The 72,089-nt window shown below is 40.7% G+C and overlaps 1 protein-coding gene across 1 annotated transcript; it reads right to left on the bottom strand.

Annotated features, from left to right (window-relative positions):
* Positions 1-32,294: 32,294 nt before the first annotated feature.
* Positions 32,295-40,160, bottom strand: Ufm1 (ubiquitin fold modifier 1). The gene is made up of 6 exons (XM_027394955.2): positions 40,015-40,160; positions 39,880-39,936; positions 36,912-36,969; positions 36,047-36,086; positions 34,949-34,981; positions 32,295-33,486 (listed from the first exon to the last, which is right to left on the bottom strand). Coding segments are annotated over exons 1-6 (258 nt in total). The 5' UTR covers positions 40,017-40,160; the 3' UTR covers positions 32,295-33,418.
* Between the last annotated feature and the right edge of the window lie 31,929 nt (positions 40,161-72,089).

Below are 72,089 nucleotides of genomic sequence, written 5' to 3'. Positions count from 1 at the left end.
CTCAGGTTTGAAATGCCCACATTTGACCCATTGGACAGGCTCAGAACTGAACCCTGTGCAGGGAGGAAAAGACAGCTTGGCTTCACTTGAGGAAAAACATTTCGACAATACAGTAAGCTATGGAAGAGGACCCTCCGTCTGTAGCCACTTGCAGGAATATGCAGGCCCCATACAAACTCTACACTGTTTTTTTAATTCCTAAGGGCCTCAAAGGCCACAGAGATTGATCCATCAGCTGGAGACAGTATGTGGACACCTGGAGCTTTAGTCTCTGTCTTTCTCACAGTAGGTCTGCTCGGTTTTACTTCTACTCTAAATATACAATTGGGATATGTCCACTCATTATTACTGAATCTCCAAGTGGTTTCTCAAAACAAGAAGCTAGAGCTATTTTGTAGAAAAAGAAGCCTTGGGAATAATGTCTCTCAATAAACTGTAAATCAAAAGTAGCCCTGTGTCCCCATGTGAACCGTAAAGTACAGAGGATTCTAGAGTTCTGATTTTCCACAGATCCTCATTTAGCTTGCCCGTTTGGCCTGTACAAAGACAAATGGGTCTGAGATAATGACAGGAGACAAGAGTGCGCTAAGGTGGCGCCTCCAAGAGCACCGAATCACTTTCTTTACTGGTATGAATCAGCCCTGCTCTTGCTATCTGTTGCTTAACTACCACTTTTGACAAATTGATCTCCTCTATTAATTAGGAAAATTGTATCAGAAGTATGCTGTTTTCATCCTAGGGACTCCAGTACACTTCTGTTGCCTCAAACCAGGGCATATCTCTCTGCCATAATATAACCCACAGGGATCATTTACTCTCTGTCACATGGCATGATGCTCTGCTAGTTACTGTCAGCACAGCTATTACACTCGAGAGAAGGACTGCAGCAAATACCCCCAGTGACTTGATAAGATGTGTGTATACAAAGGGCAGGGATTTGTTCTGCCTAAGAAACTATGGCTACCACCTCCATGGCATTTCTCAGTCCACAAACCGGGGCCGGGTTTTTATCAGTCCCACGTTACAGAGGCCATCTGTTCCAGACTGACGTCTTTGGGGCTGTAATTAGAGCCATCTGAACAGCCTTGGGTCCATCCCTGAGTGGGGGTGCCTAGACCTGGGGAAACTCCTAGCTATCCTGAGGGGTTAAGGAGGAGACACAGACACATCTTGCCATCTCAGGAAGGCTCTCAGTCCATGCTGGAAACTGGAGTCCCCGGTTTATTCATGCATCCTCTTAAATAGCTTTCCAACAGTGGGAGTGACCACAGAAGGCATCTACTATCATGTATAAAGCTGATATCAAGTAATTCTTTCAATCCAAGAGGCATCTAAGCAGGCCCTATGCATGTAAACAAAACCCTCAGAACAGGTGCAGGCACACCCAGGGCCTAGGTCTGTTATGCAAACTAGGAGACATTCTCCACTTAGGCCAAGCCACCTGGTGTTAATTTTAGCCGGCATCTGAAAGACAATGTGAGATTCAGGCTCCTGGAAATACAGCGAGGTTTAGACCCCAAAACTTTATAATCGATAGTTTTTGGCCCCCGACACACATGGTCTAAGGTATAATTCTTTTAAGTAGAAATCAAGTTATTACACCTTGTACATGGCATAATGCTTGGTGAGTCTCATTGAATCCTAGAAAGAATATGTGAGTGTGACCCCATCAACTTGTTTACACAATGGATGGTTTCTATGTCTGAGCAGATGACAGAATAAGAGAAGGCTCTGTAACAGTTGTTCAGCCAATGGGTCTCTCACACTTGAGGATGAAAGATGTCTTACCTTTATCAAGACTGAGTTTACTATGGTCCTACATGCACTAAGTCCTCATATACATGAGTGTCCAGCTCAGCAGGGGGGTATATCCCTCTGTCTGGGAGTAGGAGATAATGAATGTCTACTTAATTAAACATGGGATTCTCTGCAAAATCAGGCCTCCAGTACTTTTATTTATATTAGCTAATTATTCCCTTTCACTCTATCTCACATAGCATTACCTTAAACAATGTAACTATTTTTTTTTTTTTTACACCATAGGGGGAGCGAACCTAAGTTCCATAGTGGTCTTCATCCTTGCCATGTGTCTCATCATTTAGAGTCATCAGCTATGTGGGCTGAAGGGTTATTTGTAAGCTTTAGTTGGCCAAATGATTCACGTGCATTACAGTGTCTGCTTAAACCAGCAAACAATATATGGTGTGCTGTTTCTCTCACATCCAGAACACATGGGTTCAGAAATCTCCATGCATGGCTATACACTCTTCTCAAGTCAATTGTAATGCTTCAAGTGTAGGAAGAAGTCCGATGGACTTTAAGACTGCCCAGTTAGGGAATCTTAATTTTCAAAAGAAAAATGTTTCACCTGAGGATAAAAATGATGTCTTTAGAAAACTTGAAGTTGTGATAGACATCTGGATACCTTAGGATTCTATACAGGGTTCAGGGATTGATAAACCTCAAATATCAATAGAAAATGGGTTGGTTTGCTCTTACAGAAGAGAAGTCAGGATTGTGACAGAAGTGGCGAGGTACTTTAGTGTCCAATATCAAAGGTAGCAAGAGACTACGTAACACCTCAAAAATGGAATTAATCATCTTTAATGACCTAGGCATTTCAATCATGAGTTTTAGCTCAAGCCATCTGTTAAAGAATTCTGATCCACCCAGGAGATGGCTGAGGTTAAGAGGCAAAAGGAATAAGGATATTAATGATAATCACAGGCTTGCAGCCTGTCAGGAAAATGTAGATTTAGCCTTCACATATTCTTCCTCATTGTGCATGTGTTTGCATATGGTAACTCATCTTTTCCCTCTCCTCACTTCCAAACTAACTTATTTAAGGTGCACTGTTAAGACTGATATGATAATCTGATTTTTACTTTAGAGAGTATCAAGGCAACTGACAGAACTGAATGGGGAAGTGTTCCTCCATGAGGATGCTGGGAATGGTAGGATTTTTCATCAATCTTTTTTCTGGGAAAGGATGAAATTTTCTTTCAAAAGATTGGAATCAGCCTAGTTGCCCCCCCCCAACACAGTATGTATATTTATGTATGCATATGTGTGTGTATGTATGTATCTATGTGGTGGTTTCAATGAAATTAGCTCCCATAGTCTCTTAGGAAGTGGCACTCTTAGGAGGCGTGGCCTTGTGGGAGTGGGTGTGGCCTTGCTGGAGGAAGTGTGTCATTGGGGTGAACTTTGAGGTTTCAAATGTTCAAGCCAGACAGAGGCTCTCTCTCTTCCTGCTGCATGCTCCCTGCCATGATGACAATGGACTAAACTCTGAACTTAGGTAAGCCAGCCCTAATTAAATATTTTCCTTGTAAGAGTTGCTGTGGTCATGGTATCTCTTCACAGAAATAGAAACCCTAATATGTGTATGTGTGTGAATATTACTCAACTCCAAAGAAAACTAATAAAACAATTTGCAGGAAAGTCTCTGAATTTAGAATGTAAAATATTTAATGAAGTCACACAGTCTCAGAAAATGCATGTTCTCTCTCATATCCAGATCTGGCCAATAATATGTATATATGTAAATAAATGTATAAGTGGGTGCTGAATAATATGCAGAAAATAAAACAAGAAAAGTTAAATATATTAGGGGATGAGGAAGGACTAAAAGTAGGTGATGGACATGGGTTATGAAAGAGAATAGAAAGCTAATTCTTTTTCTAGTTCTCACTCTGTTATGGATTTTTTGGTGGAGGATAAGTGCATAAAATATATTTGGTAGTGAATATGTAAATCCAATGTGAAATTCCACAGCTTCCAATCTGAATGGCCACTGTAACTGTATATCAGTAGACTGAGTTGTATAAATTTTGGTTCTGGTTAATTTTGGTTTGGGATGTTTTTTATTGCAAGTTTTTTAAAAATAATAAAGTTTATAAAGTTAAAAAGAAGAGTAAGTGTTTTCTTTATGGTCTCTGATGTCTCAGCTCCAGTTTTGTTGTTGTTTGTTTTATTTTTGTTTGTATTACAAAGAACTGGTTGCCTGAAAACAATTACCATATCTCTAAGCAGCTGCACTAAGATTCAGTTTCATGAATGGAAGTCATAGACCCAGCATCATTGGGATATCATGGTCAGCTTCTCCTCACTGTGACATCTTAGAGGATCTCTTTAAGAGGAGGAGAGGTCTATTTGGACTCCTGGTTTCAGAAGTTTCAGTCCGTAGTCACCTGACTCTGTCTCTTGAGACTGTGACAGCTCAGTGCAGCATGGCAGGAAAACATGGAGGAGGAAGGCAAGTCACCTCATGGCAGCCAGGAAGTAAAATAAAGAGGGAGGTAGGGCTGCAGAGCAAGAGATGATGTCCCAATGATGCCTTCAAGTCCACTGCCACAAATGACTTAACTCTTTACCACCAAGTCCACCTCCTAAGGGTTCTGTGTCCCATAAGCAGGTGGCCAAAACTTCTCCACATGGGCCTCGTTCATACTTCTAAATTACCAGTTGAGGAAGGAATTAAAGCCCCCCTTCCTTTGTAAGTCATGAAAGTGGTAATCATTCCCATCATCATTTATGAGTTGTTGTATTTGTTAAGTGTTATCCTGATTTCTCACCAAGGAATGTGGAAAGGAGATGTGAGAACAACTTTATAATGGAAAAAGCCGGCACATAGAATCTCAGTGATTGATCCAAGTTAACATTAGTCGTGGGAAGTCATGCTGACAGTGTGCCCTGCCCATGACATAGCAGAAATAGCCTGTTACCTCTGTGACCTCCCCCAAGGAAACCCTTAGTCTTAATTTAATAGTGATAAATTATATCTCCTTGGGAACAAAATACAAAATGTTAGACCAGTGTTTCTCAAAACTGTCAAGGACAAAGCAGAAAATTGTCATAGCCCATAGGAACCTGGCAGGACAGGATACATGAATCTCATGTGGGGTCCTCAATGGGATTCTGGGGATAGGTGGAGAACACCTGGGGAAATTAAGGAAATATAAATAAAGCATGTACTTGAGTTAATAACAACGTATCACTGTCATGTCATTAACATCGGCACATGTACCAGAAAGGATACGATTAAATGGTAGAAGCATATGGACTCTATTATCTGTCTTCTCTACCTTTTTGCTAATTCAAAAACTTGTCCTAAATTCAAAACAAAATATTTATTTTAAATATCGTAAGAAAAATGACACATCAAATGATGACACTTGTCAGAAATGCCCAAATGCAGTGGGTGTCACTGGGACATGACAGCAGCCTCACATATCTATTGTTTCAGGTAGTAGGAGTTGCTTTCTCAGTCTCAGAGAGAGGAGAGAAAGAGAGAGAGAGAGAGAGAGAGAGAGAGAGAGAGAGAGAGAGAGAGAGAGAGAGAGAGAGACTTCTTGTCTCATTTGTGACTACTTGCCTGCCACTCATGCTGTGTCTGTCAATCACACTGGCCATTTTTACATCTTCAAACCTATAGACAAACTTTCAGGAAGGCCTAGGAGATTGTGGGCTGATACTACAATATATCAAGAAATGATAGGGGTTTTATTAGCCACAGCCCTGGGTTTCAGTACCTTGGGATTTGATGAATTATTGCTAATGAATACAATCGCTACTACATTTGTGATCTACTGACCCACTGGACAATGATCTTAAGATATTTACAGGGCCACAGCACATTGTAGCCACCTCCAACTCTACCTCAAATCATCAAATGTCCAAAAATCCAGTGTTTATTTGCGCACATTGGCATATAATTGGTATCTGGCACAGAGAAATGTGTCTGCTTTCTCATTCTTAAAAGAGTGCTTTTTTTGTGTGTGTGAAGTAAAGTCAATTTTAGAGTCAGATTTCAACCCTGTTTCCTTTGAAGTTTTCATTTTCTTCTTCATCATGCATAATACAATATCATGCTTTTATCTGGAAGATGCTTTTAAGGCTAATGGCTCTGCACATTTGTAGCGTCACCCGAGACACTGTTTGTCTTGAAGCACAAAATAGAAGCCTTCTAAATGAGGAATAATTGAATCTTTAGTCTGAAATAATTTGATGTAATGTAGCTAATGCAAAGATAAGCTTGTATATAAACAGAATCTCTCTCTCTCTCTCTCTCTCTCTCTCCCCACTTCATGATTTTGATCTTAATTAAACCAGATCTCAAACTTTATAAAATACAGTTGATGCAACAAATCTATTTCCTGTACTCAAATTCTGTTGTTTCTACTTGGAAAACACGTGGCACAGTCTGTGATACCAGACCTTTTCTATTTTCTTTTCCATCATATAAAGTCTAGAGAGACTCATAACACTAATCTAACTATACACAACTCTTTATTTTTAAGATTTATTAATTATATTTTGTTGATATGGGTATTTTCCCATGTGTATATATGTACATCACATGCATGCCTGGGGTTCAGGGAGTACAGAAGAGGGCATCAGAGCCCCTAGACCTAGAGTTATGGGAGTCATTATGTGGGTGCTGGGAATGGAACCCAGGTCCTCTGCAGGAGCAACATAAGCTCTTAACTACTGAGTCACCACTCCAGATCCCCTTATTTAAATCATTTCTTCTATATTATTTTATTAACTTTTCCTAGTATGGTTTGAGAAATTGAAATGTTGCCTGAACTCTGGCTATATAAATTAATCATGGTAAATTAGAAGTGTAGGCAGAATTTTTGTCAGGATCACTGGCTCCAAAATAAATGCACAGAGAGACTTAATATTCATTATAAATGCCCAGCCAATAGCTCAGGCTTGTTACTAGCTAAATCTTACAATTTAAATCAACCCATTTCTATGACTCTACATTCTGCCACGCGGTATTTACCTCTCTTTCATCTTGTACCTCTTGTTTTCTCTCCTTGCCTGGCTGGTGGCTCCTCTGACTCCACCCATAGTGTCCTTAGTCTGGTTCTTCCACGTAACCATGTCCTGTCCAGCTATTGTCCAGTCAGCCTCTTTATTAAAACAATCACAGTAACACAGAGTCACACAATGAAAAGGAATATTCCATGTAGAAGTACGGAGTGCAGTCTAACTCTGTCCCATCAGTGTGGTGATTGGATGTGCACGAGCTCATGAGTAGGCGCCACAGAAGGATCGGTAACATGTTAAACTCCTTGGCTGAGAAATCACAGGGATTTCTTGCTCAGAGAGGTCTAACAATAAGAGAGATGTGGGTGACACATGAACTGATAGATGACACAGATCAGAAACACCCAAATGCAGTGGGAGCCGGTGGGACATAACAGCAGCATCCCCTGACCTGAAGCGGTAGCCTTCAGGTGGGAGGTGCCTTCTCAATCTGAAAATTGTTACCAGAAAGTAAGACTGCATCTATGTGATGAGATGAGTTGGATTGCACCAGAATGCTAAGTCAATCAAAATCAATCCAAATGACTAATTCATTGACACTTTAAACTCTCCAGAATTTGGCTATATGGATAGTTGCAGATCAAGCACTTGGATGAACTGCGCACTGCTGTCAGCCCGTCATGCCAGAGATGTGGGAGGGTTCTAAATGTTACCTTTCTCCGATTTGTCAGTCATAGCACTGTTTGGATGGGAAAAACTTTGGCTTAAACAAGTGCTTTATACTATATGGTTTTAACACATAGTCCCAGACTGTCCACATCAACATCACCTATAGGCTAATGCAAAAAGGCAGTTTAAACCTCAGCCAGGTATGGGTCTTGTGGCTATGTGGTCTTGTATCTATGTTTTAACATGCCCTCTGTGTGCTTCTGATGCTTCCTAAGCTGTGAGGGGTCCATAAAAAGGTCTGCACTTTGGGAATCTGTTTCTCCCCTTCAGATTAATGACACTATATTCTCTGAGCCAAGAAACAATTACTTTTTTTCCTTATTGTTTCTTTGTGTGTCTAGAAATAGGCATTTAGGTCTTTCCCCATCTCAATTCTCCATGCTCTGCTAACTGCATTGAAATAAAACATTTTCCTCCCTTGCCATTAATCAAGCCTTTTAATTCCTTCAATATTTGCTGCTGGGACACCCAGCCTGAAAGCATCAATGGAGATGTGCAGTCATTTCCATGTGACTGTACTAAGGCTCTGGGAGACAGATTTCTGTTGTCAGTCTTCCTCAGAGGAAATGATTCCAACCTCAACATCAATATTTTATGCATCCTAATATTAAAATGCTTAGGAAGTTGTCTCTGTCTTAGAGAAAGAGAGCTCTACTACTGAACTGCAAACCCCAATCTTGGCTACTTTATTCTTGATTCCCAAGATGACGATGGCATATACAAGATGAAATTTCTCTATGGCTTTGGGGTTAGTTACACTTTTAAATGATATTTATTCCTTTTTTTCATTTTTTTGGGGGGGCGTTTTGAGACAGGGTTTCTCTGTGTAGCTTTGGAGCCTATCCTGGCACTCACTCTGGAGTCCAGGCTGTCCTCGAACTCATAGAGATCTGCCTGCCTCTGCCTCCTGAGTGCTGGGATTAAAGGCATGCGCCACCAATGCCTGGCTTCCTTTTTCATTTTTATACATCTTATTTTTGATATTATAATATAATCACAATTACTTCCTCCCCTTCTTCTCCTCTAAACCCTCCCTTATTCTCCTCTTTTAAAAATTAATTGTTGTTACACTATATGTGTGTATAATATATATACATATATATATTATATATACAAATATAGTTACACTATATGTATTCATGTAATGTATATATATAATACATATTGTTACACATTGCATACATACATATATGTGTTTATATACACCAATCTATATATCTATATATCTATACTAGATCTATCTATATCTATATCTGTATCTATGGGGGTACACATATACATTCCTAAGTACAATCCACTCAGTCTGTATAATGTTCTCGTCTGCATGCCATCTGAGCTGGCCATTTGGTTTTCCCTGGAGAAGACTTCCCTCCACTCTCAGGATTCCTTAGTTGCCTGTAGTTCTTTGTGCAGGGTTGAGGCCTTGTGGCCTTTTCCCCATGCACTCTGGAATGTCTAACGTTGCTATCCCTGTTCAGCTCCATGTTTAGGCAACCATTTTGGTGAGACTTTATGGACCTAGCTTCTGACATTTCTAGGATACACAGTTTCATAGAAACCTCCCTGATCCTCTGGCTCTGTCCCTTCCACAATGGTCTCTGAACTAAGCTTAGGTGCAGAAGTTGTTTTGTAGATGCATTATTCCTTTAAAAAGAATACCCAAGTCTCTCCACCTTAAGCCTTACACTTGGTGGGAGAAGGTCCATTATGTCATAGATAATCTCTAGTATTTGTAGTTTTTCTTTGCAAAGAAGATGATTAACTATCAGACTTGATGATGATAAGGGAAATAATTTTGGAGTTTAACTGCATGGAGAGAATTTTGGCATAGGCTACTCTTTCATGATGGAACTGTGAGTGATATTTCTCTAAAGATTACATCTAAGAAATTCTGACAAAGTGACAGAAAGTGGGAAAGGACTCTTGATCTAAATGGTGAACACGAAGGCTGTATGCAGACTCTTATCTTTTTACTCAAATGGAAGCATACTGCAATTTTACCATAAGGCCTGGAGTCCAGCCAGCGCCATCATTTTTAAGACATGACATGCTATTTCCAGATACTGGAAATGGATCCTTTACATGAACTCACTCCTGTTATTTTTTTAAAATTGCTTTTGAGCTTTGGTGTTTTGAGATGGTGTCTTTCCATGGGGCCCTGGCTGTCCTGCGACTTGGTATGTAGTTCAAGTTGAACTTGAAGGCCTTGAACTCATAGACAGCCATCTGCCTCTGCCTCTAAGTACTGAGATGAAAGGCATTTGCCACCACACCTGGCTCACTCATTTTCATAGTACCAGGATTCTCCCCTTTAAGTTATATAAATGGCTCCCCAACACAAAATCTTTCAAAGTTTATTTTCTGCCAGCTGTGACCTTCTGTCTAAGTGATCTCGCCAGAGAACAAGTAGTGAGATTCTAAAAGAATGTTCTTTCTTTATTCCTCTGGCAATAATAAGATCATAATTTCTGGAACTTTGATAGCCACTTTTGTATAAGAAGTAATTTGCGAATGAAAGCCCAATGCTGTAAGAGCAGTAAAGTCATGGACTACTAGTGAAATAATACAGCAGCCATGAATTTGAGAAAGAAACAAACATAAGGGCTTCTGCAGGAAGTAATTGTTATCCTTTTTAACTCAGTGTTTCCAATTTATTTTTCCGGTCAGTTGAAATCTTGACTAATAAAGTATCCACAGAATTATATTACTCTGTCTCTGAGCAGGCTTCAGTACTCGTAAGAAGCAAAAACGTTGTTCATCTCATCATTATTTGGTATTGATTTAATATATGTAGAAGTATTCAGAAGCAACAGCCAAGCTAGTCATCAACAAAAATTATGCAGCAATTTGACTACAGTAAAAATGTCAGAGGAATTGATTTAAAAATTTCTATTGACTTTTTCCTCCCTGAATACAAATACATTGAAGAAGATTCTTGCTCAATTATTGTTTGGATAATTTACCATAAACTATATTAGATTTGTATTCTTCACAAGTAATACAAATCGTGGCAGTGCAATATGATGATAAAAATATCTCTTAACGTTCTAAGAAACTAGAACATTTGCTGGACTTCACAGCCATGTAAATAATATGCCTTGACTTACTTAAGATTTAAGACTGCTGTCCTACTGTGTACTCAGACTGTTTAATCTGCTTTTGAGGGAACAGTGTAACAACTAGGCTTACTTGTCTTGGATTTCCCATGTAATAAATTTTCACAGTCTAAGCTAATGAATCATTCTAACCTTAAATTACATACTATCCGTGCCCCTGACCCAGAGTAATGCATGTATGTTATGATAATTATTTCCTGGAAACAGCAAATAGGCTGGTACATATTATAAATTATTACACACCATAAATGTTGTTGGCAACATATAGATATTTTTGATAAACAATGATATTTGTAATACTGTTTGTTTTCCTGGTCAGTGACTTCATTCTGAAGGTGAGGATGTAATTATATCACTAGACCCAAGATAAATGATAAATGGGTGTTTATTGGGGAACAATTACACAGAAAAATATAAAGAACTGCCAGAGTGTTTCCCTGCTCTTCCTATGGGATCCACTGACCCACCAGAAAGACTGTGCAAAACAAAGCAATGCCTCAAGCTCCTCTTCTTTCCACTTCCATCTGCCTGAAGCCACACCCAAGGGGGTGTGGCCATCATTTCAGCTCCACAGACCAGATGCCTACATCATCCTTGTAAAACTTCCTTAATGTTTTCTGTAACATACCCAATTCCTTCCTCATGTGATGCCCTCTGTCCTATTTAACAAAAGAGAGCAAAGCCCTTCGTTAGGGACAGACAGATACAGGGACAAATTCACAAGACAGCATTCAGGCAGGCACAGATTCAGACTCATATAACAAACAGACGATACAACAGAGAGGATGAACAGAGAATCCAAACGTGGGCTCAATCTTTATTAAAGACACCAAGAGGAAGTACTTTGATTTCTTTCTTAATGTGACACCGACATATTATTGGTGACTCTGAGTTAATCACTAATGCATTAAAACTCCCAAGTAATTATGATTTTCAGCACTTCAATGGGCAGTTTTTGTTAATCATTAATTACAGAGGTAGAGACTGCCAAATGCAATGCCAACTCTGTGGTGACCCAAAGTAAGTAGGTTCTGAACATTTATACATTATTTCTTGGATAATTCAGCAAAGGGTGTGTCAGAATGCAACTGATATCATCTTTAGTGCACTGTTGGCATTCTTGTATGAAATATTTTAGATTTATTATTTGTGTGTGTGTTTGCCTGAGTTTACATGCATTATGTGTGTCGAGGAGCCCACAGAGGTCAGAAGAGGGCATTAGATTCCCTGAAACAAAACTATTCTTTATGAAAGAAATTTGATTTTTATGATCTCTGATGTTATATGTGAGAACAATGGGGAAACAAGGAAAAGAAATTCACAGTCACCCTTAAGTCCAGTAAGTTCTCTGAGTTAATTCTGTCTCTGTCCGTCAATAGGACTTGTATGAGGAATTAAAGCTTCACACTATTGTTACAGAATATTTGTTTGCACTGTGGAGATGTCTTTGCCAAGGCCCTTCCTGATTGGCTTAATAAAAAGCTGAATAGTCACTAGCTAGGCAAGAAGAGGTTAGGCAGAACTTCCAGGGAGAGAGAGAACTCTGGGAAGAAGAGAAGTGGAGAGACATAAAGAAGTCAGACAATACTGTACAATAGAGACGTAACTGAGTCATGAGGCAGATTTATGATATAAGAGCTAGTTGGGGAAAAGCCTAAGCTAGAGGCCAGGCTTTCATAATTAATAAATCTCAGTGTCATTATTTGCAGGCTTATGGTTCAACTAAGTCTGGTGAGAATGGTTGCTACACACCTTTGTCAGAATGTGACTCCTTCTGTGATGCACAACTTAGTAAAAATGCTTTAACCAAGGGCTGCACCTGGGGTGGAATGCTCTCCATTCACTGCAGTTCACTACTTGAAAGACTGAACTCGGCTTGCTATTCTTTTCCAGGGTTTTCCTTACTAACTGGCTGGTTAGTCACAGGATATAGGCTTTAATGTGATGAGTCTTCCCAACACTGTACTTTCTCAACCTTAGCCCACAATAAAATGAGTGTTATTTTTCATGGTGTTGCTGTTCTCTGAGTGACTATTGGAAGAAATATTTTCTTTATAAATTATGCAGCACAGCATCATCTCTGTGGCCACAGTGACAGGTGTGAGTAGAAGTATGGAATCGATAGTCTAATAGACACGTTACCAAGGTTGTTTCCACACAAGTGTGGCATGAAAAAATGGACAATGGTGAACCTCACCTGATGAAACTGGATGGCAAGGCATTACACTAGCAGTTAAGGATTTCATTTTTTCTCTGGAAGGATCTTTGGAGCAGAAGCTAAAGACACAACCCCAAACTAGCCCAGCACAGGCACAATACAGGAGCAGTCAACATAAGTTCTGCTATCAGCTTCCTTGAAGGCAACCCCAACTCATTGGGCAATGGCAGCAAGATATTAAACACTTTGCTTGTCTTCTGCTCCTTAGTTTATTATTGTTTTAACTGTAGTTGGTACCTATAACACCAAAACATCTCCCTTTGAATCTGAAATTTCCCTTACTTAAGAGAACCAAAGTGCAAGCATCCTTCTTTGTCTTTGGCAGTTACATCAGTCACAACATACAAAAGTGACTGATGCAGAAAACTGATCTCAGAGGAGCGGGTTGCTGGGTGCGGTGGGGGTCGGGAGGTTGTTGTAAAAGACTTAGAATGTAAGTCTTAGATAATGTGATATCTGAAAAATACTTGAAATGTTAGAATCTGTTCAGGAAATTGAAAGGAAAAAAAAGAGAGGATGTGGCATTTTCTTCCTGGATAAATATTTAGAGGTAATGCATTAAACATTTACCGTCTCTGAAATCTTAATATATTCTCCATGACCTTTTTTTTTCTTCTGAGTTTGAATATTTGATATCAGCAACTCTTTTAAAACTAAAGGTCAAACACACACAGATAGGTTATACTCATTTTTAACTTGAATATAAAAAATAAAACTCACCCAGTTAGCAAAAATTTCAAACATATATATTAACAAAATAAGCTATATATTACATATGCTGTCTTATATTCTCTTTTAATTTAATTCAATACCATATTATGGATATTTTTCAATGTGATTATCTTTTCTATACTCTACTTAAACAACTAAATTTTTCCTGTTGAACCCACATTGGTTTTCTTTTGGTTTTGCAAATGACACCAAGATGATTAGCTGTCTGGATGTCTCTGACCATTTCTAGTGAGCATGGACCACAAACTGGATCTGATAGGTGAAAAAAAAATTTGATTTTACAAAACACTGCTTAGGAGCCATGCTGACGCAGTACATCACTTTAGTCACCCCTGCCCTGTATGAGGGGGGTCCATGTATATACCTCTGTCAACTCTTGTTATTCCATTCTAATCTTCATCACTGGCCTTTGGGTGGAGGACATGATATTTCACTGGATTATTTTGCTTCTGATGTGTTTGGGATTCTAGTCTTCTCTTTTTCCATTTCTTTTGAGTTTCAATATGTCTGAATAAACATATAAGCCACCTAAATTCCTTTGATATGAATATTCATTAATAAAGTGATGTCCTTTTTCTCATCAAAATGCAAGGCTGTTAGTGCTGTAACTACCATCCATGTTAAAAAACATTTTTAGCGCATTTGGGGGAAATTCCTGGAACTACAAAATAAAATAACAGTAATATCTCAAAATTAATGTTAAAATTTGGTACTGAGGGGCTGGAGAGACAGCTCAGTGGCTAGAACTGGCTGCTGTTGTAGAGGACCACCGTTTTTCCAGCACCTACATGGAGATTCACAACCATCTGTGACTCTAGTTCTAGGGTATTTGACTTCTTCTTCTAGCCTCAATGGGCACTGCATATACATGTTGCAGCCATATTCATGCAGACAAACACACATACACATAAAAAACAAATACATACACCTTTAAAAGTTTGGTATTGATCTGAATACATACAGTCCAGCATATTGTGCTTGTTTCTGTGTAAGGCATGACATAGTATGGAGAATATGTAGACCACATGCCCTGATCACACACAATGCACTGAGGGAAGCAGGAAAACCAATAACTAGTACGACTATGCTGAGCATGAGACATGATGGGGGATGTCCTTCTATATGCTGTGAATATATGCTTCTCTTTCGGTTGACGAATAAAGCTGTTTCAGCCAACGGGAAGGCAGGATTTAGCCAGGTGGGAAATTCAAATGGATAGAGAAAGGTAGTAGGTGGAGTCAGGGAGATACCATGTAGCAGCCAAGGAAGCAAGAGATCCAGGCATCACTGGTCAGCCAAGACCATGAGGAGATACACAGATTAATAGAAATGGTTAATAATTAAGAGCTATCCACCCTGACCTCTCCTGAGCCCTATTCCTGCCCAAAGTCCCCATCACCCCAGGATCTCTCTGGGCCTACAACTGCAGAGAGTGAACCCGCCTGCATAGAGTAGACCTGCCTAGACAGGTCTGAGTCTGGAAATACCTCACTCTTCCTTCCCCTCCACTTCCCTGACCTCTTCTGAGCCCTACTCCTGCCCAAGATCCCCCATCACCCCAGAATCTCTCTGGCCCTGCGGCTGATACAGTGGACCTGCCTGCATAGAGTGGACCTGCCCAGACAGGAAGGATCTCTTTGAGTCTGGAAATATCTCACTCTTCCTTCCCCCACTGCCACCCCAACCTCTCCTGAGTGAGGAGAGTACCATGAGAGGCAAGACCATCCATATCTACAGACATTGAAGTCTTGACCCACACATACCACCGATGGCAAGAGGAGATAGAGAGACCCCACCTGCACCCACTGGAAGAAGAGATGGGAAGAAGGCATAATAAGAACACACTCAACATAAAGACCAATATGACACCACCAGAATCTAAGGACTCCACATCATCAAGATCTGAAAAGTACAACACAGAGGAAGAAGAAGAGACAGACGTAAAAATCTACTTCATGAAGATGTTCGAGACCCTTAAAGAGGAAACAAGAAAATCTCTTAAAGAAATAGAAGAAAAAACAAAAAAAAATCAAGAAGTAAGTAATTCTCTTAAAGCATCTAAAGAAAAAACAACCAAACAAGTGAAGAAAGCACTGGAAACAGTTCAAGGCATGCAAGCTGAAACAGAAACAATAAAGAAAACACAGAATGAGGGGATGCTGGAAATACAAAGACTTGATAAACGATCAGGATCTAAGGATGTGAGTATAGCCAATAGAATACAAGAGATGGAAGAGAGATTCTCAGTTGTTGAAGACTCGCTAGAGGATATACAGTCATCGACCAAAGAAAATATCAAGTCCAATGAATCTCTAGCACAAAATATCCAGGAAATATGGGAGACCATAAAAAGGCCAAATCTAAGAATAATAAGTATAGGAGAAGGTGAAGAAATACAGCTCAAAGGTACAGAAAACATATTCAACAGAATTATAGAAGAAAACTTCCCCAACCTACAGAAGGATATGCCTATGAAAGTACAAGAAGCTTACAGAACACCAAATAGACTGGACCACAAAAAGAACTCCCCTTGCCACATAATAATCAAAACAAGAAACCTACAGAATAAAGAGAAAATATTAAGAGCAGCAAAGGAAAAAGGTCAAGTAACATACAAAGGCAGACCTATCAGAATCACACCTGACTTCTCAATGGAAACTTTGAAAGCCAGAAGGTCCTGGATAGATGTCCTACAAACCCTAAGTGAACATGAATGTCAACCCAGACTACTGTACCCAGCAAAGCTTTCAATCACTATATATGGAGAAAACAAGATATTCCATGACAAAACCAGATTTAAACAATACATATCCACAAATCCAGCACTACAGAAAGTCCTAGAGGGAAAACTCCAACCCAACGAAGATAACTCACAAAAAAAAATAGGTAATAGGTAATCCGACTTTACCAAACAGGAAAAGAAACAGGAGGGCGAAATCCACACACAATGACACCACCAACAATAAATCCAAAACAAACAAGAACCAACAATGGAAATTAATATCCCTCAATGTCAATGATCTTAACCTGCCTATAAAAAGATACAGGTTAACAAAATGGATACGAAGAGAAGACAGAATCCATCCTTCTGCTGTATACAAGGAACACACCTCAACCTCAGAGACAGGAGTTACCTCAGAGTAAAGGGTTGGGAAAAGATTTTCCAATCTAATGGACCCAAGAAACAAGCTGGGGTAGAGCAAGCCTAATATATAACAAAATAGACTTTAAACTAAAATCAATCAAAGGAGATGAAGAAGGGCATTTCATACTCATGACAGGCAAAGTCCATCAAGAAGAAGTCTCAATCTTAAACATCTATGCCCCAAATACGAAGGTACCCACATTTGTAAAAGAAACATTACTAAAGCTCAATCCACACATAAAACCACACACACTTATAGTAGGAGACTTCAACAGCCCTCTTTCACCACTAGATAGGAACACCAGACAGAAACTTAACAAAGGATCTAACTGAAATTATGACCCAATTGGGATTAACAGGCATCTATAGAACATTTCATCCAAACATAAATATAGTGGGAAATTACCAATACGGAGTCAGGTAGAAATATAAGGGTATTTAATAGGGAAAAGCCTTACTTACAGAGCGACCTAGCCAGCCGGCGTGGCAGCAGTCTGTACGCAAGCCCACAAGAGAAAGCGAAAGAGGAAACGCAGTCACACTACATCACCCTCACCACGCCCTTGCAAGCGTGGTCAGGCACACCTGTAGCCAGCCCCTAAGTAGGTGTGGCTACAGCTTCCCCTACTCACAAAAGAATATACCTTCTTCTCAGCGTCACATGGAACTTTCTCTAAAATTGACCACATACTTGGCAACATAGCAAACCTCCACAGATACAAAAAAATTGAAATAACCCCCTGTATCTTATCAGACCACCACACTTTAAGATTAGAATTCAACAGCAATACAAATTGCAAAAAACCACAAACTCATGGAAATTGATTAACACCCAATTGCACCATTCCTGGGTCGAGGAAGAAATAAAAAGTGAAATTAAAGATTTCCTAGAATTTAATGAGAATGTAGACACAACATACCCAAACTTATGGGACACTCTGAAAGCAGTGCTAAGAGGAAAGTTCATAGCACTAAGTTCCCACATGAAAAAACTGGAGAATTAGTCACACTAGAGAATTGACAGAACAACTGAAAGCTTTAGAACAAAAAGAAGCAAACTCACCACGGAGGAGTAGACACCAGGAAATAATCAAACTGAGGGCTGAAATTAATAAAGTAGAAACTAGGAAAACAGTACAAAGAATCAATGAAACAAGAGTTGGTTCTTTGAGAAGAACAAGATAGACAAAACCCTAACCAATCAAACCAAAAGGCAGAGAGAGAGCATGCTAATTAACAAAATCAGAAATGAAAGGGGGGGATATAACAACGGACACTGAGGAAATCCAGAGAATCATCAGGTCATACTTTGAAAACCTGTACTCCACAAAATTGGAAAATCTAAAGGAAATGGACAATTTTCTGGATAGATATCACTTACCAAAATTAAACCAAGACCAGATAAGCAGTTTAAATTGACCTATAACCCCTAATGAAATAGAAACAGTCATCAAAAGCCTTCCAATCAAAAAAAGCCCAGGGCCAGATGGCTTTACTCCAGAATTCTACCAGAAATTCAAACAAGAGCTAATAACAGTACTCCTCAAATTGTTCCACATAATAAGAAGCAAGAGAGACAAAGACAAACTCTCTTTACTAGGCTATAATTACTTTGATATTCAAATCACACAAAGATACAACTAAAAAAGAGAACTACGGACCAATATCCCTCATGAACATTGATGAAATACTCAACAAAATATTGGCAAATCGAATCCAAGAACACATCAGAAAAATCATCCACCATGATCAAGTAGGCTTCATCCCAGGGATGCAAGGATAGTTCAACATATGAAAATCCATCAATGTAATTTACCATATAAACAAACTGAAAAAGAAAAACCACACAATCATCTCACTAGATGCTGAAAAAGCCTTTGACAAAATGCAGCATTCCTTCATGATAAAGATCTTGGAGAGAACAGGAATAACAGGAACATATCTAAATATGACAAAAGCAATATACACCAAACCAACAGCCAACATCAATCTAAATGGAGAGAAACTCAAAGCGATTCCTCTAAAATCAGGAACAAGACAAGGCTGTCCACTCTCTCCATATCTCTTCAATATTGTACTTGAAGTGCTAACCAGAGCAATAACAATACAAAAGGATATCAATGGGATACAAATTGGAAAGGAAGAAGTCAAACTTTCACTATTTGCAGATGATATGATAATCTATATAAGTGACCCAAAAAACTCTACCAGGGAACTCCTACAGCAGATAAACACCTTCAGCAAAGTAGCAGGATACAAAATTAACTAAAAAAAAATCAGTGGCCCTACTATATACAGATGATAAACATAATGAGAAAGAAAATAGAGAAACATCACCCTTCACAATATCCACAAACAACATAAAATATCTTAGGGTAACGCTAACTAAAAAAGTGAAAGACCTGTACAGCAAGAACTTTGAGTCTTTAAGGAAAGAAATTAAAGAAGATACCAGAAAATGGAAAGAGATATCATGCTCTTGGATAGGTGGAATCAACATAGTAAAAATGGCAAACCTACCAAAAGCAACATATAGATTCAACACAATCCCCGTCAAAATCCCAACACAGTTCTTCACAGACCTTGAAAGAGCAATATTAAACTTTATATGGAAAAACAAAAAACCCAGGATAGCCAAAACAACCCTGTACAATAAATGAACATCTGGAGGCATCACCATCCCTGACTTCAAGCTCTATTATAGAGCCATAGTCCTGAAAACAGCTTGGTATTGGCACAAAAATAGACAGGTAGACGAATGGAATTGAATTGAAAATCCTGATATTAACCCACACACCTATGAACACCTGAGTTTCAACAAAGATGCTAAATCTATACAATGGAAGAAAGATAGTATCTTCAACAAATGGTGCTGGCACAACTGGATTTGGACATGCAGATGACTGCAGTTAGATCAATATCTGTCACCATGCACAAAACTTAAGTGCAAATGGATCAAAAATCTCAACATGAATCCAGTCACACTGAACCTTCTAGAAGAGAAAGTGGGAGATACCCTTGAACGTATTGGTACAGGAGACCACTTCCTGAACATATCACCAGTAGCAGAGACATTGAGATTAATAAATTAATAAATGGGACCTCCTGAAACTGAGAAGCTTCTGTAAGGCAAAAGACACAGTAAGACAAAATGACAGCCCACATAATGGGAAAAGGTCTTCACCAACCCCACATCTGACAGAGGGCTGATTTCCAAAATATACAATGAACTCAAGAAACTAGCCACCAAAACACCAATCAATGAAATTAAAAAGTGGGGCACAGAACTAAATAGAGAATTCTCAACAGAAGAATCTAAAATGGCTGAAAGACATTTAAGAAAGTGCTCAAAATCCTTAGCCATCAGAGAAAGGCAACTCTGAGACACCATCTTACACTGGCCAGAATGGCTAAAATAAAAATCACCAATGACAGTCTATGCTGGAGAGGATGTGGAGGAAAAGGAACACTCCTCCATTGCTGGTGGGACTGCAAACTTGTAAGACCACTCTGGAAATCAGTATGGAGGTTGCTCAGGGAAATGGGAATCAGTCTACCTCAAGATCCAGCAATTCCTCTCTTAGGCATATACTTAAATAATACACGTTCATACAACAAGGAACCTGTTCAACCATGTTCATAGCAGCATTGTTTGTAATAGCTAGAACCTGGAAGCGACCTAGATGCCCCTCAACTGAATAATGAATAGAGAAAATGTGGTACATTTACACATTGGAGTATTACTTAGCAGTAAAAAACAATGGAATCTTGAAGTTTGCAGGCAAATGGATGGAACTAGAAGAAACAATCCTGAGTGAGGTAACCCACTCACAAAAAGACAAACATGCCACGTACTCACTCCTATATGAATTTTAGACATAGAACAAAGGATTACCAGCCTAAAATCCTCTTCACCAAAGAAACTAGGAAACAATTAGGACTCTAAGAGAAAAAATGCATGGCCCCGGAGATTGGGAAGGGCCAGGATCTCCTAAGCTAATTCGGAGCATGAGGGTAGGGGAGAGGGAGCTGGCGAATGTGAGGAGGAGAAGAGGAGGGGAGAGGAGGAAATGGAAGAGCAGAAAGATTGAGTTTCGGGAAGAATAGAGGCGAGCAGGATGAGAGATATCATAACAGAGGGGGACATTATAGATATGAGGAGAGATCTGGCACTAGGGAGATTTCCAGAGATCTACAAGGAAGACACCAACTGACAATCTAGGCAATGGTGGAGAGGCTACACTAAATGCCCTTCCCCTATAATGAGACTGATGACTACTTCATATGTTATCCTAGAGCCCTCATCCAGTGGCTGATGGAAGCAGAGGCAGACACCCACAGCTATACACTGTACTGAACTCTGGAACCCAGTTCCAGAGAGGGAGAAATGAAGATCAAGGGGTAGGGATCAGGCTGGTGAATCCCACAGAAACAACTGACCTGAACAAGGGGTAGCACATGGCCCCCAGTCTTCTGTCTGGGAGGCCATCACGGGACTTATCCAGACCCCTGAAAGTGGATGTCAACGAGGAGGCCTCAGCACCCTATGGGGCCTCTGGTAGTGGATCAGTATTTTCCCCTGGTATAAGAAGGGACTTTGAGAAGCCATCCCACGTGAAGGGATGCTCTCTCAGCCTGGACACATGGGGGAGGGCCTAGGCCTGGCCCAGGATGATGTTGTGGAATTTGGAGAGCCCCCGTGGAGGGCCCTACCCTCTATTGGGAGCAGAGGAGTGAGGGGGCTGGTGGGGGGTTGGGGGGAGAGGGAGAAGGGATTGACATGTGAAATAATAATTTTGTAAAAATAAATAATAATAATAATAAAAGAAAAAAAACAATTAAGGGCTAACCAATAAGAAGCCTGAGCCATTGACCAGTTTATAATTAATATAAGCCTCTGTGTGTTTATTTGAGACTATACAGCTGCGGGACCAGGTGGAACAGAAACTTCTGTCTACAGAGACATGTTGTGTGGCTTCCCAAGGAAATGAGGAAAACCATGATGTCACTGAGTTCCCTGTTTACTTTTGCATAACCTGAACACATAGAGCACACATGTACACATGTCCTCCTTTCTGGTGTTTTTTTTTTTTTTTTTTTTTTTTTTTTTTTTTTTTTTTAACAGATGTCTTCCTTCCGACTGTCTCCAAAATAGACTGCTTGGCAGAAGGAGGTAGAGGGTCATGCTGGTCTGTTGGAGCAGCAATATCCCTCATACAAACCCTCTGAAATCCCTGTTCTGCTTGGTTCCTGCAATAGAGCACTTTGTTCTGTCTGACCTCCAGCCAGGATAACACACAGGACACACAGGCCAGGCTCAGCTGTTAGCTAACCATCTCACATTCCCATTATTTCTGTGGACCATCCAAGGAGGTGGAGCAAGGACAGAGCCAGGCTAGCATGCAGATCAAAAACAATGAAAACAAATGCTTGTTTCAAACAAAATGAGAACTGGAAGTCTCTTCATTAAAAGAAAGAACAAAAATTTAAACATAAAATATTCATTTGGTGTTCTGAAGCTAAAGAACATGCATAATAGAAAGAAGTACAGATGTCTCCTTTTCTGACACTTTTTGCCTTTCCAGGTCCCCTTTTCTACAGACCATGCAGTATTTAGAGGTTAAGCGACACACAAATGATAAAAGTAGCTATACCTTTCACCCCCCCACACTCATCTGTGGGGGATGGTCCCACTTTATTGGCGAATACAGAGTATGGACTTGCTGGCAACCTACTCACTCACTAGTGAGTTGGATAGGGTATGTTTGCACAGTAAGCAGAGGACTACAGAGTATATGCCATAACAGGCCATGGCAGGGATGCTGATGGCCTATTTTGGTATTTATCACCATAACTACTAGGGTTACAATTTGAATGTCAGTGCCTTTTCCAGACTTTCTGTTTTGGAACTTAATTCCCAATGTGCTAGTGTTTTTTAAAAAAGCGCCTTTAGGGAGTGATTAAATGACGAGGGCAGAAATCTACATGAAGTTAGGCTTGGAAAAATGGGCTCCACAGCAGAGCATAGTATCATAGGCCTGTGATCCCAACATGTTGAGAGGCTGAGTCATGTGGATTATAGCCTCAAGTCAAGCCTGGGATACATTGCAAGATTTTAGAAAATGGATGGAGGTGTTTCTTCCACCCACTGTATTCATATGCTGAAATCCTACCCCAGATGTGGCTCCTAGAAGCAATGTAATCCAGAGGGTATTGGTGACCTTCTAAGAGGAAACAGAGAGCTTGCTTTCAACTCCTCTGTTTTCTGCCGTGGGAGGACACTCACAGCAAACCAAGAACCATTCCAGAATCAAGTGGGCTGGATTGTGGACTCACCAGCCAACAGAGTACTGAGGAGTATTTGTTGCTGGGCCTGAGCAATAGCTAAATGGGTAAAGACACAGCCTGGTGACTTGAGTTTGATACCTACAACCCACAAAAAGGTAAATGGAATGAGCCAACTCCACGATGCTGTCCTCTGACCTGTACACACATACACACCATGGCAAATGTATCTGAGTGCTCACACACAGCACCACCATCATAAATGTAATAAGATGTGCTAAGACATCTAGTCTATGAAGAATTTTGTTATACTAACCTGCCCTGACATCGACACCTAAGGACAAATTAAGAAATTTCGTTGTCACACTGTGCCTTCCCTTCTGTGATTGAGGGAAGTAATATAAGCATCACTGTCAAACAACATGAGGTTAAATCCTGCTTCTACCAATCTCTTGATGTGTACTTCATTTTCCCTTTTTCAAGATCCACAAAGTGAATATACCAACAGATTACAATAGAGATGAAAAATGTCTATTTGTAGATATAAATACACACACACACACACACACACACACACACACACACGTCCAAAATGCAAGGCTTGCACAAAAAATGTTGGGTTTGGTCTTTGAAGCTCCCTCCATTCTGCAAACCACTGCAGGTTGACAACTGACATGTGGACAATGTTCTCCTTCACTGTGTTTTTAACTTTAACTGAACTCATCCAATTACCAAGTTTAGAGCTCAGGAAAGAATGTAATTTGCTCAGAGTGTCTGGAACAAATCACAGTTTTGAGGTTCACTGGGGGACTGTCTTAAGGGGGCTTCAGAGAGTGGCTTATTCAGATTACTGCTAACAAAGCAGCACTAAGGGGCAATTACCTTTGCTGGTAACCTCCAGACAGGAAGACAGTGATTATTTGGATAGGCAAGCTAGATGTTCATTTTATAAATGGCCTACCACGGGATTCCCCACCCCCCCCAGATTTTCTCAAAAGAAAGCTTTTAGAGGCAGATTTTTTTTGTTAAGACTTCTATTTTAAGATGTCTTTAACAAGTGAAGATGAGCCTAAAATCAGCTCTGCTACTTAACTTTACTGTTTACTATGAAGCCTCTCTCTACCTTAGAAGGTTCTTCTTGCTTAACAATTTTGTGTGCTCATGATGTATTGTAATGAAGGGGCTGTTACAAGCTGGGTAGAGCACTTTATACCTTTGTTAAGTGCTCTATGCCATGGAAAACAGTCTAGATACTGTAAAGAAAAAAGGTAAACAACTTTTCACTTGAATGCTACAGTTACATACAATAAAAACCACAAAGCCGAGAAATCTCACCAGCACAACCTTGGAGTGACAGTGGCCTCTCACTCCACAGTTTGTTCAAGAATTCAGATGTATGGCAGTATTACCGAGTAGGTAAAGAAAAAAAATAAGGAAAGGAGAAATATGGGGAAAAGAGTGACAGAGAGAGGGAGAGGGAGAGGGAGAGAGAGAGAGAGAGAGAGAGAGAGAGAGAGAGAGAGAGAGAGAGAGAGAGAGAGAGAGAGAGAGAAAGATGCAACAGTTTTCTGTATTCTCAAGTAAGCTAACTCTTGGGGGTGGGGAGTCTCAACCAGAGAAGCTGGCCAACGACCAGTGCAAAGTGGTTCCTCTAGGCAACCCCAGAGTTGCACCTTTGCCGCTGAGCAGCTGGGTAACATTGGCAAAATCATTCTAGAACTCAGATATTGTACTGATGTTTACACATGAAGGAAAAAACTAGCACAGAGCCTGGCGCACTGTAAAATGCCCATTAAGTATTGGTGTCCATGCATAGTATTTCTCCCAGGAAGAAACACACTGTGACTGTCATTTTGATGAGAGTTCATACTTAATACTCAGAATATGAGGTACACCATCAATACGGGGAAAAAAAAGAAAAGAACAAATAAAGATTATTAAAATAACAACACCTGTCTTCCACCCCGGGAATAAACAGTCTTTCTTTGTTGCAACAAATGGCTAGAGGAGAGATTATGACTGCCACCATTTCTGCAATGCCATGTAGTCTCCTTAAATATTTTTAGGTACCTTCCATCACTAGGCTAAATCTTAGAATATTGATCAAACGTTCTAGAACAAATATATATTCCAAGCAGAGGTTAGCGAGCCCTACAACAATCCATAAAACAGCAGGATTTCCCACTGTGAGCAGTTTTAAGTGTCCTCAGTTAAGTGCCATTCAAAAGCTTTCCCATTTTGGCTCTGTACGCCCTCTCTGCTAATTCCAAGGTTGCCTTCAACATCCAAGAGGGCAGGGGTAATGAGGAGGTGGAAATGCAGTACCTGCCATCACCTCAGAACCCTGTACTGGCTTACTCCTTCCCAGACTGAACGTCTTTATTTCTTTATCTTGCCTTGTTGCACTGGATAGAATTGATAGCAGTGAGTTAAATAGGTATCAAGGAGCAAACATTTTGCATAGACTCAAGCAAAAAGCATCTATAATCTCATATTTGGTTTAATATCAACTGTAAGGTTTTATAGTTTCCTTTTTTTTTAAACCAAGTTTAGGAAATGGACCTCTAATACAACTTTCCTGAGTTGTTTTTAATTATCATGAATGTTAGTATGATTTTTTTATTTTTGTATGAGTATATAAAATATACTCATGTAAGCTTAAGGTTCATTGCATTAAGCCTAGTTCTATTAATTTTTTTTTATTTGAGTTACAAACATGATTGAATTACATGACAATCCCAGTTCCCTTCTCCCTCCTCTCCTCCCTTAACACCCCCCAACTAAAACCCTACCTATTGCATATCCTTTCTTCTAATCTATACCTGACTCAACCTTTCAGCTCCCTCATGACCTCTGCATCCTTTTTCCTCCCTTCTCATTCTCTTAGCTCCCTCCACTCTCTTCCCATGCTCTCAATTTGCTCAGGGGATCGTGTCCCTTTCCCCTTCTCCAGGGGACAAAGTTTGTCTCTTTTAGGGTCCTCCTTGTTTACTAGTTTCTCTGGCAGTGTGTATTGTAGGCTGGTAATCCCTTACTCTATGTTTAAAATCCACATATGAATGAGTACATATCATGTTTGTCTTTTTGTGATTGGGTTACCTCGCTCAGAATGGTTTCTTCGAGTTCCATCCATTTTCCTGCAAATTTCAAGATTCCATTGTTTTTTTTTTTTTTTTTTTTTTTTCTGCTGAGTAGTACTCCATTGTGTAAATGTACCACATTTTCTCTATTCTTCGGTTGAGGAGCATCTAGGCTGCTTCCAGTTTCTGGCTATTACAAATAGTGCTGCTATGAACATCGTTGAACAGCTGTATTTGTTGTATGAATGTGCTTCTTTTGGGTATATGCCTAGGAGTGGAATTGCTGGATCTTGTGGTAGACTCAATCCCATTTTGAGGGGATTGCCATACTGAGGAGTCGCCATACTGATTTCCAAAGTGGTTGTACAAGTTGGCACTCCCACCAGAAGTGGAGGAGTGTTCCTCTTTCTCCGAATCCTCTCCAGCATAAACTGTCATTGGTGTTTTTGATTTTAGCCATTCTGACAGGAGTAAGATGGTATCTCAGAGTTGTTTTGATTTGCATTTCCCTGATGGCTGTTAGTATGATTTTTAAGTATGTTTTAAGTTACAGTTTCTAGGACCACAGATTTTCTTCTGTTCAGCCTGTTGTTATGCATTATATAAACCAATTTTTAAATATTGAGTCATTCTTGCACACAGGGGATACAACCTGCTTAGTCACAGTATAGATTTTTAAAAATACATTGATATGCATGCTTTGATAAATTTTGCTAAGGACTTTTTGCATCTAAGTTCATACATGAAACTGAAGTCTTCTGTGTTCTGTCTTTGTTTTCAGGGATGCTAATATTCATTAGGATGTGGGTATCCTTACCTTCAAAAAAATGCTGAGAGGGAGACTTCAGCCCTTCCAAGAAAGAATAAAAGCTACTTCAGCCTCTTTCCTTCAGCGATTCACCCATGACTCTCACACTTGATCAGATCTATCCATGTGATAGGGCAATTCCATGATTAACCAATACCCATCAATATCTGCCTGAAGTCTCAACTCCTTTGTCACTTCTGTGTTAGTTACCTTCTCCTCTACTGTGACAAGGAGCCTGATGGAAACCACCATTTTGGCTGATGGTTCCAGGGGGTGATTTCAGGAGGTTCCACCCATGTTGGCTGAGGTGTGTGGCTGTCTTCATTTCAGGGTAGTTAGATCAGGAAGCAGGACATGCCTGCTAGAAGCAGAAACAGGCTTATCTTCAAAGCCTCAGCCCTAGTGATCTAGTTATACCAGCTAGAGCTTATGTCCCAAAACCTGCGCACTATTCCAATACAGCCCAAGTGTCTAGGGATGGAGTGTTCAGTCACAAAAGTTTCTGGAGGGCATTTCTAACTCAAGTTACAGCGAGGCCCTACAGTCACAATGTCACCTATCTTGTTACATTATGAGTGATGTGCTAAATTCTCTGTGGACACCTAGCTGGCTGGCTGCTTCTCTACAGCTCAGCTCTAGATGACTCCAACCAACAGTTAGGTACCTTATATAAAAGTGGAAAGTATTTGTAGATAGCCCAATCACATTGTTCAGCATACTTTCTAAGTCACATCCAGACTCCTGACACTAACATAATGTAAATGCTATATAGTTGCAGTTTCACCGCATTGTTTGGGAAGTATAGGGAGACAGCCTGTTCACGTAATTGCAATATGGTCTGTGGCTGGTTAAGTTTAGGGATTCAGAACCTGTGGCCCTGCAGTGTTGGCTGTACTTACACGCTGGTTCATCATCATCTTGTGCTAACATAACCCCTTCAACTAGTCCCATCACCTAGCTTTGTTTCTAAAGACCCAGGCTTAATTTACCAACGGCTTTCTGCTTCCACTGGCTCCTTCACATCCCATGAACTAACATTTTCTCAATACTGCTGTGTGCAGCCAAGAAACAGGTTCAGATAGTTTATACACATACCAGGTCATACCAAGAGAAGTTTTCCTATAAGGTACCTTGAATTTCTTTTGCATTTCTGAAACACACCGTAGTCACCCACGGTGTGTGTGTGTGTGTGTGTGTGTGTGTGTGTGTGTGTGTGTGTGTGTGTGTGTGTGTGTGTGAACACTTTTTATCATCCACAGTTGAGTGTGTTTCTCATCTACACTAAAAATGATACACCCTGACTTTTAAAAACCACAGCGCTTGAAGTGTTATCCTTCACTCTTTTCCTTCTCCCTTACAAACCCCCAAAGGCAGGTGTACTCTGATGCTAGCAGACAGTGTACACATATAAGAATGCAGCAGTATCCTTAATACATATGAATGCTTTTCTACATGTCTTTTCTTCCAGCTCCTTCACAAACCATTTCCACTGCCCTCCATAGTCCTTTAATTCCTCTGACAAACACTTTGTCACATCCACTTAACTATGACTGCACAGCCCTCCAAAATTATAAAATGGACTGCCAGAAGGGACAGACCAAGTGCACTCTGGGAAGGTCCTCAGCAGCTTCCCACAGCAAGAGGCTTCTTTCAGGTCATTGATCTGGGATGGAGAATGGGAAGCAGAAGATACAGGGGCAGCTGGAATTTTATATATTTTACATTTACTTCTTTGATTATATCAAGGATGTCATGCCTTCAAATCCCACTTATTTTATTAAGACACTAGGAATATCCTGTTTTCAAAATAAAGATTTTAAAAATCACAACCTGAGAAAAATGAGCTAGATTACATTTTAGAGAGTCCCTCTGTTAGTAAATGCCACTCTGAAACACAGACACTACACTCACTCTCACAGATAAAAGCTGGCTCCATTTAAAAACAAAACCAAGATACCTGGCATATTCTTTCCAGAGTGAGACATTCTCAAAGCTCAGTCTGCAAGTCTCTGCTGCTGAGCCCTCACCCTGTCCTTACTTACTCTGTACTGCAATTCAAATAGCAGTTGTGCCAGTTCAAGGCCACACTGAATGGTTCTGAGGTTTGCCTGCAACTCATATGTAGCCCCCAAACCTGCATTTTCCAATGTTCTGAGAAACAACATCTATTTGGATGGATATAGCTAACCACAAACATGAGACACCATCTCTACTGTCACTTTAGTAATCTACCTCCAACTCCTTGTTTCATCCTTACACAAAGTGGACATGTAAAGACTAAAAAGCCTTAATCTGTCCATATATTTATCTTAGAAAAAAAAAAAAAACCCAGAGTCTCCAGCATCTCGATACTTGTCAAAATGTTTGTGGTGCTGACAACAAAAGTGGCATAGCTAATTTCTAAAACAACTCGTCAACTGTAAACTGTACATTTAAGAACTGATTTATTAAACCTGCTAGGCAGCCAAACAAATATTGACATGATGTATCATCACAATATGCTCTCAATAACAGCTTTTACATTTCAAATGAGTTTTGCCAGAGAACCAGAGATTTATGTCCAAAACTGGCTCTCCATTTGTCTGCCAACCTTGGCTGTTATTTTGCATTTAGCAACAAAATCACAACTCTATGCAAAAAAACCAAAAAAAAAAAAAAATCAGACAATAGAGCCAGAAACCTTTTCAAATGATGACTGTTGCATAAATGAATATTCTCACTGAAAGGGAGTAAGAATGCAAACGACAAAAATTTTAAGCCAAGTGTGACCATAAAAATGGCTGATAACTGTTTATGAACCCATATGTGGTATACTGTTCTGCAGAAATATTTTAATTCTAAGGAAAGATGGCAAGAATGACTCATGATATGGACCTGGTTGTGTAGACCTTGCTGCCAACCTCACTGTTACCTCGGACACATGAGCTGGTCTCAGCTTCCTTGGACAGCAAAGTGAAGAAATACACACAATGCACACCCAGTGTGAGGCAGCTGAGGCCAAGCACAGGCATCCACTGATTCCTCCACAGCATAGTGGAGTCATTTTGTTGCTTTGCAAATGTATTCATCTTAGGAAGCACGAGAAAAGGAAACAGCCTTAACCATATTTAATACTCATTGTGCCCAGCATTCAACATCCAGTTTCTAGCTAACACGATTCATTTGTTAGGTATACTCTGTGAGACACTTGGCACTTCACAAGTCGCCAGTTTGTTTCTGTAACAAACAGTGAGGAATGTGGACATCACAATCAAATACTGAGGATGAAGGATAAATAACTGCAATTTTCAAAGTTTTCATTTCATTTACTAAGTAATTGTTATTGGCAAGTTACCTTTGAAACCCAGTTTCGGCCACATCTGTGTTGGTCACTGTTATATTGCTGTGAAGAGACACCATGACCAAGCCAAATTAGGACTTTCACCATTTTTTTTCTAGATTTATGCACATGTGTACATGAGTGCAGTGTCCACGGAGGCCAGAGGGGCATGTCTGGAGTGACAGACGGTGGAGATACTATGTGAGTACTGGGAATAAAACCTTGATCCTCTACAAGAGCAGCAGGCACTCTTAACCACTGAGCAATCTATCCAGACTAATTCAACATATTTTAAAGATAAGTCAACTATGCACATAATTTTACCTAGCTTTATAAATAGCCTTGGGAACAGTAATAACCTAGAATTACTCCTTTATAATATATTAATGCTTACAATTTACAAATGTTTGGAGTCTCTTCAAAGATATAAGGTAGCTAAAAATGTTTTACATTTGTATACATATAAATATGTGGAGGTCAGTTCTTTTCTTCTACCATGCAAGTCCCAGAGATGAACTCAAGTTTTTGTAAGCAAGCACCTTTATTGGCTGAGCCAATCCCCTCAGAGTACTTTCAATTTACTTCTCTTTCAAATAAAAACCAAAGCTAAGATATAAAGCACCTACCAGCACACTGACTTGAACTGTGAAGATAGTTTTCCAAGTAATGACATGTTACATGAGGTTTTTTGGCCCTTCTCTGCCCCAAAGAAACACACGGACACTATATTTATTAGTTATGAAACTGTTGGCTGGTGACTAGGGTTTCTTATTGGCTAGCTCTGTCTTAATTATTAACCTATTTTCTACTAATCTGTGTATTTCCACGTAGCCTTGGCTTACCGGGGAATGGGGAATGCTGGACCTGCAACTCCTTTGCCTGATACACGATGACTGCTCAGTCTCTCTGCAGAGAAGAGAGAGATTTCCTGTTTACCTCCTGCTTATATCCTGATTCTGCTCAGCTATATCACTTCCTGTCTGGCCAATCAGCCAATAAGTTTTATTCATTAACCAATATGAGAAACATATATACAGAAGAACATTCCCCATCAGTGATCAACTGCCAGCATCTCTGCACTCTGTCACACCACTACAGAATCAAGCAGCTTAAAGGACTGCCCAAGATTCCAGGGTCCTTTGATCCTAGCTTGCAATTCTGCTCTCTAGGGTGGAAAGGCTGTCCTGTGCTAACCCTCAAGAAGCACATGAAGCCACCAGACCTCCCTACATAGGTTCTCATGCTTATGATTCAGACAATAGTTAGAACCCAAGAGATGGTTTCAGAATCTGCCCTTCTAATTTCCTAGTTCACTCTGGTCGCTACCATAGCTCGGACCTCCTGAAGTTCTCTTCTTCGGTATAATGGATTGACATTTAGAAATAGTAATTTAATTTTTATGACTTACAACTTTTTATCACCTCTTCATTTTTAAAAAAGACTATTAATAAACTGGCTCTATAGGTATATTGGTTATTAAATCTGATATTAAAATAAGGGTAGCCATGGTTTACAACCAAATGTATTTCCCTAAAGTATTAATTATGGGCATTTAAATACAATACCTAAAATGTTCTGCACAAAGAACTTACAGATCACATTTATTTAATAACAAATCATCTAGTTTTTGAGTAAAATATTTTTAAGACTATGGATTTTCAAATCAAAGAACAGGTGTGTTAGGCAACTCATTTTATATTGTGGACTGTGTAAACATTATAGACAGCATGCAGATTTTTGTGCTAAAGGCAGAATGAAAGAAAATAACAAAAAAAAACCTGAGGCAATTAAGTGTTAAAACATTTTGGTTAGCAGAAGCTTCATATTCTAAGGAATAGGGTCTCTGGGCACTACTTTTATAAAAATAAAATCCCAGCAGACATGAACTGCATACTGCTACATAATTCAGAACCCCAGCATGTACTCTGCACACCTGTGGACAATGACAATTCCTTCATTTACTGACATATCTTCAGATGCTGACCATGAATTTCTTACAAACTTCCCCCTCAGTGAACCAAGGCCCTGTACGAACAGGGAATATATGAGACACGAGATAAAAATAGGTCCTGAAGACATTACTCATAAATTCAGTCAATATTTATTGAAAACTTGTATTTCTAGCTCTAGGGAGCTTGTGGCAGCAGACTCTCACCACTAAAGAGCTCACCTGCTAAAGCAGAGCAGCCCAGCTCTCACTGTCAGCATTTAGTTAATCCTGCACGATGTGCCAAGACACGGATTTCCTTTGTAGGGGCAAATAAAATCTTTTATAAAATGTATTACTGTGGGAGAGGGGATTGGCTCACATCAGGGTGTCCGTGTAAGGTCAGAGGATGACTGAGGATTGGTTTTCTCTTTCCACACCGGTTTTGGGAATTGAACTTACTCATTCACTGTCAGGCTTGCAAAGCTTTTCTGGGCTGAGCCACCTCATCATGTCATAGGCCCTGAAATCTTTCTGTAGACTGCCGTGGGGTGTTCTGAAATGTATATGTAGCTACCTTCTGATCATGTGCCCAGTATTCTTTCACACTTCTCCAACCCTGTTGCATTTCTCTGACTTCTACTGTAACACTGTCAATTCCCACCAGGAACACACTTGATTTCATAAGATCACTATGTCAAAGCTATTTGGTGTAAGATAGCAAATTTACACACATAATGGTAACATCCCATAATTTAATTTGGCTTTTGTATAAAATTTAACTGTTCACAGAAATACCCATTAACTTCATCACAAAGGATATAACTTAAAATCTAAATATGAGCCTGCAGGTGAGAGGCTGTCAAGCCAAATGCCTCTATGATCAATTATCCTTTAAATTCTAAAATTAGAAATACATCCGATACAATGAATTTGATTTTCCAAATGCTCCTGAAATGAATGACCAGACTCATCTTCTGGTTTTGTTGGTGGTTTTGTTTGGTTTTGTTTTAAAGCACAGTCCATTTGTCACAGAAGTACCCTCTCTTCTTCTGGTGAAGTAGCAGTCACCTACTATGTGACCTATGGTTGGTACCCTCCACTCAAAGGCATTCTTTCTTCCCATGAACAAAATGAACAAGAAGGGACAAGAGTCAACTTTCCTTGTCTCATTGATTCTTGGTGCTTTCATTGTATCATGAATGTCTGATTTCAACCATACAGCAACAACAAATACCAGTATTTATTCTGAAAGGTTCTGTATTCCAAGAAGCAGACATTAGCAACTTCCAACTCGGTCTCTAGGAATGATTCGCAGTTCTGAGCCATGTTTCAGGAAAACATTTCCTATATAAATAAACAAAAACACAAAGTTAGGCATCTAAAGACAATATTAACATACCAGCAAATGATTCATTAAGGGAGGGAGGAAGTCCTAGCATCCTCTGAGCTGGTACTCATTCTTCAGATCCCTGCCCCCATTCCTCCTCCAGTCTCACAGAATGGTAAGTGCTTAAACATGAAGGTACACCAGCCACTACCATGCCAGCAAATGCAGTAAAAAAAAAAAAAAAAAAAAAAAAAAAAAATGGTGACACCATCATAAAAAACAGCAAATCTAAGGTCAGAGCTACTCTGATACTCAAGTTGGAGCCCCTAGTGAGATTATAATCAAGCTCAGTGATGGACATGATTCAATTGAAAGGTGACATAAAGGGCAACATGTAAGAGTAAGCAAGAATTCAAATTAATATAAGCTAACAAAAAACGTCTAGAATCAAAAAGACAAAACCTCCTCCTATATCATTCAGGATACAGTTTTTTGTTTGTTTGTTTTTGGTTTTTTGAGACAGGGTTTCTCTGTATTGCTTTGGAGGCTGTCCTAGAACTCGTTCTGTAGACCAGGCTGGCCTCAAAATCACAGAGATCCTCCTGCCTCTTCCTCCCGAGTACTGGGATTAAAGGTGTGCACCACCAACGCCCAGCATCATACAGGATACTTATGTAATATAATACCTCAGAATTTTCAAAAAATAAACATTTTCAATTTAAAGTATATACTTGAAAACATTGATTATGGTAACAAAAATCTGCAACTGTAAATCATGTTTCATTTTCTAGATTTGTGACTTTCACCAGTGGCCTACAGAGACAATATAAATCAAAATCTTCCAAACAATTGTTTAAAAGCCAAGTATTGTTCAAGAATGAGGCTATATTATATTAAACAGTACAGCTTCAAAGCATTATGGTTAGAATATCAGCCAGAGGACACATTTAAGAAGTACACTCTTTTTTCGAAGTTTAAGAGTGTCTTTACTGAAGTTCAAGACACATTTACCCTACCTGCTGACCAGGATGTCAATGTTTCATGCTAAGCTATGTTCACAGTTTGAACATTAGTGAGAACTTAGCTTTGAAATGTCTGTAGCTGTTTAAAGGAATAATGGCTAGCACTCTTGCTGGCACTTCCTGAGTGCTAACCATGGAATACCCAGACTTTAAGCAACTCACTGACTATCTTACAATCAACCCTTTAAGAGGAGGGTTGGTCATTAACCTTGCAACACAATCTTACCTCTGGATTTCTTTGTTATACATATTAATTGGATACTTTCAATTCCTAAACCACTATTAATCAGGCTTGCATTCACTTGTAGTGAAAACCATAGAAAATATGAAACAAATTGCCACTGAGTTACAAGTAGACTGCTACATAAGCTCTACACAGCTATGTCTTCTGAAAAATCATATCTAGCTGAAATAAATAAAATATCCAGCTTTGATGAACACACAGGCAGACACTCACCAGCAGTCTGTGCAGGGTTTATTCCTATTCCATCTAGAAAATAAATTGTAAATCATGTAAATTATCCCTAAAGCTAAAACAATTTAAACTGTAATAAACAGTAACAAAGGATTTCCTGGACTAGTGCTGCTATGGGTACAGGCAAAGGCTGAGCAACTTCAATCCCAGAACACAGACAAGTCTCTCAGATGAGCAACCCATCTGTGGACACCTCCCATGGTATATGTTTATAAGTACTGCCGGATGAGACAAAACATCCTAAGTACAATGAATCTCATACATTCTATAGAAGATGGTGTTTTTCATCCTATTTTGCTACATGTAATAAACAGTATCATTTCTTTTTAAAGCAACAAACACCTTATGTATGCCACCAGTTGTTTCCACTGCTGGGCGACATACAATCTCAAAGACAAGAGAGAACAAGTCATTTTGTTCATGCTCTAGTGACACTCTACATGTCTAAAACATTTCCACTGGAGAATCTATAACTATTAGAAAGTTGACCAACTTTCTTCAGTGTAACAACACATAGTGTATCAGAGTAGGAAATCCAGCCATACCTAAGGTACACTGAGCTCCTGCATCTGACCCTTCAACTGGGGAGAACTACCTGCATGGAACATTTATTTATTCATTTATACACAGAAGATGGCCAAGTGCTCCTCACAGCTCACTCACTGCTTTACTGCTATCTCATAAGAACAGTTCCACTGGAATTTGTTCCAGGGTTCCCAGGGATTCAGAGTTTTAACCGAACATATCTAAACTGAACAACACTGCACGCCAGTAACCAGTTTCCTATTAGCACAGTTAGTATATAGGGAAGTCATATTCCTGATCAACTTTCTATATTCTAAAGCACTTTCTGATACAACCTTACACATATGTAAACCTTGTCAGAATAGAGGAGGAGATAAGGACACTAGATACTGAGGAGTTTCCCTAACCTAAGGCAGAAGATGAGCAGAGTTCATTCCATGCAATGGCCTCCATGCAGAGTTTACTATTAAGAGTAATGTCTATGTAACATATACGGGGGCTTTGGGATTCAAGTCGCACTGTCTCCAGCACTTATGGTTTAAGGCAAACTCTTACCATTAGTAATAATCGCACTTGTTGCTGCAGGAACTTTAAACTAAAAGGGAGAAAGGAAAAACCATGCTGATACATTTTCATGGAACCATGAAAGACAGTATTCTATAATTCTAAAACCTAATAGTCTTTTAGAGAAAGAAATAACAGCAAAAACACAGGATTACTAGAGGATACAGTGCAGAGCTAGAGCATGGGTTAGATGGTATGCTTACATACCAGGGACTGAGTCCTAGTACTAGGGGTCAGAGATTAACAAGAAAAGGGATTTGCATGTGATGTAGCTGACTAACACCACCACTAAAACAGAAAGCTGAAGTCTCCCAAATCACATTCTGGTGCCAAATGGCCCAGATCAACCTACACTTCCAAGTGTTGTGCCAGAGATGTTTTATAAACAATTCTGACAATTGTAAGTAGAAAACTCTCATTTCTTAAAAACAGAAAATGCCAGTGTGTGTGTGTGTGTGTGTGTGTGTGTGTGTGTGTGTGTGTGTGTGTGTGTGTTTTAAAACTAGACATTTTTCAAGACAACTAATTTTTACTAAAAGTACACCCAATAAGGTTGATGTTAAGGTCAGCTCTTTAAAAAGCAACTTACATGTCTCTGGTACATTCAGTACCAATACAATTCTCACACTTTTGATCTGCTCAATTAAACAGATGTGTCAATTTGTTCAACTCACTGTTTTCTAATGAGAAGATAGAACAATTTTACCTGGGCTTGTGACTTCTATAGCATGAGCCCAGCAACAAGTGACAGGGAAATGGGATGGGGAGGGGCACAGTGCATGCAAATACACAAAAGACAAAAATTAAAAACAAGCCAGACTGCATCCATAAGGACACTGTTAGAACCCACACTTACTTCTTCTGCTGCAAACTTTAACACTGCTGTGAAAGGCGTACTTTCAGGAACACTGAGACTGCAACAAATAAAAATGAATTGAAAGAATTTCAAAGTTTATTTCATTGCAAATGAGAGAAATTGTTTTTGGAGTTTTAAGGTTGGCTATTTTCATGGTAGCATTATGTGCACTTGTGCTTACAACAAGACACTAGAAAAGCAAAGAGTCTGACTATGGTGTAACTGGGACAATAGATGAGGCCACTGGCAGCGGGTCCAAGACATAACACCAATGCACAAACTGACTTAGTTGAACCCATTCTATATGGAGAGATACCTTGCCCAGCCTAGTCACAGGGGTGTAGGGGTGGAGAGGTGCCTTGGTCCTGGGACAGATTTAGTAGACTTCCTATGGGAGGCCTAACCCTCTCTGTGGAGCAGATGAGAGGAGTGGGGAGTGGAGGAAGTGGGAGAAAAGGAGGAAGGGGGAACTGGGATTGGAATGTAAAAAATAAATTAAAAAGAGAGAGAGAAAAAAAGAAAAGCAAGGAGTCAAAACAAGGAACCAAAGCTCTGTTTATTGTGCTTGGGTTTATGTATGTATATATGTGTGCAGGTGCCCATAGTGTCCAAAAGAGGGCATTGGATCCTCTGGAACTAGACTTATAGCCAGATGCGAGCCACCATATAGGTGCTAGGAATCGAACCTAATCCTCTGCAAAAGCAACCAGTGCTCTTAAACACTGAGCCATGGCTCCATCCAGATTGATACAAGTTAAGTCTAGCACAGGGGCAGCTGTTTATAAGATACCCCCCCCCCTTTTTTTTAAAGGCAGGGTCTCAGGCTGGTTTCAAACTCAGAGAGCTCTGTTTGCCTGTCTTCCAAATGCTGGGATTAAAGGCTGTGCCAGTGTGCCCAGGATGAGATGGCTATCAGCAAAGCCAACCTCTCCCTAGTCCTCAATCTACCTTAACACATCTCATCAAGGTTTCTAAGAAGGAAAAACAAAACAAAAAACCCAAACCTCTCAAGCAAAGAAAAATGAAAAGCTAGCATCTCTTTATTAAGCTTTTCAATTTGTCATCACATATCCCACTAATGACTTAATGTCAACTACTGTCATAGAACATTCTTAGGTCTAAGTCTGGATTTCTCGTCCACAGTCTCTGAATATAAAAGTCAGACCATTTGTACTGACTTTCAAAAGAGAAGTGCAAATGATTTTTCTTGCGGGGGGGAGTGGGGGAGTGCTGGCATTTTTTTCCTCCAAATGTTATTTAATAATTAAAATTTGTAACACTGTTTTCCTTTCTTTCCTTTTCTTTGGGGTGGGAGGGGGGAGTAGTGGGACAGAGAATAAAAAAGAAAATTCTAACAGTCCTAATAGTCACTCGTTTAAGATCTTCTAACAGGCTGGAGATGGGAGACTTCCCAAGTTTTCAGGAGTATTTTACAAGTCCTCATATAGAAAAGCAACAGACTACACACGCACACACATCCACACATGCATTAAGCGATCACAACACTGAACAGTTAATCAAACTGCATTCAGCTGCAATGGACTGACTGGAATGGTCCAATGCTGCAGGAGGTCTGCTACTGGCACTGTCTGACTGACTGTCTTTGCCCCTTTCCTGAGTACATCTATACACTGTTGAGCATAATCCAGTACAGAGAGAGAAAAAGGAGCAGAGAAAGGTGCCCTGTAGGAGCAGGCTTTACAAAAGTAGCTATGTTCTTTATGGTAAGGTATGGGAGACGTTTATGGGTATGGCATGAAGATGACAGAACTGCCCTCTCACTTTTTTTCATCAAGGGAAAAAGGAGTTGTGGAAATTGTAAAATAAAACAAAAATACTTTCTGAAAATAGAAAAGTGAGCAAACTTTTGGGACATAGTAGAATGCTAGCCACGGGTTTTTTCATAAAACTCACCAAAGCTATTTTCTCCAGGAAAAGAGTCAAGGGCAAAGAACATAAATGGTTGGATTTGCAGTTGGTGTTTCACCAAGCAAAACAGATTAAAGAGACGTGTCCAACAGATTCAAGGGTATTTTCCAGAGCGTGATTTAAAAAGGTAGACCATAGACTTTCATCTCCATGAGAAACGAGTGGGCATGGCACTGGGGCAGGGAAGAGTGACAGGCCAAAAAGCAGCTTGACAAATGATTAAAAGGAGTATTGTGGAAGAGATACTGCAGTAAATCATCTGGAGGAAGAGGATGTGGGTATTTGAAAGAAAAATAGTTTAGAGATGGAGCAATTACTGGAAATTGGGGGGTAAGGAGACCATTTTAGAGATAGAAAGGTAAGGGAACAATAGACCCAGAATCTGAATGAGTCACAGGTGGCAAGCCACAGCAAGCGATGATAGCTGCTATCAGATCAGTGAGCTAGACCTTGGTGCCACTACATAAACCATGCAAAGACTCTTACGGGAATTTTGCCAGTTAGCATAGGCCTTCCAGCTGCAGTTACACAATAAGGGGTCTATACTTAAAAATCGTAAGAAAATTGAGATAGGTAACCTGTGTTAACCATCAACTCAATAGCTCAAACATAAAGAGCCCAACAAGTATACATGGCCCCACCCCCACCATGCCCCAATCGTGCTAAGCACTTTTTACTAAGAACCAAGTTGTGTGTGACTTGGGGTCCATCACTAAGGTTCCCAGTTGCTGAATCATATACACAACAAAACAAAACACCTGAAGTTGACAGTGGTAGATTCGGACCTGTCAAGAGTCCAGGCTTAGGAAGTCTTCCCTAACTTCCGCTAACAGCTGGTTCAGGTGGCTAAAGGGCTTTAAATCACGTAAAAGGGACTGATGTAGTAACGTGTTAACCTTGTCCAAAGTTCTTCCCGTTGCACCTGCCCACCCAGTGCATTCCGAGGGGTGCTGGCTTCTCGGCAGAAATGCTGCACCCCTCTTCCTGCACGCCCCTGTCCTGTTAGGCACGGCCGGCGGCAGCCCGGCCTGTCACTCACACTTTATACGGTAGCCGCGGGTCCGACGTCAGCGTGATTTTAAAGGACACCTTCGACCTGAGGGAGAGAACGACAGGGTGTTACGGTCTGGTCGGGCCGCAGGGCCAGGGCCGGGGCGGAGGGACGGACACTTACATGGTGGAACTGCCGCACACACACCGCGCCTAGTCGCCCGCCGCGCTTCCTTGATGGCCAGCGGCGGGGGCCTTCGCGGCCCACGTCGCCCTCCGGTGCGGCAATCCACGGCGCGCCTGAAAAACGCACAGGCGCACACAGGCCACAGGAGACAACCAGACAAAAGTCAGCAATTGATTCCGAGTGTATATCCACCAGGATGAAGTATAAATGCTAGGTAAAGAATATGCTTCTAGTTTTGATTGTTTGTTGACAAATTTTTAGTCAGGCACTGCATGGAGATCAAAGAGAGTAGCCTCTAGGTCCCCACTGGCTAGTCAGGGCGGAAGTAGGGAGGTGAGGAAGCCGGACGTGGCGGCGGAACTAGGGGCGGGACTCGGGGCAGGGGGCAGGGCGTTTGAGGAAGCGTTGAGAAGTTGCTAAGCAACCACCAGCAAGCGCTGATTGATGCTAGAGAAGCTGGATTCAACCTCTTTAATTAACAGTATTCTTTGATATTTCTAACATTCCCGATAATACGATTTACATGCCTTATACTTAGTTTTATCTTCTTAGTTCTCATTTTGCTACCGACTTATTAGTAATTTCAAAGAAAGTTATTATGATGGAATTATGCTGAGATGTCTGTTAGGGCCCAGAAGAAAAATCATTATCCCAGGACTAGGTTTTGGAGTTGGAAAGCCTCATCAGTACATCCCAGTAGTTCTTGATGTGGTCAAATAGAATTTAACTCGGGTATAAGGTTTCCAGTCAGGTATTATTCAGCTTACCAATGAACCTTGAGCCCCTGTGTTTACCAGGCACAAAACCAAACGTTGGGGCTCCTCTGTGAGCCAGAGACCAAACCAAAGGCCGTGATCCCAAAGTAATAAAACACATGGTGGCAGTCCTTTAGAATCTATCAGTGGGTTGTATTTCTATAGGGTGTGGGGACTGTTGTCTCAAATCTTTTTCACAATGTAAACATCGTGGCAAAATAGACATTCTGCCTCACAATGACCATTCCATATATATATATATATATATATATATATATATATATATATATATATATATATACATCCCAACTACAGTTTCTCCTCTCTCCACCACGACTCCCATTCTCTTCCCCAATCCACTCCTCTGTTTCTGTTCAGAAAGGGGCAGGCCTTCCATGGGTACCAACAAAGCATGGCATATCAAGTTGTAATAAGTCTGAGCACCTCTTAGATTTAGGATGGGCAAGGCCTAAATCCAGGATGAAGAATAGGTTCCCAAGAGCCAACCAAAATATTAGGGACAGCCTCTGCTACCATTGTTAGGAATCCCACAACTAGACCAAGCTACATAACTGTTACATATATGTAGAGGGTTTAAGTCAGTCCCATGCGGGCTTCCTGGTTGTTTGTTCATACTTTGTGAGTTCCTATAAGCCAGTCGTTTCTGCTGATTTTCTTGTGATGTCCTTGACCCCTCTGGCTCCTACAATCCATCATCCTCTTCTACAGGGTTCCCTGAGCTCGGCCTAATCTTTGGCTGTGGGTCTCTCTGGGTCTGTGTCCATCAGTTACCGGATGAAGATTGTAATGACAATTGGGGTAGTCCATAGTCTGATCACAGGATGTGGTCAGTTCAGGCCACTATTGCCAGGAGTCTTAGCTCTGGTCATCCCTATAGATATATGGGAGTTTCCCTTGCATCAGGTTTCTACCTGACCTGGAAACACACCCCTTCCAGTCATCTCTTTCAGTACTCTCCCCCTCCACCCTGCCCCAGCCTGATCCCTTAAGTTCCCATCTCCACCTGCTCCAAGTCTGCCAAGGAGGTCTCTTTTATTTCCCTTCCCAGGGACTTTATTCTTTCCCCCATGAGCTCTCCTTGTTACGTCTCTGGGGCTGTGGATTATAGTGCATTATATTGACCTGTAGATCTGGGGATCAAGAGTTGTATCTTCTAACAGCTAAAACTGAGAGTTAATGGGCATGACTAAACTGTTGTCTATGAAGACAAAATTACCAATGGCGTACACCTATCTACCTAGTGACATCTATTTAAATATTATAATATTAGAATACAAACCAGTCTGTCTCTAAAAATATACATTGTGTATATATTTTAAAAGATTTCATTCTGTTACCTAAATTGGTTTTTGCTTATGTGTGAAACTATGTGCCAAAAATGTTGAAGAGAACACACCTTGTTCAGTTTCTATTATATGCACATAGCACAGTGAAAATATTATTCAACCACAAATGGCATTTGAGTTCAATACTCAGATCCTGATGCTACTTCACAAATGGTGGACTGCATCAAAACAAGGAAAACACCATGTTTTTGTCAAGTTCCAGAGAGACACCCAGGGCTGTCATGTTCTGGCAGTTTTGGAACAGATTGTGGGATGGGCACGTAGATGCCTCCTTTCCAATGGGCTCAGCCCCTCTCCTAATCCAACCAAGCTGCTGATTTGCTCGCTGAAGGTGTGTATGGATCATTTGTTTCTGCTGGCTTTGACCACCCCCATATTTGACTCCAACTTCTAGAGTCCTCCTCTTCAACTGCTTCTTCCCTCCATCTGTTCTATTCATCCATCTCTCCTCCCCTACTTGGTAAGTGTCCTTTCTTGGTCTCTTGATCCCTGGATCCTCTCTTGGATTGCTTACCCCTCCTTCCCCTCCAATCTCTTGGCCCTATTTAGTCTGGGCCCTTCCAGATGCCTCTGGCCTAACTCTTCATATCTAAAAAAAAACCCTTCTCCTCAACCATACCTAGGAGAGGTCATGTCTTCATTTTCCTTCAGTTTTCAAAAGATACTAAAAAACTGTTTAGAACAGCTTCCCACTTTATTCCTACACACTGACACCATGTGTTTGTATCCTCAGAATGGCCAGCTCTAGAGTCATTGAGTTTCCCCTTGATAACAAAATTATAGATTCATCCACATTCAAGTTTTTGTTTTTAAAACTTTTATCAATCTACTTTCAATTGTCAAATTAGGTACCCTCTAATTTGCTGAAAATTTAAAATGCTAAAGTATCTTTAATGAATACAAACAGAAGCAGATTCTGAAGCAAATTTTAAGAATACTTGGAAAACGTAGTGTTTTAAGACAACAGACAGCATAAACGGCCCAATGTGTTCTGGAAGAGACCCAATTACTGTCACAGGGAGCCATAAATGACTACAGAAGTAAACGGTGTGACCACACTACATCTCATTAAAGGCCAACAAAACATAGCAATGCTGTATTTGCAAGAGCATAGAAAACCATCCTTATTAGAAAAGAACCAAGGATAGGTGGTGTGGCTGTCTGAGACACACAGAAAGCATGAAGGTGGCTTCAGTTCCCATTACACATACAACAAGAATGGCGGCAGCAGCAGCAGCAAACACAGGATCAGGATGGAATTAAATTCACATTGCTGAAAAGAAGATAGGCATGAGTAGAAGTGTGACAGGGCAGTTCCAGAAGACAGCACAAGCCCTGTTCCTGTTTGTACCACCTGACAAGCTAGAGTAAAACCCTGGCCCCAACTTTCATGATAAAGCTTCAATTACAAAGACAAACCCAAGCCCAACATGGTGGTGAAGGCCTTTAATTCTAATACTCCAGAGACAAGTAGAGGGAGGTGGATCTTTCTGAGTTCAAGACCAGACTAGTCTGCAAAGCAAGTTCCATGACTGTCAGGGATACCCTGAGAAACCTTGTCTCAAAAAAAAAATCAAACAAAACAACCAACCAAAACAAACACATAAAACAAATAACAACCAGAATATGTTAAGTGACAGACAACCATGTCAAGCTTAGGACCTCATGCAGGAATTTTTCTGGATGGAAGATTGCACCTGCAGGTCAGTTCCTCTGCTGTCTCAGGGTGGTAAATACCCACAGAGGTTGGTGCATTGGTCTTGAGAGCTGCATGGGTATTTCCTTAGTTTAGGAGGCCACACCTTTATCAGCAGCTTCCTGGACCCTGACAGGCCACAGGTATTCTCAGTCAAGCCAAGTTTCCTGACCAGAGTTTCTCAGCCTACCTGAGGCCATCAGGTAATTAATTCTTTGTTAAGTTTTCTTAATCGTAAGAAATCTCAATAATCCACTACAGCTCATCAGGATAGTATAAGTCAAAGTTTATCAATATTACCTTCCTATCAATTATGTGAGATACTTTGCATAAGGGAGATCACAAAACACAGACTTTACCTGGGATTATCCATGACAGTAAGTTACAATTGGGAGGCAGTAGAGTGAGAATCCCCAACACTTCTCACAGATTCCCCAGGTGCTTCACTGAGACATTGTCTGAGAATCCAGCAGTTTTCCAGGGATCAGGATCTCTTACCTAGGAAGGAGAGAACATCAAACAGGATGATTGCCACATGTTCTGCTCCCTACCCCCTTCCCTAATTCTTGCCTAAGAAAGAGACTGCCTGAAGGTTTGCTCCGTTGTGGGACTGGAAGTTAAAAAGATACCCTGTATAAAGATGGATAGGGGAGAGGGGCCTATGACTAGTGTTCTGGAGGGAGTTCCACCTTACCCCCTGGCATCTATAGAAACAAAGAGTCTGGAATGTTCTGGTGGAAGTTCCACCTCAATATCCACCTCGTCCCTGTCTCCCCAAACCCTGCCCCATTCCAGAAAGCTTGCCAAACAGGACTCCCCCTAGAGATGCTCAAGATCACTCCCACAGGGTATTTAAATTGCCCCCCAGGAAACAAATGCCTGTTTTTTTTGTTTGTTTTGTTTTGTTTTGTTTTGTTTTTGTCTCTTTTTCTATCTCCCCTCTGGGGGGCTGGGAAATCATCCGGTAACATTATATCCATTAAACGTGGGCTTTTCCTAATTTAGTTTGATTTGGTATGATTTGAATTACTGTGTCAGTGGAGAGGCTTATCTGGGTGCAGAAACTTTTCAAGTAGGTAATAAAGATGGTGAACTTCCAGGATGGCTGGCTTTTTTCTCCCCTTTTGATCTGAGACAAAAGCTTGTCACATTAAAACAAAGGCTTTATGGCCTTTTTAGGTCCCCTGTTAATAGACTAGCTCAACAAGTCCAAGGCCAGATCAAAACATGTTGCACAATATTTGTGGGCCAATGAGCTGTCCTATCTTCACAGTGACCAAACCCTAAATTATGGAGGAAGACCTTTCAGAGACTTAAAAAAAAAAAAACTCAGCACTTCAAATTGAAAGGGAAAACTAATAAAAGTCTAAAACCTGAACTCCAAAGCCCAAATAGAAAAACTCTTAAGCTTCTCTGAGTTCCCAAAAGGCAGCCCAATAGATAAGGTTAAACAAAGGTGCACAGGACTCAAGACCTTAGACCAGATATCACACCCTTGAGCTGTGTCCACATTCCTCTGGTTCAAAAAGGATCAGATGGTTATCAATTGTAGAAATCCCCAGCCCAGGAGACAATTAACAAACTCATTTCCTCTGCAGCATTCTGCTTAATTGCACCTTGTCTGAAGCATACAACCATTGTCCTGTGTAATGGGAAGTTTTGTAATCTTGGGGTTTCCAGTCCCCAAATTTTCCTTTATAAAAGCACCCCTCAGTCAAAAGTGGGGACTCCATTTGTTCCTGAATGAATGGGGTCCTTGCTGCAGCTCGTATCCTCGAGTCAATAAAGAAACCTTTGTCCTTGCAGTCGGTGAGTCGTCTCCTTGTTTGTTGGTTCTTTTGGGGTTCCACAGTCTGGGCACAACAAAATGAAACTGGCTTTTCGGTTTCTCAAATCTCCCCTTTGCTTTATGGAGAGTCTTTTTATCTGTGTCTACTTTCCTTTCTCCTCTCTCCCACTGTTCCTGTCTGCAAAGGCCAGTCTCCTCCCCCTTCCCCTTTTTATGATCCCTTTCCCTAATTAAAAAAAAAAAAAAACCCTCTGCTTGAACCCTGTCTCATGGCTTCTTTCTTTTGAGCTCTGCTTTTCTTAAATTACAACATTGGTTCCCTGACCAGGAAAGGCTCTCCTGGAGTCTACTCCTGCCTATAGGCAGTTTGAGGCATGACAGGACCCTGGAACCTGGTTCACATATGACAGCCTCGCTTGTCTGGATCGATGGGTCCTTCCATCCTAAATCATTAGTGATTAGTGAGCCACTCCACCTTCCCCTTAGGCTATTCCCACCATTGAGGACTCATCTCATCTCTCGTGCCATTCTCGATTGATCCTTGCTTGATAAAAGCCTCAGGTTTTGTTCTGCCTCACTCACGTGGAATAAGCCAACCAAAAATCACCTTCCCAGCACTTTGTAATCATTTCATGCTGGGACCCTACACACCTGCTTAACCCTCAATAGATTTGCTCTCTTCCACCTGCAACAAATCTACTTTCTCATTAGCTGATGGCTTTGCCTTCTATTCAATACCAACAATTGGGTCTCTGGTGAAGTTATCTACCTCTGACCCTTCCCCTGAATATAAGACTTCCTTTCTTGAGCACACTCCTTTCCTCACTTCTGGCTTTTCTGGAAGTGCTGGTACTAGGTGACTGTGTCTCTCTCAGGCTCGGGCCCCCACCCTTTGAGTGACAACTCACTGGGTGACCTGTGCCTGTCTTGAAATTGGCCCTTTCTGAATTTCTGGGATGCTAGAAATTGTGGACCCTTGAGTCTTCTCTACGTTACTCATGGGAGCTATGTTATTGTCTATACTTCCTTGCTCCCATTAGGATGTTTTTGGAGACCCACTGACCATTCCTAATTAGCTATTATTGCAGGACTATAAGCTCATGGCCATAGAGCTGGAAGCTCAAGACTACCAAACGTGTCCAGGTGATGCTGTGGTGATGGGAAAGGATCAGGTGCTTTAAGCCCTAGGAAGTCAATTTGGATCCACCAAGCATGACATTTTGCCGGGTCCAGGAGGCTCCTTGACAGTTCCACAGAGTCTGGACAGTGAAGTGAACTAATCAGCTACTCTAGGGCTAGCACCCCAGCTTTCCCAGGTCCCCCAAAGATCAGCAGGAAGTAGTCTTGAACACAGTATCATCATCCCTGCCTCACCTGCTACCCTTTCTAATACTTCATCTTTTTATAATAAATAAAAATAGAGGAATGTTAGTATTCAAACATCTGCACTGGCCTGTCCTTGGGGTTCTGACAGGATATGACCTCAGCTGCAGCCACTAAGAACACCATCTGTACATATTTATTATGTTCCCTTTCAAAAGGGCCCAGCCCACCTCACATCCTCCTCTCTTTCTTTCTCTCCCTCTCTCTCCTTCCCTCTTTCCTCTCTCCTGCTACTCCTGTCTCCAGAGGCCAGTCTTCCCCATTCTCCCCCTTTATGATTCTTTTTCCTAATAAAAAAATTCCTCTGCTTGAACCATGTCTCATGTCAGCTTTCTCTCTAGCAATGCTTTTCTTAATTACAGCAGTGTGTGTTTCTTACCCCCCAATAAAAGCCCTGCTTCAAATCCTGGTTATGTTTGAGGTGTGGGAGATTTTTCCATTACTACTGTCACTCTCAACGTTTTTAACTGCCTTCTAGTTCTTCAGCTGACAGAGAAAACAAACTCTATCAAGAACCTTAGATCTAACACTTGAAACCATGCCTGATTTGTAAAATAGGATTTCAGATGAGATTACAGATTATCTCACTGTCTTGTGGGCCAGCATAGAAAGGAATGTCTGTTGAACCAGCCAATCTTCCAAGGTACTGTCTCACCTTGGGCAAACAATTTCAGGACAGAGGGACTATAGGAAAGCACCCAAGGGCTGCAACAATATGCTCCTTCCCAAGTCCCTCAACTCCACCTCCATAGAGGGCCACAGTTAGCTTTTTTCCCTGGCAGCCCCTTCCCTTTCCTGAGGTGCCCCTCACTGTGCGCCAATAAACAGACCCATCTGGCAATGGGCAGGCTCTTTCTCTTCACACTGGCTTAGAAATCTAACAATTCTCAAAGAGTTTCTACACCCCAGCAAGCCTTTCCACCAATATAGTAATCAGACCAAAATTAGAAAAAGCCCACATTTAATGGATACAATGCTCCTGGATGGCTTTCCAGCCACCCCAGAGAGGAGGTGGGAAAGGGAGACTGGAAAAACCACAAGTCAGTTCTCTGGGGGGGCAGTTTAAATGCCCTGTGGGAGTGGTCTTGAGCATCTCTGGGGGAGGGGTCACACTTGGTGGGATTTCTGAGATGCATCAGGGTTTGGAGAGAGATAGGGGAGGGGACTTGGGTGGAACTTCCACCATAACATTCCAGACTCTTTGGGTCTATGGATGCCAGGGGCTGGGATAAAACTTGCACTGTAACATCTCTCACCTCAAAAAGGGTAAGAGATCCCCTTCTTCTGCTTGTGGGTCTTTCTTTTCCTCTGTTCAGAGTAGCACCGTTCTGTCTATGATTCAGGGTCTTGAACCAGCCTTAGTCCCCCATGCCAAGCTTTTTTCTCTAAGTCTGCCTGTCCACCATGTTAATAGCTCTTCTAATGAACTCAGTCCCCCCTAACAATACAGCCCAGCATCTTTGAACTCACACCTGAGAACTTGCACTCATTCGGCAGAAAGAAGCTTTGCAGAGAGGACAGAAGTTCTAGGGAATGTGGAAATGCAGCATTGATAATAAAGTCATAATAAAGGGACCAGACCCTCACTTAGCCGCCTGCTTTGGCAGCCATGACAGGCTACAGAAAAGTCCCAGCAAGATGTGCTGAGCTTCCTGACGTTGCCCAACCTCCTAGTCACGAGCAGATCAGATACCCTCCATGTGGCAAGGAACCAATCGGAAGTTAACTGGTAGGCTCTAGATGTGCTTTACAGTAACAGTGACATACAGAATATAGAAACTGCCCTGGGAGGGCCTATAGGCCATAGCAACCAGTTGATTAATCAACACAGGACAGGTTGCCTAAGCCCGGAAGTACACCAATCCTGACACTTTTGTGGAACCCTAGACACTCCCCTTGCTTTACCCAATAATTTCCCTGCTCCTCAGCTCCTCTGGGTCCTTCTTGCTCCACCCACCATGTCAGATGGACTGAGGAACTGAATTAATGCAGTTAACTCATTAAATTATTAAAGACTCGCTGCCTTCTACTTGCCCTCCTTGGGGTCTCCTGGAGTGGGGACTGTATGCAGATAGATCCGCCCTGGAAGATCAAGCCATCCAGAGTCTCCTGATATTGCAGTGCTAATTCCACCTCCTTCTACCAGAAGGGGGAGTGTCTTAGACCTGCCAGCACCCACCATGAGAGCCATTGGAGTACTGGACCTGCTTGCACCCACCGGAAGAGAACCTTGGTCCTGTACTGACCAGGAGAGGGAAAGACCCCTCTTGCACCCACTGGAAGAAGAGATGGGAAGATGACAGACAGTATAAGAATTGTGGAGAGGGAGGAGGGATGAGCAAAGGAGTCAAGATGGTGCTGCAGAAACCCGAAGAAACAGTTGACCTGACCTACTGAGAGCATGGAGACCCTAGCCATAAATCTGGGGAAACAACATTGGACCAAACCAAGCCCTCTGAATGTGGGTGCCGGCTAGGGGCCCAAGACAGTCTATGGGACCTCCAACAGTGGAGCCAGTCTTTATCTCTAGAGCACAAATGGACTTTGGGAGCCCATTCCCTATGGAGGCATACTATTGCAGCCCAGATACAGGAAAGAGGGCCTAGGCCCTCCCCCAAATGATATGACAGACTTTGAAGGTCCCTTGTGGAGGGCTTCACTATCCCTGGGGAAGAGTTGGGGATGGGTTGGGGGGTTGTGGGGAACATGGGAGGCTGGGAGGGCAAAGGAATGGGGGGATGGATATGTAAATATGAGTAGTAATTAAAGAATAAAATTTTTTCCTCAAAAAAACACATTAAACAACAGACCAATGACACCACCAGATTCTAGGGACTCTATACCAGCAAGACCTGAGTATCCCAACACAGATGAAGCAGAAGAGAACAAGAGACCTTACAAAACAACGTTATGAAGACGATAGAGACCATAAAAGAGGAAATGAGAATATCCTTTAAAGAAATGGAAGAAAAAACAAACAAAAAAATTCAGGAAATGGAGGAAGAGACAAACCAAAAATGCAAGAAATGAACAAATCCCTTAGAGAAAGCAAGAAAAGCCAAGAAAAAAACAACCAAATAACTGAAGGAAATAATTCAAACAGTTCAAGGCTTAAAAGCTAAAACAGAGACAATTAAAAAAAAAAAAACAGTCTGAGGGAAATAGAGAAAAGCTGGGTAAATAATCAGGAACTACAAGTGCAAGCATAACCAACAGAATACAAGAGATGGAAGAGAGAATCTCAGGTGTTGAAGATACACTAAGAAAATAGATTCATCCACCAAAGAAAACCTTTTTTTTTTTGGTAAGTTTTTAAGAGTTTGATAACGGTCCCTTCTAATTTGTACCTTTTGAGGTCTGATTCTTTGTAAGTCTATCTTATATCCTAAATAGTTAATAGAATCTCCTCTTTGTATCCCCAGTGTGACTAGGCTGAGAGAGTATCCCTCTATGTGGAATGGGCTCCCAAAGTCCATTCCTGTGCTAGGGAGTAAGTACTGATCCACCACAAGAGGTCCCATAGATTTCCTACCCAGGCTTCCTAGCTGACACCCACTTTCAGGGGGTCTGGATCTGTTCTATTCTGGTTTCCCAGCTATCTGTCTGGGGTCCATGAGCTCCCCCTTATTCATGTCAGCTGTTTCTGTGGGTTTTACCAGCCTGGTCTTGACCCCTTTGTTCATCACTCTTCCCTCTCTGCAACTGGACTCCAGTGTTCAGTTCAGTGTTTAGCTCTGGGTGTCTGCTTCTGCTTCCATCAGCTACTAGATGAAGGCTCTAGGATGGCATTTAAGGTAGTCATCAATCTCATTATAGCAGAAGGGCATTTAAGGTAGCTTCTCCACTATTACTGAGATTGTTAGTTGGGGTCATCTTTGTGGATCTCTGGACATGTCCCTAGTGCCAGATTTCTCTTTAAACCTATAATGGCTCCCTCTATTATAGTATCTCTTTTCTGCTCTCCTCTCTTCTTCCCTGAGTCAATCTTTCTGCTCCCTCATGTCCTCCCTCTCCCCTCCCCCATGCTCCCAATTAGCTCAGGAGATCTAATTCCTTTCCCATTCTCTGGGGGAACATGTATGTGTCTCTTAGGGTTCTCCTTGTTTCCTAGCTTCTTTGGCAGTGTGGATTGTAGTCTGGTAATCCTTTACTCTGTGTCTAAAATCCATATATGAATGAGTACATACCACATTTGTTTTTTTGTGACTGGGTTATGTCACTCAGGATGGTTACTTCTAGTTCCATCCATTTGCTTGTGAATGTCATTTGCCCTCTGTCAGATGTGGAGCTGGTGAAGATCTCCCATTCTGTGGGCTGCCATTTTGTCTTATTGACTGTGTCCTTTGCCTTACAGAAGTTTCTCAGTTTCAGGACCCTAACCCCACATCTGACAGAGAGCCGATTATAATGTGAATGAAGATGATCTGTAGTCCATATGGTCAAGATATCTTTATTCAGATAAACACCAGCCAAACACAAGCCAGAGCATGCGAGGAGCAGCAAGGCAGGAAGGCCACAGCACAGGCCTCCTATGTGCTCACCACTGCTTAAGAACCTATCCCGTGTCATCCTGACCTCACCTTGACCACACCCTGACAGGCGTGGTCAGGCACATCTGTAGCCAGCCCTTATTACTGTGTCTCCCTACAATTACCCTTTAAGTCTAAAAGAGGATTGAAACTTAACAGTGTAAAGTATCCAAAATTAACAATCATAAAGGAGAAATACAAGAAGATACAATAATCTGTTATGTCACATCCTAACCATGTCTATTTCAGCTAAACCTTAAAGTCATCTGAAAGAGGTGTCCAAACCTGAACACTTCCTTCCAATACCAACCCTAAACAATAGGAAAGTTATTCCTAACTAGGTTTACACTACCTAATAGACTCAGGTATAGCATCCTCCAAGTTACTGCCTGCTGAAATGGGACAATGGTAGCTTTGTGGGTCCTGTGGGAAGAAAATGTTAGTATAGTGAAAGTCTTTAATGGATTATCCAGTCCATGTTAGATGAGATTTGCTTGATTGAAGATCTAGGTTGAAATCCTCAACTTGATTGAAGTCAGTACTCGAAGCTCTGGTCGGAGAGTCAGTGGAAATGGAGTAAGTTGGATCCAGTGCAGTCGAGGAGGTATGGCCCAATTCCTTTTCCAGAGCATTCAGGGATTGCTGTCAGGTGGGTCTTCATTGGCTGTATGGGACTCAACCATAAGTGTTAGCTGAGAAATGTTTGCTTGTATATGTATGCATGTTGGAAAAGGCAATCATGGAAAATAATGATTGTGAGACAGTATACACCTTGAAGAAAAGAGCCAAGAAAGACAAAGACAGTCCCCAAATTCCTCTCTCATTCTGTATTACATAAATTGGCTTCTTGATATAATACAGAAACTCTAAAGTTTAGTTAAACAACATGCTTGGATTTTAGGGGAGGAAAGCCAAATCCAACTCTAAATCCAGCATTGATTTACTTGAATAGGGACTAGGAAATAAGGAGAAATAGAGTTATTTGAGAGACAGCTGTAAAGTTTACCATATGGCACGTTCCTTTTGTTTGATGGCTATAACTACCTTCTCTTCTTAAGTACCTACCCATGTAGTGTTTTTGGACTTCTGGAGATGAGTTTTCCTGTGAAGATAGAAGCAAAACACTTCCCTTTCCTTTGGGAGGTTTGTATTTAGTTTATGAGATATACCTCAGTATCTATCTATCTATCTATCTATCTATCTATCTATCTATCTATCTATCTAGTCGCTTGTCCTTGTCGAGAGGTTTGTCTTTTACAACTCAAATCTTGATAAACTTTAATGGTATGCAAAGTTTTTCTTCTCCTGTGGAAACAAATGGAAAACCCCTACCCCAGCGTAACACATGCCCAGGTTTCCATACTGAGGTTAGTATATCTTTGAAGTATACTGGTTGATTCAGTTCAGTAGTCCAGTGTCTTTCTGTAGCTGTTTGTCCTTTTTCATTGGCGTTAAGAAAGTTTAGTGTCAATAAAGCATTATGAAACCTATGTTTGGGGGTTTTTGACTTACCAGCCTGTCTATGGAGCATCTCCTTAAGTGTCCTATTAGATCTCTCAACCACTGCTTGTCCTGTAGGATTGTGTGGTATACCGGTGACATGCTTTATGTTGTAATATTTGAAAAGCTGTTCCATTTTTGTGGAGACATATGCTGGAGCATTGTCAGTTTTTATTTGTGCAGGTATACCCATAACTGCCATCACCTCTAGAAGGTGTGTAATAACAGATTCCGCTTTTTCAGAACTGAGAGCAGTAGCCCATTGGAAACCTGAGAATGTGTCAATACTATGATGCACATATTTCAAATTTCCAAATTCTGCAAAGTGAAAGACATCCATCTGCCAGATCTCAGTCCTCCAAATGCCTTTAGGATTACAGCCTGCTGGCAGTGGAGTTTGGTTATAAAAGGAACATGTAGGACAGTTTCTTACTATCTCCTTGGCTTGTTATCAAGTGATGGGGAAGTTCTCTTTTAAACCTTTGCTATTTACATGATGCTTTTTATGAAATTCTGAGGCTTCTAGCACACTACCAATAAACGATCAATCTAGTCATTGCCTTGTGCTAGTGGGCCTAGCAGACTCATATAGGATCTGATATGCGTAATGTATAGAGGATAGCTTCTGTTTCTGATTGTTTCCTGTAATTGTAAAAACAGCGAGGTTAATTCCATATTATCAGGAACAAATTCTGCAGTCTCAATGTGTAAGACGACTCTCTCTGCATATTGGGAATCAGTAATTATGTTAAGAGGTTCTGTAAAATCCATAATCACCATAAGAATTGCATATAATTCTGCCTTCTGTACAGATGTATATGGACTTTGAACTACTTTACTTACCTCACCTGCTTTATAACCAACCCTACCTGATTTGTTGGCATCAGTGTATAAGGTAAGAACTCTAGAAATGCGAGTTTGTCTTACAATATGTGGAAGAATCCAGACTGTCTCTTTTATGAATTTAATTCTGTCAGTTTTGGGATAGTGTTGCTAATCTTTCCCCAAAAGTCAGCAAGAGCTATTTGCCAATATTCATTATCCTTCCATATAGAGGAAATTTCATCATTAGTTAAAGGTACTATAATTTCTGCTGGATCTTTTCCAGTCAGTTGATGAAGTCTCAATTTGCCCTTTAAAATCAAATCAGCAATCTTTTCTATATATGTCTTTAACTTTTTATTCCATTTATGTGGCAGAAATATCTACTCCAATAAATTGTCTTCCCTCTGCATCAGAATTCCAGAAGGATATTCTCTGGATGGCAAGATGACCAGAATACAGTCTAAATCAAGGTTTATCCAATCTACGTGTGCATCCAATATTCTGTTTTCTACCCATTGTAGTTCTTTTTCTGCCTCAGCAGATAATATTCGTGGACTGTTTAGGTCCTTGTTACCTTTAAGGGCCATTTTTAAATGTTCTAAGTCATGACCTTCTACCCCAATAATCGTCTGTAATTGAGAAATTTCTCCTAGCAGCTTCTGAATACTATTGAGAGTTTGATAAGGATCCCTTCTAATTTGTACCTTCTGTGGCCTGATTCTTTGTAAGTCTATCTTATAACCTAAATAGTCAATAGAATCTCCTCTTTGTATCTTTTTTGGGGCAATTTGTAACCCCCATCTAGGCAGAACTTCCTTCACCATGTCAAACATACGTTCCAAAGTTTCCTTATTGGAATCTGACAAAAGAATATCATCCATGTAATGACAAACGAGGGATTGTGGAAATTTTTACCAAATTATTTCCTAAGGTTGTTGTACAAAGTGTTGACATAAAGTAGGACTATTCAGCATCCTTTGAGGTAAAACCTTCCATTGATATCTCCAAACTGGCTGTGAGTTATTCAGAGTTGGTACAGTAAATGCAAATTTCTCTCTATTACTTTCTTGTAATGGTATAGTAAAAAAACAGTCTTTCAGGTCAATTATTATGATTGGCCATCCTTTGGGTACTAAGGAAAGCAATGGCATTCTAGGCTGTAGAGAGCCCATAGGCTGAATTACCTTATTTATGGCCCTAGGATAACACTTCATTCCAAGGTCTCTGGTTTGCTTTGACGGCCGGTGTGAGAAAACCTAAAACAGTGAGTTAACCCTTCTCACCCTGTAGCCCATCCCTCCAGCCCTGCACTCAGTTCCTGCTCGCCATCCACCCAGCTGGGAGAGTTTAAATCTTCCACAGGCCTCCCTGTGTATTTTATTGCCCCAGGCAGCAATAAAAACCATGCCACTTATAATGTGAACAAAGATGATCCATAGTCCATGTGTTCAAGATATTTTTATTCAGACAAACACCAGCCAAACACAAGCCAGAGCATTCAAGGAGCAGCAAGGCAGGGAGGCCAGAGCGCAGGCCTCCCATGTGCTCATCGCTGCTTAAGAACCTATCCTTCGTCACCCACAGGAAAGTTCAGGCACACCTGTAGCCAGCCCTTAGGAGGCGTGGTTACAGTGTCTCCCTACAGCTGATTTCCAAAATATACAAAGAACTCAAGAAGCTAGTCATCAAAACACCAAATAATCCAATTAAAAAGTGGGGTACAGAACTAAACAGAGAATTCTCAATAGAGGAGTCTAAAATGGCTGAAAGACACTTAAGAAAGTGCTCAATATTCTTAGCCATCAGGGAAATGCAAATCAAAGCAACTCTGAGATACCACCTTACTCCTGTCAGATGGTTAAAAAAATAAAATAAAATAAAAAACCAATGACAGTTTATGCTGGAGAGGGTGTGGAGAAAGGGGAACACTCCTGCACTGCTGGTGGGAGTGCAAACTCGTACAGTTATTTTGGAAATCAGTATGGAAGTTCCTCAGGAAAATGGGAATCAGTCTACCTCAAGATCCAGCAATTCCACTCTTAGGCATATAGCCAAAGGATGCATATACATATAACAAGGACATCTGTTCAACTATGTACATAGTAGCATTATTTGTAATCGCTAGAACCTGGAAGCAACCTAGATGCCCCTCAACTGAAGAATGGATAAACAAATGTGTTACATTTACCCAATGGAGTACTACTCAGCAGAAAAAAAAAAAGAAAAAGAAAAATTTGAAATTCACAGGCAAATAGATGGGACTAGAAGAAACCATCCTGAGTGACATAACCCAGTCACAAAAAGAGAAACATGGTATGTAATTACTCATATATGGATATTAGACATAGAGCAAAGAATTTCCAGCCTACAATCTACATCTCCAGAGAAGCTAGGAAACAAGGAGGAACCTAAGAGAGACATACATGTTCCCCTGGAGATGCAGAAAGGGACAAGATCTCCTGAGCAAATTGGGAGCATGGGAGGAGGGCAGAGGGAATTAGGAGAAAGACAAGGGGAGAAGAGGAGGGGAGAGGAGGACATGAGGGAGCAGGAAGATTGAGTTGTGGGAAGAATAGATGAGAGCAAGAAAAGAGATACTATAATAGAGGGAGCCATTATAGGTTTAAAGAGAAATCTGGCACTAGGGACATGTCCAGAGATCCACAAGGATGACTCCAACTAACAATCTCAGTAATAGTGGAGAGGCTACCTTAAATGCCCTTCTGCTATAATGAGATTGATGACTACCTTAAATGCCATCCTAGAGCCTTCATTCAGTAGCTGATGGAAGTAGAAGCTAAGCTCTGAGTGGAACCCCTGGAATCCAGCTGCAGAGAGGGAGGAATGATGAACAAAGGGGTCAAGACCAGGCTGAGGAAACCCACAGAAACAGCTGACTGGAAAAAAGGGGAGCTTATGGTCCCCAGATTGACAGCTGTGATAACAGCATAGCACTGAACCTGGCCCCCTGAATGTGGGTGTCAGGAGGCCTGGACAATCTATGGGGCCTCTGGTAGTGGAACAGTATTTACCCGTAGTGTGCAAATGGACTTTGGGAGCCCATCCCACATAGAGGAATACTCTCTTGGCCTAGATATACAAGGGTGGGCCTAGGCCCTGCCCCAAATGATATAACAGACTTTGATGATGCCCCATGGAAGACCCCATCCTCCCTGGGGAGCAGAATTGGTTTGGGATGGGGCATTGGTGGGGACATGGGAGGATGGGAGGGAGAGGGAACTCAGATTGACATGTAAAATAAGATTGTTTTTAATTTAAATTTTAAAAAATCTAGGAAAAAACTTTAAAAAATATTAAGGCCTCTTTGATTTTGCATGGGAACAGGTCTACTGGCCATTTTGGGGTTCAGAATTTGGGCACAACAATAGAAGGTTCTTGTACTAATGCCTCAAGGTCTAACTACCAGTTGCCTCCAAATAAACACTCCAGGAGACAGTACTTGATTGAGGAGATTGTTTTTTTCAAGTTTAGCTTTGGGAAATGGGGTTGAGACTACATACTTCACAGAAAAGTGGTCCCCATCTTCTAAGGGAAAGGGATGATTGTCAGGGTTTTTTTTTTTTTTTTTTTTTTTTTTTTTTTTTTTTTTTTTTTTTTTGTGTGTGTGTGTGTGTGTGTGTGTGTGTGTGTGTGTGTATGTATGTGTGGTGGGGTTTCCATGCTTGCAAAAATTCTTTGTTCTTGTGGAAATCCTTTGAAGGACAGACTTTCTGCAAGGGTCTCTGGAGTTTTCTTATTAGCATACTAATAGGTAAAGAAAGATGGCTCTGAAACTTAGAATAACAAATGAGAAGGATTAGGTTACAAGTGACTAAAGCTGAGTCTGGAAAAGAGCTTAGTTTAATTTGCAAAATAACCTTCAGATAAGGGAAGCTATTGCTTCCTGATGAGGCTTTTTTATATATAAATTCATTTTTTTTAACTTTCTGTATAATTTTTAGTCCTCTATGTTACAATTAGAATGTTAACATCCCTGTAAAACAAAAGAGCACAATGGAATTCAGGCATTCTCAAAGCCTGGGTGCTGGCCACTGTATCATGCTTACAGGCACCTTTCAAATGCCACCTAAAAACCAAAGGAGGAAAATTACTGTTTTCATATACCAACTTGAATATCACCAAATTCTAAATTATCTTTCTTACAAAAGACATTTTAGTTATGAAAATTCAAACTTTAACAGTCTTATATAATGAAATTTTATCTCTAAATACTGTTAAGCACGCTTCATTTAATGGAAACATTTGTTAGAAATGTTAAAGTTGCCATGCTATATCTATTGTAAACATGTTTGGATCTTCTATGCATATACGTTTCTTGATATCTTTATCCCTCCAACAAACATGTGAGGTAAAAGCTATCAACACTCCATTTTTCAAAAGGAAAGCAGCATACCAAAATTAGATAATATTTAAATTTATCAAGGTGGCTGAAACACGCCTAAATTCACAAGTCAGGCATTGAAGCCTGTGTTTTCCTCTTTACAAGTGTGAGGGCTAAGGAAACTCCATTGTGTACCTGCTGCTCTCCTTAGTAGCCATTGGCCTCTGCTCTAAATTCCTGAAAGTTGAACTCCCAATAGTTTGTACCTTCTCAGGTGTTGTAGCTGTTCTTACCCAAGAGAAGGAGATCAGGTGGAGCTCTTTTTGTATTTAATGTTTTTATTGAGCCATGCAGATTTAGCCAGGGAATGCATTCCTGTAACTACAAGCCTAGAGGCAGCTCTAAGCTGAGTGAGCAGGGGATTTTTAAAGGCAAAACCCACAAGTTTAGTTAGCACCTCCTATTAGTCAGAAGCATCTGGTGTTCACTGACCCAGCCTGAAGAGACAGGACCAAGCACATTGACTGGGCTAGTTTACAGAAACATTCAGCAAGTCTCAGGACTCTCCAATTTTTAGGATCACCTAGGGCTGGTGTGGTATAGGTCACTTTAAAGCAGTTTGTCATCCACAGCTGTTTCCTGGATGGTGTCTGTCAGCCAAGTAGAAATATGCTGGGACAGATATAAACTAGGGACAGAAGTTAAAGTTAAAGAGCTTAGAGGTGTTACAGAATTTCCTGCCCAGTTCCACAGCTGCCTTGCCCCAAAGAAGCACATGGACTCTCTATTAATTATGGAACTGTTGGCCATTGGCTGGAGCTTCTTATTGGCTATCTCTGTCTGAAGGGACCAGCTCCCCATTTCAACAGCCATAACAGCCTAGCTGGTGCTTGCCTGACCTTGTCTTGGTCACTAGGAGGTCAGATGCCTGCCTCGTGACAAGGAACCAATCAGAAGTTAGCTGGTGGTGCTATGCTTTACGGCTCTGGGTGTGCTTTACGGACACATGCACAGCAATGGCGCTCAGAGCATAGCAACCACCCTGGGAGGGCCTATGGGCCAAAACAACCAGTTGACCCATCAACACAGGGCAAACCCTCCAAGCCTAGAGGCACACCAATCCTGAGCCTGTGTGTACCTCTAGACACTCCCCTTACACTGCCCTATAAGATCTCTATGCTGTGACTTTGCGTGTCTTTCCTAGCCATCCGCCATGGTGGATGGGTGAAAGGCCCAAGCTAACATTAGGTTAGCTCGTTAAACAACTGCAATAAAGCTTCATGCTGTTAGCATCAAGTTTTCACCTCCGCATGGTGATTGGGGTGGCCGAGATCCTGGACCCAGATCTTGGGGGCCTGAGCCTCTGGGAGTCTTTCAGTCTTAATTACTAACTCATTTCTATCAATCTATATATTGCCACGAGGCTGTGGCTTACCCAGAAATGCCCCGTTAGCAGGCAAAACTACCTGTGAATTTGCTTTTTTTCATCAGGAGACCCAGTAGTTGTAGAAAATACAAGGCCTGATTTTCACATGTAAAATGTACTGATGAGGCAGCTGTTACTAAACTGGTAAAGCTACAGTTAGGCATCAACATCATCAGAGATCTGAGGAGAATAAATTAGAGCGGCAAGTAAAATACAAATGTTCTCAGTATCAGTTAAAATGGCAGAGAATTAACAGTTACCCTAGGTTTCTCCATGGAGGTATTGATGCTTTTGTTGTGGGCAGAATTCCAAGGGCTTGCACCAGGACAGTGCCAGGGCAGCTTCAGTCTTTGTCCATCTCACAAGATGCATTAACTCTTTCATTGCCACATGGGGCAGCATTGACCTTTAGCTTTCAAACCCAGAAGATCTGAGAAACTTTCCTGTGGCTGAGGAACTTAAGAGACTGGCCTACCTTGGCAAGGCAAAGATGTACAACAAGTGTCCTGCTTGTGAACAATTTGGGCAGGGTTCATACATGGGACAGTTTTTCCCAGTGGTTAACATTGTCGAGGTGGAGTTGTTTTTTTTTTTTTTGTTTGTTTGTTTGCTTGTTTGGAGTTGGTCTTAGAGCTGCTATGAGGAGCTGGCATCATTGTTTATCAATGCAAGCTTGTTTTCCACTGAAGATTTTAAATGCCATGTTCAGTAGCTCTCTGACAAGTTTGAGGGACATCTATTAAGTGTACCTGATTTTAAACAAACTTCACTATTTTTAGTTACTTGTTTTAGGCTTAACCTTAAACAAATACAGAAGGTAAATAAAGCTTGTGCCTGTAAATGAATTACATTTGTGCTTAGCAAGACTATAAACATAGTTTTGAGCATATTAAAGAATTTGATCAGTCAGGCGGTGGTGATGCTCACCTTTAATCTCAACACTCAGGAGGCAGAGGCAGCTGAATCTCTGAGTTTGAGGCCAGCCTGGTCTACAGAAGGAGTTCCAGGATTGCCAGGGCTGTACCGAGAAACCCTATCTTCAAAAAAAAAAAAAAAAAAAGGATTTGATCATTTACAGTTTTACCCCTGGTATTTTTTTTAATTTTATAGTTTCCCCTGCAACGGTCTTACAGATCCTGAGAGAAAAAAAGTTTACATTTCAGCAAGAGTTTGAATATCCATCCCCTTGAATGGGGGAACTTTTTTGTGCCCATCCTAATTTTTATATAGATCTTTTTTTATTACAAATTTTATATAACAAGATATTTTACATAATAGTAACAAATAAATTTACCATTTGTTTTAATAATTTTTTCTAAGGGGGTGCTAGACAATATCTGGATTCTTTATTTAGTATATAGAACAGTTTCCAATTTCTGCATAGGTGGATCCCTCTACATTCTTAGGTTTTTGCTTGTTTTGATTTTTTTCTGCTGGATGACGTCTCTCTGATGACAATTGGGCTAGGCACCAATCTGGTCACAGGAGATGGCCAGTTTAGGCTATGTAAGGGAACTCAAATTCTAGTCAAACCTATATTTGCTCCAGGAAGAATTCAATATGGAGAAACTTCTGCACTGCCTTGCCCTGTCACACTGTATGCTCAGCAGAATAAGCCCCAACCCTAAATGGAGTTTGAAAATTTATCAGGGTGTCTGTTTGGTTGCTAAAATGATTGGGTATAAAAGGAACAGATTAAAAATGAGATAATGTTACATACCTGTAATCCCAACACTCAGGACACTGGAGTCTGACAATCAGAGTTGAAGACTATCCAAGACAATGAAGGAAGTTTGAAAGCAAGCCTAGCCCATGAGACCTTGTCTCATAAATTCAACACAATGACATCAAAATAGATGACAATTTTGAATAACCAGAATTCTCTGGCATGACTGGATGAAGAATGAATTGGTACAATTACTTTGGAAAATGGTCTGCAGTATGTAGTACTTCTGCTTCTTGGTAGATGTCCAGTAAATTTAGTCACATGGGCTGGAGAGATGGTTCAGCAGTTAAGAATGTGTGCTGCTCTTCCAGAAGACCCAAGTTCCATCTCCAACGCCCATGTCAGGTGGCTCACAACAGCCTGTAAGTCTACTTTAGGTAATGTAGAACTCACCTCTAGCCTCCATAACCATCTACACTGACACACATATACCTACACACAAACACATGGTTTAAAATGTGATCATATGTTCACTAAAAGACATGTATAAGAATGTTATAGCATTGTTTCCTAGTAGCCCAACCTGAACACAAATGCCTATCAACAGCAATTCAGACAAGTTGTAATATAGTAATATAATGTAAACCTATACAAGAAGAGAACTATTTAGACTGTTGCTACACTCAGCAATAAGGATGCATGTTCTAAATATAATATGGAGAAAAATAGTTAGACTCAGAAGAATTAAATGAGTCAATTTATTTAAAGTTCAAAATCAGAAATTAATGTTAGACATTAGAGTGAAGTATGCATTTGTGTCTGAGTAGTGCTTCAGATATGGAAGAAGAGATTAATGGTACTTGAAACACAAGGTTTCCAGACCCAGATTCTGTTTATACTGGCCTGTTCACTTGTGGGAGTTTTCAAAGCTTTGTGATTTGGACATGGGTGTGTCTGTCAACATTGCATCTTGGTGGTGGCGCAGAAGGTAAAAGCACATGCTGGACCGTCTCCAGAGCTCATGGCAGAAGGAGAGAAACAAGTGCAGGTAGTTCTTGGACATCCACACACTCTGATATATGTACACACACACACACACACACACACACACACACACACACACACACACACCCTACATACATACACCTTATAATAGGAAATTAAATTACTCTTTAAATGAAAAGAGAAAATCAGTTGTCTTAAGACATTCCCAAAACTCATGGGAGAGAATTACAGCAACACAATGACTGGGTAGGGTTCCACCAGACCAGGAATACTAGAGCTGAGGGCAGAGAAAGGTAAAAACTGTGTTGTTTTGGCATGCAAGTATAACCTAAATACTGCCATTTTAATTTTTCTGGCACTTTCCAAGACTTCCTCAGCTTCTTAAAAAGTCATGGATGGTGTAACAGTGAAGGTGTGGGAGAGAGAATCACCAACACTGAGGTTATAAGCTTCCAAATATATTTTAAAAATTCACTGCCTTGTGTCATTTGTAGAACAAAACTTAGAAAGCAATCAGGATGGGACTTTTGTTGTCTTTAAATATCCCAAAACTAACAGAAAGAGGCTATGGACTGACATAAATTGTTGTAAGAAAGCCAGGAAAAACCAGTTAGTTGTTTTCATAACTTGACTTCATAAGTGTGCATTCCAATATTTATAATACACAATACAAATAACTGATTTTGTAAACTCATTTAATGAGCTTCTTGGTGAAATTTTACTCAACTCTGACTCCTGAGACCCTAGAACAAGTATCTGGCATATAGTAGATATTGTGTTTGTTTTGTGAATTAATGGTTGCTTACAGAAGATTGGTGATGCTTTCTCATTGCTGTAAAGTGTTTAGTGCCCACTGGCTGCACTCATGAAAGCTCTTACTTAAGTGGCTTCCACAGTTTGAACCCTGCTTTCCTTTGTTTAAAGGCATATCTACTGAGAGGGCAGGTCCTGTCACTCAGTCACTTCTGCTGGGGAAGACAGAGGTTAGAAAAGGCTAATTAAAGATTCTTATCAAATATGACTAAAGAAACCATTGAAATAAAATATGTGTGACTGTCCTCACACATTCCTTCACTTTTGCTTTATGTGGCATGTCACATCCGAATGTGAGAAACCTCACTACTGACGCTGCCAGGGTGCCAGCTGCTCAGAGTTGAAGGATTGCTCATTGGCATTAACCTTCTTGTGTCTCTGTACAGTGAGGCGATGAGGTAGAACTCGGATGGCAAATTGCCTGGGGAATCACTGATGGATCTATGCAGAAAAGCTAAGTGGGGTTACACTTGGAACCAACACCCGCAGTTCTGCACCTGCTGGACTAATCACTCTTTATGTTCCCCATTGGTCCCTGCAGCCATTTGAGTTTATGACCCTTGAAGTACATGATCTGATTCAGAGAAAGTGTTTTGTGTTGCATTGTTTAGTGTGCTTCAAAGGAATAATTCAAAAATTACAGATTTCTGAGACCCAAGTGGATATGTCAAAACATTACAAGTGGCTAAAGGGCTGTGTCAGAAAGAGGAATTGAAAGAAAGGCTTGACCTAAAAAGGTTTTGGAGACCAGAGTGGTAGATGTTAGATAATTCAGAAACTATTAATTACTACATAACTTAAATGCTTTCAGTGGTGATTGTGACAATTTTACAAAAAGAACTCCCGGATGCTGTGAGCACGCTATCATCACCCCTGTCTCCAAATGACACTTGAGTGGCTTGGTTCACCTCACTTTCCCTGATCTAATTTGAAAATCTAATAATTCCTTTAATTTTTTCTTGACATGCTTTTATTCATAGTCATTTTTATTTTGTGTACTTGGCATTGAGATCAATTTTGTCCTACATAATATTTTCCTTGGCTTACTTCATCATTTCTGTTGGACTTAGGATTGTGAATGAACCAGCCACAAACCCGAGTCATAATGTTTGCCTAGAAGTCGCCAGACTGTTAAGAGATAGCAGGCTCCCTGCTTACTTTCTTATACAGTAATCTGCTCACTTACTTAGAGTAGAGTGAGCGGTTAGCTCAGTGGCCACTAAGTAAATGATTCATAAAATTATATGCCACCAAAGACTCATGATCTCCTAGGTCACTTAGCATATCCTGGACTCTCCTCATGCATTAAAAAATCAAATTTCTGTTATAAAATGTATTTCAAATGCACATTTGCATAATTTAACTTTTGTCTTGTTCATTTCTCTTTGATTTAAATGTTTGAAAATGTATTGTGTTAGCATTTCACTTTAGTTCTTTAATGTCAAGTTCAAGATATTAATGTTCAACACATCATAATGTAAAACTCAAACACATTTCTTAGCAGATCAAGTAATTCTTCGGAGGAAGGATCATAAATGCAGAGCATGGTTTCTCACTCATTCTTGGCTTATGACCCCCTTTTCCATAGGAAACAGGCACACTACTCTCAATATACAGGTATGTAAAATAGGAACACCAATCATACATCTATTTGCAGTAAAACATGTAAATATGTATTCTAAAACAACTTTCAGTATACAATATAGATAGAATTTTATCATTTGTTAAAGACAAAAGAGGATTTGCATACTAATGATGTGCTTGATTATTTTTACATAAAGAACTCAATCTTGGCTTGATACTGTAGGATACAGAACATTTTCAGTTTTCAGGGTTGATTGATATTCTGAGTTTATAATTAATGCCATATGATAGATGCCATGTTATATAATTTATACTCTAAGGAAAATTAGAAAAGAAGGCATTTACTGAGATGGCATGTTTTCCAGTGTTCTAGAATATTTCTTAACCACAGAGTTACATCTCAGTTGCTAACCCCCTCCCCACTGTACTTCTGTGTGTCTTCATTCTATGAATTTTAGTTTTCCAAGTTGTATGGTAGTTTGTCATCTTGACAACTGACATCTGAGAGGTTTCCCCTCCCAGGCCCACGGAGTCACTTGAGACAGCACAGGGATCAGCTGGGAGAACATCCATGCAAATCAAGTAGGCTCTAGAAGCCACGCCCTGACCCAGTCTTCCTTAGTTAGCTCTGTCTCACTATGACAAGCACGAGTGATAATCAACCTTTATAAAGAAAACTTTTAGGGTCATGCCAATCTGAGTGACCTGTGATGCCAGCTAGAGCCATGGTGACATTGCCCTGGATGCCAACAAGTACCATGTCTGGGTCCATGAACCAACTAAATTCAGGGTCTATGTTGATATCCATGACTTATGTTGCCACCAAGGACCACTCAGACAACCTGAGTTTGGGCTAACACGTGGGGCCTGAGGGCTGGTATGCTGCCAAGGCCATACAGATGTGAGTGGCCTATGCTGTCATCTACCTGGGGCCATGGCATTGTCTGGATCTGGGCTGCTGCCAAGGGTCATGCCCTGCCTCAGCTTCAGTCTGTGTTGATGTCCATGGCTCCTGTTACCACCAAATGCAGGGGTGATAGGGCTGTACAGAGTTTGTCCTGCCCTTCACTGGCTGCAGCACTAGGGAGGAATGTTCCTGTCTCCCACCCCACAACTGCTTCACTTGGGAGAGAGAGTTCATACCTTGCCTGGGCAACACAGTAGAACTGTCTCAGTTGGCAGGGATGTGGTGAGCCAGCCCTGAAAGCTTAAGAGTGGGAGAGCTAGCCCCACTGCTTGTCTGTTATATAGTGGTATGGGTGAGGGAGAGATGTCCCCCTCCCCTTTGACACCTATTTCAGGTGAGAAAGCATTCCCAGGGTCATGAGAGTGGGAGAGCTGACCCTACCCCTCACCAGCTGCAGTAATCAGGAGAGCAGGCTTTTTTGAACAATAGAGCTGACCCTGTTGACAGGGGTGTGGTGGGGTATGGGGATTTGGAAGGTGAGAGGATGGGGGGAACTCAGGTGATCTGACCCCACAAATATGCACGAGAAATCTGTCCCTACCCCTTGCAATATGGTGGAGTGGGGGAGGGAGAGATGCCCTCCCTTATTCTCCACCGCTTGCCACCTGTGGTGGATCGGAGAGCTTGTCCTGCCCCTCCCTGGCTGCATCACTCAGTGAATGGGCCCTGCATCTCTCCTGGGCAAAACAGAGCTGTCCCTGGTGATACAGGTGTGGGTGAGGCAGCCCCGGGTATGAGAGCAGGAGATCTGGTCCCCATCCTTACTGCCTGTTGCAGTGGGTGAACTAGCAGGGCAATGCTGGAGAGCTTACCCTGGTAGTGTCAAAGAGAAAACTGGCAGGCTGACCAACCCAGCTGGCACCCAGAACCAGGGCTATGAGTTGGTCCACCCCAACATCGATCTCAACTATGAACTGCTGGAGCATGTGAAGGGGCCAGACTTGCAGATCCAAAGCTGAAGGATCTCCATGACCCAAGGCAACACCAAAAGATGTCCCAAGTGAGGGTCCAGTATTGAGGTGTAACAGAAGCCAGAGACCTCGATCCAAACCAATGATTCATTGCAATGAACACTTAACAAGTAAAGACATACGGACTAAAGAGTTTACTGTGTGACTCGCTGCATCACACTGCAGCTTCCACGCGGAGACTTTTTTGTTGTTGTTGTGTGGTGGTGGGAGGTGGGTCAGGGCTGAACAACTCCTTTCTTTGGTGTTAATCACTCCTTGTCATCATTTGGCCACCACTATGAGTTAATATGCTGAGGACACAAACATTATTTGTTCAAAGAGTGAATATCCATTGTTTTTAGTACAAGGACATAACAATTGATTAATCAGTAAATTTTCCAAAGTGGATTCCTGGGTTTGGATGGCTAATGTTCACATTCTCTAATAGAGCTGTTCTAATTTCCTAGTAAGGCATGGATGGAAGTGTGAACAGAACCATTGAGATAGCCAGGCAGTTTCAGGGGATCACAGCTAACAGTCAACCCTCTGAGGGTTTGTTTTTTTTTTTTTTTTTTTTTTTTTTCCCAGACACTTTCTTTAGTACAGAGGCAACAGAGCTCCAAAGATATATACTATGTTATGCATGCAAAGTGAAATACTCAAAAGGAACCAATAGGAAGTGGGCTTTGCCGACCATCTATTTCCCAGTTGGTTAAGATGCTGACTAGATTCATACAAAGAAGAAATGGAGCTGCCCCTCCCTGCTGTGAAGGCGTCATTGTGTTTCCTAAGGGGGCGTTTCCCACCTGGTAACTCAGAATCCACACATTTTACTCTCATAATCTCAGCTGTAGAGAAAGCCTCCAATCCTGTAAAACTCATTTCTCTCCCTCTAAAAAGTAGTTGCCTCTTCCTGGGCCCCTTTAAGGTTGCCAGCCAGATCCAGACTTTAGAGATTGGAAGAAGCAAACTTTAAGGCAACTTCTGTGTTGAGACTAGAACTGTCCCCAAGGAAAGAGGGGCAGGGTCCTTTCTTACCTCTAAGATGTTATCCCACCCATCGCCTTTCAGCTGCTGTGGCCACATGCCTCATGCCATGTCGTTCCCATTTTTAGTTTTTAACTTTTTTTTTTTTATCTTAAACATCATATGTGTGTGGAGGTCAGAGAATGACCTCCAGGAGCTGGTTCTTTCTCCCACCATGTGGGTCCTTCCTGGGACTGGGCTCAGATTGTCAGACCTAGTGGCAAATGTCTTTACATGCTGAGCCATCTCACCAAACCCATCCCTTTAAAATCTGGCTGCCTTTAAGACTTTTTTTCTCTATTAGTAGTTTTCAAAGTTCTGTATTCATGTGTTGCTGGAAAGTATTGTTGGAAAGTTCCTTTAGTATAAATGGGTGGTACCTGTGTATGCCACAAACTTTAAAGAAATAATCAGAACAAAAGATTTATAAGCTAATAACTAATAACACATGAACAAAATAAAAATGCAATCATCCCAAAGTCAGCATAAAGAGTGAAATAAACAGAAACAAAGAACAGAAGTGATAAGTGGGAAACCAATAGTGATAACAGAGTCAAACCTAATTCTGTTGGCTCTTGAATTAAATGTAAACACTCTAGGCACACTAGCAACACTGCACAAATTCACTCAGATGTCCTGGGACACTGAGGCCAATTTAGAGAACTATACAAGGAATCCTGTGAATAGAGTTCTTAGTTAGTCTAAATAATAAGTAATAAAACCCAGAGTCAGATATAGGGGAAAATGCTGAGAGATCAAAGAGAAGGAGCAAGCCACAGCCACACTTTACTTCCTTAGTGTCTCACAAGAGCAAGTTCCTGTTTCTCCCCTTACATCTCATTTCTGTCCAGCTATCTCACTTCCTGTCTGTCTGGACAGACCACTAGACCTCTATAGTTAGCTAGTGGTAAGCTCCATTCTCTGACCTTCAGACAGGCTTTATTTGTACAAGCAAGATATCATCACAGAATCTAATAAAAGAATCTTATATTTTCTTATTAAAAGAAATTTTGGAATTCATTTGTTAAATCTGATGTCATCATATAATGCCATTAATTTTGTTAATATAATGATAGCTTTAATGTGGGAAGAATTTGTTCAGATGTTGTAGAAAGAGAATCCTGGAAACTTATAAGGCATGAGGTTGATTTGTTCAGATTTTCAGCATCATAGTCTGTGAAGGTTCAGGGTATGATCATCTCTATAATTTTAGATTTTGCTTGCAGTTACACAGAAAAAATGCTTCATTTATTTTATTATTGGATACTGTCCATATATGATAATTTCCCAAGGCCACGGTCTCCTGAAAACAGCTTCTAAAATTGGAATTAGTTGGACTATTAAACATCACTGACCAGCTTCTAGACAGTAAGTGGGCGACTGACAGCCAAGGGCTTTCCAAACAACATTTTTTTAATTTATTTTTTTGGTGGTAAAATAAATAGATCTAAACATTTGGCTGAGCAGTATCATTTAGTGTGAATGTTCATGACACAAAATGAATTTTAATTGATTTTATATTCTTAGAGCTGCAGAAGGGTGGTCTGGCTGTAAGAAGTGATGCAAATGCAGCTACCTACTTGGCCTTCAAATAAGTTATTTGCATTTTCTTAATTTTATTACTCCTCAACACCTTAGCTTCTTAATAATTCTCCTGTCCAGTATAATTTTAATATGGATATAATTATAACTCCAGAGTTTCTTCTCTCTACGTTTTGATAAACTTGATTTACATTTTGAAGTCCTAAAATGACCCCCTCCCCCAACATTAGGTTGTCCTGTATTCCATGGTTTGCTATGATCTTTGATTCACCATCTTGTTTTAATTAGGAAATGTCAGACTTAGGCTTTAAATATTTTAGAAATACATTTAATACCCTGCAACATCTGTCCCCTGGGTTCTGTTATCATAGACATCAATCATTGGTAACTTTTTCTGGACAATGTACTATGCCGCTGTCATAGGCAAGATTCCTGGCAGCTTCTGATAAGCTTTGTTACAGCTTTTCTTGAGATGTAGATTCTACAAGTCAAATACTTTGAACTATGTCTGACTTTAAGAAGCCAGGTTATATTTTTATTAATATTTGACTCCATTCGATCCCACTGTAAAGATCTCATCGTGGGACTACTCAATCTCCATAAAGCAGGTGGCACTCAACTTTTAGTGAACAGACTTTTTTTTTTAACAGATTTTTAACTAGATGAATTTCTTTAGCAAATATTTTAAGTTCAGGGTTTCAAGTAGTAAGTAGCTCTTGGAATTTTTATTTCAAATTATATTCCAGGAAGTACTTTGGCTTTCAGAGCAGATTTAGACAGATGGGCTGCAAATATATATCTAAATGCCTGTATTATACCCAGATATACATAGTATTTATTTTACTTTGTCAAGAGAAAAAAATTAAAAATCAATCCTTTAAGCAAACTTCAGGTTCCATAGCCTTGATTAAAAGGATACTAAAGTTTGAATAACGAGCCTTCATATCTAATCATTGATGAAGTTAAGTTACTTCAAAATAGTAACTTAAACATACCATTTTCAGTGGCTCAGCTATGACATTTTCCTTTCTGTGTGTAAAGATACAATGAACAAAGATAATACATATATTCCTTAAATTTTTCTACTTATTTTTATATGTGTGGGTGTTTTGTCTGTAGGTATGTCCGTGCATGACATTTGTGTCTTATGGTCTCAGAGGCCAGAAGAGCTTATTAGATACCCTGAAATTGGAGTTACAGGTGGTTGTGAGTGCTGGGAATTGAACCTAGGTCCTCCACAACAACAACCTGGTGCTCTTAACTGCTGAGCTATCTCTCCAGACTAATACATATATTCTTAGTATGGTTTTACTGCCTTGTCTGTAAACTTTGATTGGGCATGTAACACTACTCTCTAAACATAGCCAACTGGAATAATAAGACAGAACAATGTAAGTATTTACATTTTCCCATAACCATGTTTGATTGTTTTAATTTATATTGTAAATATTGTTAGTATACTTGTTTGTGTGTAGCTGCTTCAAAATGCTGTAAAAAATCCAAAACAAAAACAAAGACACAACAAAGACCCCCAAATCCTTCATTTTTAGATTGCTGTTGTATTTTTGCCATCTCTCTCTAAGGGCTTTGTCACAGGCCCTATCTTGAGCACACTCAATTTGAGACGTCCTCTGAATGTTTGAACATGGAAGGAAGGAATGGTTCCATCCTTCAAAATCTGAAGTTGTAACCAGACTGTAGGTGTCAGAATCTGCCCTAAACAACCGAGAGTGAAACAAGGTACCAACTAGAAGCTATATTGAGGTCTGCAGTCCTCCCACCAAGCATAGGGCTTAGCCTAGCAGCTAACCAGTATGACCAGTCCATATTACTGCACACTTACTTTTACATTGTTGAGTAATATTCCATGATGTGGATACACATAGCCAATCTGTTTTCTTTTCATGAACAATTGGGTTTGTTGCCAACTTTTAACTATTGTGACTAAATTGCTGGTAACATTTACAAACAAGGCATTTTGGTCACAAATATTTTGTTTGGTCATCACAAACGTCTTATAAGGGAACTGCTTTTTATTACATTTTCCTGCTTCCATTGAGACAATCCTGTGACCTTTCTGTTTTATTACTCTACTTATATGCAGAATTACATTAATGTTCTAGTATTTGACAAGTCTCTCTACTGCTGACAGAAACTATGCCCTCCCTACAGGCAGTTAAATAACTGAGGAAAAGAGGGTTGAATAGGTAAGTGGGTAAACAAGACTGCAATAGGAATAAAAATCGGTTTGCCCGCCTCATGCTTTCTTCACTTTGTGGCAGGCTAGCTGGTACAATCACAGTTTTCCACCACCTAGCAACTTTAAATGCCAAAGCATGAGAAGGGCTCAACTTCGATGGTTATAGCACTATCTAGAGGGAGAACACTGTTGATTAAACTCATGCTGTGTGTTCTTGTCTGAGTAAACCTCTGTGGACATAGCTGCAGCTTTAGTGCTGAAGTGAGAGGGACTATAAGTCCTACAAAGATTGACTAGGATTGCCATAAAAGCTGAGAGCCTTGTCCACTATAAAAAGTACTGACTCTCTCTCTCTCTCTCTCTCTCTCTCTCTCTCTCTCTCTTCACACACACACACACACACACACACACACACACACACACACACACACGTGTGTGTGTGTGTGTGTGTGTGTGTGTGTATTTTGTTTGGGAGAGGAGGTTTATCTCATTCCTGCTGAGTGCCAAAGCCAGCTGCTTTCTTTAAAAGCCTCACCTCCAACACTCCCAACAATGACCTGTCTTACTTTCCTAAAAATAATCTTTATTGGCTTCTAGCGCAAGGTAATGTTTTTGGTTTTATCATCATTCCCTTTCCCTTCTTTATTGTCCTAAGTGTTAATCCTTATATGCTCTACATTTCCCCCCTGCTTAGATACCTTTATTTC

This window comes from Cricetulus griseus (assembly GCF_003668045.3).
Source record: "Cricetulus griseus strain 17A/GY chromosome 1 unlocalized genomic scaffold, alternate assembly CriGri-PICRH-1.0 chr1_0, whole genome shotgun sequence".
In the NCBI taxonomy this organism is placed as follows: Eukaryota; Metazoa; Chordata; class Mammalia; order Rodentia; family Cricetidae; genus Cricetulus; species Cricetulus griseus.
The sequence above is the reverse complement of the archived record's forward strand: the minus strand, read 5'-3'. Positions and strand labels throughout refer to the sequence as shown.

What these genes read in the sequence shown, in the direction of transcription:
- Ufm1 (XM_027394955.2), bottom strand. An exon ending in CCGCGGCTACCGTATAAAGT is followed by an intron (nt 36,970 to 39,879) that starts GTGAGTGACAGG and finishes TATTTGTTGCAG; the next exon opens with TCTCAGTGTTCCTGAAAGTA. An exon ending in TAAAGTTTGCAGCAGAAGAA is followed by an intron (nt 36,087 to 36,911) that starts GTAAGTGTGGGT and finishes TCTCCCTTTTAG; the next exon opens with TTTAAAGTTCCTGCAGCAAC.